Consider the following 72,089-nt stretch of genomic DNA (forward strand, 5'->3'; position numbering starts at 1 on the left):
CTGAAAGTTCAAAAACATTACTGGCGTATAAGACGACCCCAGACTAGACAGAAGATTTTTCAGTCTTCAAAAGTCGTCTTATACGCCGGAATATACGGTAAGCCCCTGTACTTTGTGTCACCCCCACCTCGTTGTAGATTGTAAGCTCTTACGAGCAGGGTCATCATTATTTTACTTTAATTATTGTATTATTTTTAACTATGTTACTTATGACTGTTGTATATGAACCTCTGAATTGTAAAGCGCTGTGGAATATGTTGGCGCTATATAAATAAAAATTATTATTATTATTATTATTATATGGAAACCTCTATATTACTGATTTGCATCTCTTGGCTCCCAATAGACCATATGGTCATTTTAATGCCGGAAGGGAACATTTGGTTAAAACAAAGAGAAGAGGATAAGCTTTTTCTTTGAATTCTCTCTGTTTTAGGCTAGTTGAAACAGTTCATACTTATACATGAGTCTTTTGAAGACTTTGCTGGTTGCGCACAAGATAAGGAGTCTCATTGTAATCAATGTAAACTCCCATCATCATGATAACAGGAGCTTTCCTGAGGGAAACATTTGCCGTCTTTATGATCTCCGGAGGCTAAATGACAACGCATATCTGTACAAAGACGTCGCTCAAACAAATGGTTTACATAATGTAATTACAGATAAAAGAGAGAGCTGCTTGTGTGTCTAGAGATATAACCTTGGGGTAGTTCATAAGAAATAATATTACTTGACATCCCAACAATATTATTGGAAAGCCAGGGTCAGACGAGCGTCGGAAAAATGGTCTGATTTTCATTCTGAAAACTCGAACTATATCCGTGTGTCCTTGTTTTACAACCGTGTGACATCTGTATTTCTGCATCAACATTTTAAAATGTACATGATGCAGTTTCTTAGATTAATAATGGCTATGTATCCATATAAATGGAATGTAATATGGATGTTTGGTATGGAATTAAAAAACAATTTTTGAACCCGCATAGACTTGAATGGGCGAGTCTCATGCAAGGCTTGTAAGAGAATAGTGCATGCTGCCATTTTCTGAAATGCTCACTCAGTCCGTGTTTCAAAAAAACTGACATCTGAACAGCGTCATGGAATTACGTTGGTCCGATTATTACTCGAATAGCACACGTCCATATAATAAGCTCATTTGAACAAGCTCAAAAGAAGCAAAAGTAAAGAGAGGAGAATAGAATATGTCACCATTGTTATTCTAAAATATGTGACTGATCTCATATATACTTCTCTCCCAGATTTTCAATGCATTTCCTAAAATAAAGTACTTGTCCCCAAGTCCTAGGAGAGAAGGCAAGTCTCCCACAAAGACTGTGGGGAGTTTCCACTATGGAAAGCTTGATTGTGTATGTATTTATTATCTGCCATTGATTTTAATAGGAAATACACTATTAGACATGCCTATTGGCTGAGGGTGATTACAGGCGATTACAGATTACTGCTTTTTGTGGTTTGGGCAATAATTCAGAGGTGTAGCTAGGAGTTCAGCTCAGGGAGGGGCGAAACATCTGAGTGGGCTCCTAATCAGGTAACCCTGATTACAACTATGGTGTTGCACCCTAATAGTGGGTATAGGGTAACCTCAGCTGATGACTGCGCTATTACTGAAAATAAATCTCTACACAAAGACCAACACTGATATTACCGCCATATGGTGACATATAGTGATAGTTATCAGTCCTGCAGAGATTACAGTACAGTTACAAATAGTGACTTACAGCTGACGTTCTTTCTGATGGAGTCGTTCACTTTTTCCGTCTCTTCCATGTGGTCCAGACCGACATGACAACTTCTCCAGCCAGGACTCGTCTGCAGAGATTACAACACAGACACATTTGACTTCTCACATTCCCAGCACCGTCCCCATGTATCCCCAACCTGCACAAACTCCTCATTCTGCTGATACCCCAATACTGAGCCACTGCTGCCATATGTGTCCCTATTACTGCACCTTCTCTGTGGAACAAAAACCATGCTCCCTTTACTGGCCTATATAACAGTGCCACAACATTGCCCCTTACAGAGTAATAATGCCTCCTTTATACCCTTTAAATGGTAAAATTGCCCCCAGAAAATGTTAATGCCCTATGCAAGTGCCCTAGAAAACAGTGTCCACATTTTGCCCCTAGAAAGTGATAATGCCCCCTGTGTGCACCTTTGATGGTCACAATGCTGAGTGCCCCTATAACAATAATGCTTCTTAAGTGTCCACTTAACTTTTAATAATGTTGCTCAGTCCCCCATGTGCAGCTCCTCTGTACACATTATGATGTCCCTACACCTCCCTTATACACAGTAAGATGGTCCCACAGCTTCTCTATATACAGTACGATGGTTCCACAGCTCCCCTATACACAGTTGAATGGTTCCACAGCTCCCTACACAATATAATGCCTCCACAGCTCCCCTATTTACAGTATGATGGGTCCACAGTTCCCCTGTACACAGTATAATACCCCACAGCTCCCCAATTTACAGTATGATGGGCCTACAGCTCCGCTACACACAGTATAGTGGGCCCACAGCTCCTCTATATACAGTATAGTGGACCCACAGCTTCCCTATACACAGTATAATGCCCCCACAGCATCCCTATACACAGTATAGTGGGCCCACAGCTCCCCTATTTACAGCATGATGGTCCCACAGCTCCCCTATACACAGTATGATGGTTCCACAGCTCCCTATACACAGTATGATGCCCCCACAGCTCCCCTATTCACAGTATTATACCTCACAGCTCTGCTATTTACAGTATGATGGGTCCACAGTTCCCATGTACACAGTATAAAACCCCACAGCTCCCCTATTTACAATATGATGAGTCTACAGCTCCTCTACCAAACAGTATGGTGCGCTCACAGCTTCCTATACACAGTATAGTGCCTCCACAGCACCCCTATACATAGTATAGTGGGCCCACAGCTCCCCTCTTTGTAGTATGATGGTCTCACAGCTCCCCTATACACGGTATAATCCCCTTACAGTAGCCCCCGTCTTTGAGGGCCACCATACTGTATGAACACAGTATGAGGGCCCTATAGTAGTCCCCAAACTGTATAATGTCCCTCACATTAGCTCTCACACTGTATAATGGCCCCTAACGTAGTCCCCACAGTTTATAACTGCTCCCCACAGTAGCTTCCACACTTGTCCCCACACTGTGAAATGAATGGCCCCCACAGTTTATGACATCTCCCATAGTAGCTCCCATGCTGTATAAAGGGCCCCAAAGTGTATGATGGCCCTCACAATAGTTCCCACACTGTATGATGGCCTCCACAATAGCTCCCACACTGTATAAAGGCCCCACACTGTATGATGGCCCCCATAGTAGCCTCAAATTGTATTATGGCCCGCATGGGACATAGAATCATCCAGTTGTGCTAAAAGCTGCAAGTTCTTATCCACAGTTCAGGACAATTACCTCTCTCAGCTGGTAGATGAACCAACCAGGGGAGGTAATCTGCTAGATCTGGTTCTGTCAAATAGACCAGATACAATTTCAGATCTACAGTTCCAGGAACATTTGGGAAACACCGACCATAATATGGTAAGTTTCAATGTAATATTCAATAAAACATTTCAAAAAGGAAATGCGAAAACCTGGAACTTTAGGAAAGCTGATTTCAACAAATTAAGGGAAGAGCTTAATCATGTAGACTGGGACCATGTCATGGTAACTGGGGATACTGAACGTAAATGGGGCACGTTCAAGGAAATACTACAAGAATCCTGTAGAAAATGTATACCCTCTGGTAATAAAATGTCCAGGAATAAAAAGAAACCATTATGGATAAATAAGACAGTACAAAGTTTAATAAGACAAAAACAAAGGGCATTCGAAATCTTGAAGGCCGAGAACACAGAAATAGCATTTCAGGAGTATAAAGACCTAAATAAGAAATGTAAAAAAGAAATCAAGCTTGCAAAGTTATCTACAGAGCAACATATCGCCAGCGACATTAAAATAAATCCCCCAAAAATTTATATATACATCAATGCCAAAAAGAAAAAATCAGATGGTATCGGCCCCTTAAAAAACGATAACAACAAGATAATTATAGAGGACAAAGAAAAGGCTGAGATATTAAACAGGCACTTTTCATCCATGTTCACCAACAAACTGTCAGTTCCAGGGATCTTTCAATATTGCAAAAATCAAAGTTCACCACCTAATATAACTAGTTTAACACAAAAAGAAGTACGCCTGTGACGCGCTCCCTGGGCCGTGGGGATACCCGGAGCTGGGCCCTGTAGATGCTGGGGGTAGTAGTCACCGTGGCGGCGACCCGGTCCGAGACCCAGGGCGGTCAAACCAGGGTAGTCTATGTGTATCTGGTTTAAATAGTCCGACTACGCCACCTGTGGATTGCGGTCATTGGTACCCGCCGCTGCGGAGCAGTCCGCTGAAGCTGGTGGTACGTGCAGCAAGGTAGTGTAACTCCCCACAGGAAGAGTGTAGCTTCAGGGCAGCGTGTATGGATGATGGTGGTGATAGTACCTGGATCAGTAATGATGACACGGAGTCTGTGCAGTGCAGTCCTAGGGTCTTTACTGGTGGTAATTATATAGGCCCCAACGGGAGTACTTGCTAGGGATGAGGGCCTGGTCAGTCTGGGAGCAATCCTAGAATTCCCCTGGCCAGGTGGAGTTGTAGGCCTGCCGTTCTGACTGTACTCTTTTGGCTATCCCGCTTATAGTCGTGTTGTAGCCCACGTCCCTGAGTGTGACGTGCTGTGCTCACCCGTATGGCTGGTGACTCGGATCCCGTGTATTCCTCGCTCCTCTGTGGCGGTACTGGTCCTTTTGTGTGGCTGAGCCTCTGGGCTTCTGGGGGCCAGGAGACCTGCAATCTCCTGCCTTGCGGTATCTGCTGCTGGGCTTGAAGGGTCCAACAGCCTCGGACTCCGGTGTCTGGTTCTCTGTATGTACTCTGGCCAGGATGAGCTCTGCACAGCTCCAGTCCCTGGCTTCTTGCTCCTGTGTCCTGCTTGACTCCTGACACTGTCTAGACTCCAACTAAAACTCTGGCTAACCCTGCCTCCAGATCCAGTTATATAGGGCAGGATCCTCCCCTTTTCTGGTCTGGAGCAGGAGGTGTTGCATGTAGTGTGTTCCCTGACCAGGAAACTCCTGTTTTGATCCCAGACATGGTATTACTACCACTGTGGAAACCAGATCCTCTGGGGTGCCACACCTGCGTCTGAGCAAATTAAACATTGACAAATCCCCTGGCCCAGATGGTATTCATCCACGAATACTGAGGGAATTGAGCTCAGTAATTGACAAACTGCTGTATTTGTACCGCTGTAAATATGTATTTTATTTATTATAGTGATCAATTGCCCTATTCCGGTCGTCGGATCTGTGTCCCCACTGAAACATGGATCAACAACATCAATGTAGGGAGATACTTCATACCTTCTACTGATGAACTGTAGGCCAAGACCATGGAATGTACTGGCCGGCTGAGATACTTTACAGGCTCCGGCTACATCATTTTGGTCGTGGTTCATATAACTCAGATTATAAAAACATCCAGCTGTATATAGGTATCTCTTTCTTTACAAAAATGTATACATTGGCTTAAGTGACTGTCCCCTTTTGGGTGGCCCAGCCGTATTTTGGGAAGATATCACTCTGAGTGTTTGAGCTCATTCCCAGCTATGGACATTGAGAGATAGATCGGTATACAAGGGAGTTTGGTAATTTCATGTAAGTGGGTTATCTCTACTTCTAGTCATATGAGTTTGAGTAAGCCTGTGTTTATTATTGTCATCATTAATAGTGTTGAGCGAGCATGTTCGACACTGCTCGGTACTCGCCCGAGCATCTCACTACTCGGGATGTTCGGCGAGCACCGAGCATTTCCGGGTTACTCGGGCGGGAGCTCGGGTCTCCGCACTGCATGTTTGGCGCTCTTTACAGAGCCAATGAACATGCAGGAATTGCCAGCCAGTCACTGTAATGCCGCAGCCATGTTGGTTGTGAGCATTACAGTGATTGGCTGGCCGCACAGCGTCACCTCAAGTATTTAAAACCGGGCGCCACCATCTTGGACACAGTCGCTCCAGATCAGACAGTGTAGGGAGAGTGTTGCTGAGCTAGGGAGAGATTTATACTGCGAAATAGGTAGAGTAAGGTCTCTAAAGCCTGCAAAATCAAACAAACAGTCAGTTTTTGCTGACAACACCAAACTATGTAGGAAATTAAAATCTGATCTTGACGTTACAATATTGCAGAATGATCTGGATAAGATGACTGAATTGGCAAACACTTGGCAGATGAGGTTTAATGTAGATAAATGTTGAGTAATGCACCTAGGACGGAGTAATCCTATTGCTGCATATACATTAAATGGGAGTATACTCTGGACTACAGAACAGGAGAAGGATTTGGGTATTCTGGTTACAAGTAAGCTGAGCAGCAGTACTCAATGTCAAGCAGCTGCCTCAAAAGCAAACAAGATTTTAGGCTGTATAAAAAGAGAAATAAAATCCCGCGATCCCAACATATTGTTACCCCTTTATAAATCACTGGTGAGGCCACTTCTGGAATATGGGATCCAGTTTTGGGCTCCACATTTTAAAAAGGATATTCAGAAGTTAGAGTCAGTTCAAGATTATTACACAGGATGGAAGGCCTCTCATATGATGAGATGTTGGAAAAGTTGAGTCTGTTTAGCTTAGAAAAACGACGCCTCAGAGGGGATCTCATTTATGTTACGGGTCCGGGTGGTGGAACCTCTGTGCCGAGGTGCAAGGAGGGACCCAGAGGGGCGTGACTAAGTATCCACCCGAACCGACCCTGATCGTACGGCAGCTAACGACACCGTGACCAGGGAGGATCCGGGCTGAGGGACCAGGTGCTTCTCTGGGGACGACCTTATAAGAGAGCAGGTGGCTCCCACGGGTCAGATGGCTGGGACTGACCGGTATGGCGGATGGACACGGCAAGCAGGCGGAAGTCTCTGGTAGCAGACAGGTGGTCACAGTTCGAGAAAGCAGGGCAAGTAGCAGTCTTTAGGTTTACCAGGAAGGTGGTCACAGCAAGTGACGGCAGGGTCTCCAGGCAGGCTGGCAGGAAACAGGCAGGTGCTCCCAGGTGAGCGGGCAGACAGACGAGGCGGGTAACTGGCAGGTAACTGGTGGGTGCTCCCAGGTGAGCCGGCAGACAGACGAGACAGGTAACTGGCAGGTAACAGGTGGGCGCTCCCAGGTGAGCGGGCAGACAGACGAGGCAGGTAATTTGGCAGGTAACAGGTGGGCGCTCCCAGGTGAGCGGGCAGACAGACGAGGCAGGTAACAGGCGGGTGCTCCCAGGTGAGCGGCCAGACAGACGAGGCAGGTAACTGGCAGGTAACTGGTGGGTGCTCCCAGGTGAGTGGTCTGACAGACAAGGCAGGCGGATGCTCCCAGGTGAGAGGACAGATAGCCAAGGCAGGTAACAGGTGAGCGCTCGAGGTGAGCAGGCTGGCAGGTAACGGGCAGATAATAGGCTGGCAGGCAGGATGAGAAGTCAGGCTAGCAGCGGGATCTGAGGGCTGAAGCACAGATCAGACACAGTGCAAACAACTTTGCTCGGGCACCTCCATTTTGGAGGAGGTGCCTTATATATGGGAGGTCCTCCGGCAATTGGCCGGGGACTCCTTAGGATGGCGCGCATGGTCCCTTTAAGAGAGGGGGAGCACGCGCGCCCTAAGCACACAGCCAGGGAAGGAGCGCGTGTCAGAAGCAGCGGGGAGAGAAGCGCTAGAGGACGCCGCGCCAGGAGCGGGGAGGTTATAGGGACGGCGCCTCTGCCTAGCAAGGGGCAGAGACACTGATGCTACAGTACCTTCCCCTTTAGGCCCCCTCTTTTTTAGGCCAGAAATAAATTTTTCAAGGAGAAGCGGGGCGTTGATGTTCTCCCTGGGTTCCCAAGTTCTCTCCTCAGGACCAAACCCCTTCCAATCTACCAGAAAAAAGGTCTTTCCTCTTACCCTCTTGGTGGCCAGAATACTCTCTACCTCAAAGACGTCTTCAGCGGAAACCGGAGCAGGGGGAGTACCTGGATTGTTGGAAAAAGAGTTAAAGACAACGGGTTTGAGGAGAGATACGTGAAAGGAGTTGGGAATCCGTAAGGTGGCCGGGAGTTTTAATTTGTAGGCCACCGGATTAATTTGCCTGAGAATTTCGAAAGGGCCGATGAAGCGAGGACCTAACTTGTAGGAGGGTATCTTGAGCCGTACATGATTGGAGGAGAGCCAAACCTTGTCTCCCGGACGGAATTGAGGCGGATCCAGACGTCTCTTATCAGCATATCTCTTCATCCGCTCGGAGGACAGAAGAAGTGCGGACCTAGTGCTCTCCCAAATAGTAGAAAACTCGCTGACAAGAGACTGCGCGGCAGGGTTGTCCACAGAGGCGGAGACGGGAAACGGAATCCGGGGGTGCTGGCCATAGACAATAAAGAACGGGGACTTGGAAGAGGATTCGCTCTCGTGGTTATTATGAGAGAATTTGGCCCAAGGAAGGAGGTCCACCCAATCAGAATGGTGGGCATTAACAAAGTGCCGGAGATAGCTGGTAAGGATCTGATTGATCCGCTCCACTTGACCATTGGACTGAGGGTGGTAAGCGGAGGAGAAATCCAGGGTGACGTCCAGCAGTTTACATGTGACTCTCCAGAAGCGTGAGATGAACTGAACCCCTCGATCCGACACGATGTAGAGGGGTAGGCCATGGAGACCGAAGATATGGTGGATAAAGTCCTTAGCCAGCTCAGGTGCAGACGGGAGACCAGGCAGGGGAATGAAGGGGGCCATTTTAGAAAAGCGGTCTGCGACCACCCAAATGACAGTACACCCGGCAGAAACAGGGAGATCAGTAATAAAGTCCATAGCGATGTGTTGCCACGGGGCAACAGGTTTGGGAAGCGGCAGGAGATGACCAGCTGGTAAGTGTCTGGGAACTTTGTTGCGGCCACAAGATGAGCAGGCAGAGACGAAGTCTACCACATCCTTACGCAGGGTAGACCACCAGTAATGCCGGGAAATGAGTAGAAAGGTCTTCTTTTGGCTGGCATGGCCAGCTAGTTTAGAAGAATGACCCCAGCGAAGAACCTTCTCACGGTCAGGAGCCGCCACGAATGTCTTGCCGGGTGGTAGATGAGTCAAATCCAAGGGGGCCACATTCATCACCTTGGAGGGGTCGATAATGTGCATAGGCTCCTCCTCTTGGTCGGAGGACAGGAAGGATCGGGACAAGGCATCAGCTTTGACATTCTTGTCCGCCAGGCGGAAATGAAGGATGAAATCGAAGCGGGCAAAAAACAAAGACCACCGGGCCTGACGTGGATTAAGTCTCTGGGCATTTTGGAGATATGCCAGGTTTTTGTGATCCGTGTAGATGATCACCGGGTATAGCGCCCCTTCAAGCAGATAGCGCCACTCTTCCAGCGCCAATTTGACGGCCAGCAGTTCTCAGTCTCCTATGGAGTAATTGCGCTCAGAGGAGGAGAAGATTTTGGAGAAAAAGACGCAGGTTACCATTCTCCCGGATGAAGACTTTTGGGTGAGTACCGCTCCGGCTCCAGAGGAGGAAGCATCAACCTCCAGGTAGAACTGTTTGTTGCAGTTCGGACAGTGCAGCACAGGGGCAGAGGAGAAGGCTTGCTTCAGGGAAAGGAAAGCCTCCTCAGCTTCGGGTGGCCATACCTTGGGATTCTCTCCCTTACGGGTGAGCGCAGATATGGGAGCAGTCCGAGACGAGAAGTGAGGAATGAAGAGACGATAGTAATTAGCGAAGCCCAGGAATCGCTGTATCGCCTTCAAGCCCTCCGGATGAGGCCACTTTAGGACAGCAGAGAGCTTCTCGGGATCCATTCGCAAGCCTGTCTGGGAGATAACATAGCCTAGAAATGGAAGAGAGGTCTGCTCAAAAAGGCACTTCTCGTATTTAGCATAGAGGTGGTTCTGCCTGAGCCTAAGTAGGACCTGACGAACATCCCTCCGGTGTGTGGGAAGATCCGGAGAGAAGACCAAGATGTCGTCCAGGTATACCACCACGCAGGAGTAAAGAAGGTCACGGAAGATGTCGTTGACCAGTTCTTGGAAGACGGCGGGAGCATTGCAGAGCCCGAAGGGCATCACACGGTACTCATAGTGTCCGTCCCGGGTATTAAATGCCATTTTCCACTCGTCTCCCTGATGGATGCGGACCAGGTTATACGCTCCACGTAGATCCAGCTTGGAAAAGATCCTGGCGCCTTTAAGGCGATCAAATAACTCAGAGATGAGCGGAAGGGGGTATTTATTTTTAACCGTGATCTGATTGAGTCCTCTATAGTCAATACAGGGGCGTAGCGAGCCATCTTTTTTTTTGACAAAGAAGAATCCGGCTCCAGCCGGGGAAGTAGACTTCAGGATGAATCCCCTGGCCAGATTCTCTTCTATGTACTCAGACATGGCCCGGGTTTCGGCCGCAGACAACGGATAAATACGCCCACGGGGTGGAGTGGCGCCAGGTACCAGGTCGATCGGGCAATCATATGGCCTATGAGGTGGCAATGTCTCTGCTTCCTTTTTACCGAAGACGTCAGCATAGGGCCAGTAAGGAGCCGGAAGACCGGGTAAATTAGCTGGGGTAGATGGAGGACGAACCGGATGAACCGGAACCAGGCAGGTCTTATGGCAGAGCGGCCCCCACTGGAGTACTTCACCGGAATGCCAGTTCAACACGGGTTCATGTGTCTGGAGCCAAGGTAGACCTAGCAATAGGGAGTGGGAGAGTCCGGGCAACACATGGAAGGAGATTACCTCAGAGTGCAGCATTCCCACCTGCAGGGTTATGGGTTCCGTGACGAGCAGGATGGTCACCGGAAGGAGTCTTCCATCCACGGAGGCGACTGACAAAGGTTCAGCCAGAGACTTGGTGGGAATACGGTATTTCTCAACCAGGGATTGGGAGATGAGGTTTCCAGCGGATCCAGAATCCAGGTGGGCGAGTTCAAAGTGACGGTTCTCTCCCCAGGAGATAGATACAGACAAAGTCAGGGTTGGAGAGGACTTACTTTTGTCTAGGGCGACCTCTCCGAGCGGTCCTAGATACTGGAGTTTCCCGGCCTCTCCGGGCAGGAATGGATCAGGTGCTCCTTACTGCCACAATAGAAACAGCTCCCCTCGGCTCGGCGTGAGTCTTGGCGAGATTTGACCATCTTGGTCTGGTCGATCTGCATGGGCTCGGGTGAGTGCGCCCGGGGAGTGACAGAAGAGGAGACAGGTCTCTGGAAAGTAGGAGCTAGGCGGGGAAACCTTCTCTCACGGGTGGTCTCTTTGGTGCATTCTTGAAACCGGATGTCAATCCGGGTAGCCAGCGACACCAGGTCATCCAGGGTGGTAGGAGTCCCGACCGGCGAGCTCATCTTTAATCCGGCCGGAAAGACCCTCCCAGAAGACTGACACCAGGGCCTCGTTATCCCAGGCAAGCTCAGAAGTGAGGGTGCGGAACCGTATGGCATATTGGCCCACCGTGAGACTCCCTTGGCGGAGACGTAGCAGAGAGGAGGCAGATGAGGTCTTTCGTCCCGGTTCATCAAAGACCCTCCGGAAAGCAGTGAGGAAAGACGACAGGTCGGACACCAGGGGGTCTCCTCTCTCCCACAGGGGGTTAAGCCATGCCAGTGCCTCCCCAGTGAGATGGGACATGATGAATGCCACTTTGGCCCGGTCGGAGATAAACTGGTGAGCCAAGAGTTCAAAGTGCAGGGTGCACTGGTTTATGAAGCCCCGAGCTTGAGCGGGGTCGCCTCCGAAACGAGGAGGTGCAGAAAGCCGGGGTCCGGGACAGGATGCCATGGTATTGGTGGGCAGCGGCGCTGCCGGGGTGCGAGTCGTGCGACTTGCGGTGGTTGCAGGTGGAGCAGTCAGTGTGTCCAGGCGGGAGTTGACATTCCGCAGGTGGTTCAGGATGGACTCCTGCTGGCATCTCTGACGGGAGACTTCCTGGTTGAGGTCAGAGAGCGAGGGAGCTTGGGTGCCACCGGGTTCCATGGCCCGAGCAAACTGTTACGGGTCCGGGTGGTGGAACCTCTGTGCCGAGGTGCAAGGAGGGACCCAGAGGGGCGTGACTAAGTATCCACCCGAACTGACCCTGATCGTACGGCAGCTAACGACACCGTGACCAGGGAGGATCCGGGCTGAGGGACCAGGTGCGACTCTGGGGACGACCTTGTAAGAGAGCAGGTGGCTCCCACGGGTCAGATGGCTGGGACTGACCGGTATGGCGGATGGACACGGCAAGCAGGCGGAAGTCTCTGGTAGCAGATAGGTGGTCACAGTTCGAGAAAGCAGGGCAAGTAGCAGTCTTTAGGTTTACCAGGAAAGTGGTCACAGCAAGTGATGGCAGGGTCTCCAGGCAGGCTGGCAGGAAACAGGCAGGTGCTCCCAGGTGAGCGGGCAGAAAGACGAGGCGGGTAACTGGCAGGTAACTGGTGGGTGCTCCCAGGTGAGCCGGCAGACAGACGAGGCAGGTAACTGGCAGGTAACAGGTGGGCGCTCCCAGGTGAGCGGGCAGACAGACGAGGCAGGTAATTTGGCAGGTAACAGGTGGGCGCTCCCAGGTGAGCGGGCAGACAGACGAGGCAGGTAACAGGCGGGTGCTCCCAGGTGAGCGGCCAGACAGACGAGGCAGGTAACTGGCAGGTAACTGGTGGGCGCTCCCAGGTGAGCGGTCTGACAGACAAGGCAGGCGGATGCTCCCAGGTGAGCGGACAGATAGCCAAGGCAGGTAACCGGCAGGTAACAGGTGAGCGCTCCAGGTGAGCAGGCTGGCAGGTAACGGGCAGATAATAGGCTGGCAGGCAGGACGAGAAGTCAGGCTAGCAGCTGGACCTGAGGGCTGAAGCACAGATCAGACACAGTGCAAACAACTTTGCTCGGGCACCTCCATTTTGGAGGAGGTGCCTTATATATGGGAGGTCCTCCGGCAATTGGCCGGGGACTCCTTAGGACGGCGCGCGCGGTCCCTTTAAGAGAGGGGGAGCGCGCGCGCGCCCTAAGCACACAGCTGGGGAAGGAGCGCGTGCCGGAAGCAGTGGGGAGAGAAGCGCTAGAGGACACCGCGCCAGGAGCAGGGAGGTTAGAGGGACGGCGTCTCTGCCTAGCAAGGGACAGAGAATCCGATGCTACAATTTACATGTATAAATATATGTGTGGTCAGTACAAAGGACTAGCACATGACTTATTCCCTCCAAAGACCATACTAAGGACCAGGGGGCACTCATTACGGGTGGAATGCCGACCACAAGAAGTAGTAATGGCCAACACTATAACCGCTTTCAAAAAAGGGCTGGACAATTTCCTCGATACACATAACATTGTGGGCTACAGTTAAATTAGACAAAATATTACACCTATAGTAGTACATTTAATACGATAATAGTAATTACATAACTAGTATCATAATTAGTTTTGATCCAGGCTTCTACGACTGATCGCCTTTTCTGGGCTCAAGAAGGAATTTTTCCCTGTGATGCAAATTGGCTGAATGTGTCCTGGGGTTTTTGCCTTCTTCTGGATCAACAGATTTAGGCATAGGTATTTTAGTAATACCATTACTAGAATCACAAGAGTAATACAAAATATAAAACTAACTAAAAAATTATAAATGGGTTCATTTTTAATTGTAATAGTGCAGCAATGATAAAAATGGTAATAATACATTTGTGAGCCAAGTCCCAGTAAGTTAGTATGTTAGTGTAGGGGGTACAATTGGGGGAGAAAGGTTGAACTGGATGGATCTAGGTCTTTATTCAACCTACCTTACTATGTTACTATTCATTAGCTCCCACACTGTATAATGGCACCCACATTAGCTACCATGCTGTATAAATGCTCCGGCATTAGTTGCATGCTGTATAAGTGCCCCTGGATTAGCTCCCATGCTGTATAAGGGCCCCCAGATTAGCTCCCATGCTGTCTAAGGGCACCCGGCATTAAGTTCCATGCTGTATAAGGTCCCCGGCATTAGGTCCCCCGCTGAATAAGGGCCCCCGCTTGAGCTCCCATGCTGTATTCGGGTCAGTGTCGGACTGGAGAGGCAAGGGTCCACCAGTAACATTGACTTGGGGGGCCCACTGCTCAGCTTCCTGCAAATATTATATTACCCTCTTTCACAAATTTACTTCTGCTTCTATATAAAAATTAACTACGTAGTTTGTTGAATGAAGGATGAGATCCTGCTTTTGCCTGTACGTAGTGAATTAATGTATTGACCAACTATTGCTCATGTTGGGGGAAAGTGGCTTTCTCTTGCATAGGGGCCCACAGGAGGATTATCCTGTTCTCCTGTGGGTAAGTCCGAGCTTGCCCAAAGAAGCCCCCACATTGTATGAAGGGACATCATACTTTATGATGCCTCAACAGTCCCACCACACATTTTAAATAAAAGAAAAAACATCCTATACTCACCTTATCCAGGATCCTGATGAATCCTCCAGTAACACTCTGTCATTGCACACACAAGACATCAGAGTGCCGACACAGTGCAATGACGTCCCAGCGCCAAGACTCTGAAGTCCAGTGTGTGCGCTGGTGCATACCTGATGTTCTGCAGACCGCAGAACAGAACATCAGTTATAGAACAGAGATCATGTCTCCCTGCTCTACTGCAGAAATTAACTATATCGGCATTCTGTGCATGCCAATATAGATAATAGTAGCAGCAGCTCCTGGTGGGCACCTCAGAGCGCGGGGCCCGGACGACCACACCCTCTACCCCCTGGTAGTGACACTACTGGGCAGTATGGACCAGGTGACAAGATCCCATTAACTATTTATTTATTTTACTCACCTATATAGTGCCATTAATTCCACAGCACTTTACCGACATTATCGGCACTGTCCCCATTGGGGCTCACAATCTACGTACCCTATCAGTATGTCTTTGGAGTGTGGGATGAAACTGGAGAAGCCAGAGGAAACCCACGCAAACACAGGGAGAGCATACAAACTTCTTGCAGATGTTGTCGTTGGTGGGATTTGAACCCCGGACCCCAGTGCTGCAAAGCTGCAGTGCTAATCACTGAGCCACCATGCTGCCCTATTAACATAAACATAAATGCTGCTTGCCAGTTGCTTTCATTTAGGCCAAGGCCCCACTATCAGTATTCGGTCAGTATTTTTTCTCAGGCGTGGGAGCCAAAACCAGGTGAGGAACAATAAGAGTAAGGCTATGTGCCCACGATGCAGAAATGCTCCGGATTTTTTCCTGAGCGTCTCTGCATCTCCCTGGCAGTAAAAACGCATGCATTTTTCCTGCCAGGGACAAGCGGATGTGAAGCGTTCTTCACACGCATTTCCGCATGCGGGTTGACAAGCGATTTTAGCATCACTTGGAAAGTGCTTGACAACTTGGTCACACTATATAAATCCATGCAACCGGCATGGATTTATATAGTGTGACCGTAAAGAATGGTAAAAAATAAAAAAATAAATATATACTTACCTTCTGATGGCCCCCGGAGTCTTTATTCGCTCCGTCCTGGCTTGGTCCACTGAAGGACCTGCCGTCACATGACTAAATGACGTCAGCGCAGATCCTTCAGTCCACCACGATCTGCAGGCAAGCGAAAACAAGCACACCGGGGGCCATCAGAAGGTAAGTATAATATTTAATTTTTATTTTATTCTTTTTTTTACAGGTACTATGGTACCCGGGTCCGGAGGAGAGTCTCCTCTTCTTCAAACCCGGGTACCATCCGCACATTGAAACACATGGAATGAGCATTTACAGATCCAGTGATGCGGATATTAAGCGTTCCAGTGCTCCTGGTTTTGGCTCCCACTCCTGAGAAAAAATACTGACCGAACATTGACCAAATACTGATAGTGGGGCATTGGCCTATGTCTGAAGATTGTTGTGATGGTATGTAATTGTGGCGCCCCTGAGGGTTCAGTCGCCACAGGGGTACTGCACATCAGACCGAGGTGTGGTATCTCCTCTCCGAGGTAAGGGTGGAGCATCTCTCAGGACTCAGCCATCCATCCAACACTACACCTCTCCCACCTGAGGGGGGCTGATATGCACCAGGGTGCTACCCCAGCCGGGATAGAGGAGATGGGGGGAACCAAAAGATAGGGGGGAACCATGTAGTGGGTGAGGGTGGAGGACGCACTTAGAGGTTACACCACAAAATTCATATTTAATAAACGGCCATCATGGGCTTATGGTCCTTTGATTGTGGTCTTCATCACTGAACGTGGCTTTCTGTGTGAACCTGCAGCTGAATGAAGATACACGGTCCTCGTGCTCTGGCCTTGAGGCGAGGAGCGGGCTAGAGTTAACGGCTGTCTCTACCCGGTCAAGGTCCCTACCTAAGAAGGCCTGGAGGGGAGCAGAGGAGACAAGCTCCACAGGCAAAAGGATCACAGGGGGTGCAGACGGAGCGGCATACGCCACCTGTCCTCACTATTCTGGCCTAGTCAGAGGGACTCCTGCTGCAAAAGGGGTACCGGCCCCCGATATCTGGCTTTGCTACTTCATGTCCTAGTCAGAAAAGCACGGAGGCTTGGAGGATCCCACCGGGTAACGGACGGAGCGGAGTCGCCACCCGTACCCTTGTTCTGTGTATAGCCAGAGGGAGACCAAGCCTTGTAACATGCACCACATACGGACAGGAGAGGACCTAGTGGGAAAGTCTAGGAACACTCTAGTGCAGGGGGTCCTGATTGATGCACCCGAACTACCCGGAGTGTGCTGAACCCCTTCCTGGTGGCCGCAGCGCGCCGTGAGGAGCAAGGAGAAGCCTTGCAGCTGACACTTAACAACATGAGTAAAGCTTGGAAGACTGCATCCATTGCCTCCGGTCCCTTATTTCAGCGCGACACCACACCGCACCACCCACTACGACTCCCCTGATCCGTCTTCTCTGCCCTGAGGCCCTGCTCCGCCTGTGGGGAGTAGTACCATCTTCTGCTGCCACTACATCCCGCCTCAGAGGACTGCCGCAGTGCTGGTGGCGAATCACCAGACTCCACAGGTGGCATAGTCATTTAATCCACTCGATTACCACCATCCCTCCTGGCCCCTTACTTTTACTGTGACGACCCTGGGCACGGGCTGGGCCTAGGCCACGACTGCATACACTGTACACCAGGAGGCCCGGTTCCGAGTACCCCCATCTCTCAGGGTAGGGCCAGCGAGCGGGAGCGAGGCGTCACAGAACCTGGCGTAGTCGGCAGGATTGCGTTCCCGCAGAAACGGAAGAAATTGTCCCCATTGCTACCGGGTACTGTGTGCCTTTACCAAAAGACTGTTGTTTCACATTCCATGTGGCGCCCGCCTAAGAAGAACGGACGCCATTATGTGCAGAAAGGACAGCAACCCAGCACCTCCCATCGTGGGCCTGGCTCCCCAATGGCGCCAAAAATGCAGACCGCCCCCTCCAGCAGAGACAGTCCGTGTAGGGATGTCTGTCAAAACGGATGGGATGTCCCTGGGAGTGCCCGTCAGCCAGCCGCCCTGGAGCCGCCCCGAAAAGAGGAGGAGACGAAGGCAACAACGAGGTGTGGCCGCAACAATCCGAAACTCGCCACACCCGGCAGCGAGAATGGACGCAGTGCAGGAGAGGAACTCCGATGCTGGCCCACAAGCTGCTACCTTCCGTGGCATGGGAGGAATCCACTTGACCCCGGAGGAAGCCGAGTTCCTCCGCGAGGAAGCGCAGGACCTCACCAGGAGGATCGCGGAGGTGCAACGGTTGGTCTCTGGAGAGTGGCGAGAGGAGGTGCTTTGCAAGATTCGGGCCCACCGCCAGAGCTCTGCAAGCCTGTCCAGCGGAACCGTAGCCCAGACAGAGGAAACCCAGGAGGCCTCGTGCAGCCCAGGAGCGGGAAAGCAAGAAATCCCCGTCCCAGGCGCAAGGCGTACTGTACCTCTCCTGAGTATCATGCCGGCACTCCTGTCCCCGGGCGCCATTCAGTGGGAGCAGCTTCTAGCTCCGGAGCTGGAGGCCCAAGTTACCGCCACCACCGGAGGCCTGCTGTGTCTCCCGACTCCCGGCCAACCTCCTGCCCTTACTGAGGAGACTCCCAGCTCCAACCCGGACTGGTCCGCGTTACCTGAGGACCTGCAGCAACCCCTACTGTAACCACTGCCAGCGCCTCCGGTCGCCTGCTCGGCAGCGGAGGAGATGGCCTGGGACAACCAGGGGGGGGACCTGATAGGCTAATGTGGCACCCCAGGGGTCTGGTTACCACAGTAATAGAGATATTATGTCTGAGAGCAAGTGGGAGGTTTCTCTGGTCAGGAGCCCTAAACATGCAACACGGCCCACCCAGACCTGGGAGGGGAGGAATCTGCCCTTATAAACTGGGTCTGGGGCGGGATTAGGGAGTGAAGCTGCAGACAGAGACAGAGCCTGCAGAACAAGCAGAGCAGTCAGAGCCTGGAGAGGGAAAGTGAGAACAGGAGCTCTGTAGGAGCAGAGGCAGAAGGCCAGGGGCTGTGAGCAGAGATATAGCTCGCCCTGGCTGAAGTTACTAAAACCGGACACAGGAGTCCGAGGCTGTGGGGACTGATATATACCCAGCAGCAGAAACCAGCCGGCAGGGGATTCCAGGTCCTCTGGCCATAGAAGCTCGGAGGCTCAGTCACAAAGAAGGGACCAGCGCCGCCATCCAGGAGCGGAGGCTAACAGAAGGCCCCAAGTCACCAGCCATACGGGTGAGCACCACACGGTATACTCCGGGACGTGGGCTGACAGCAAGGTAGCCAGGAAGAGTGCAGATAAACGGGGAGGCCTACAACTCCACCTGGCCAGGGGAACTCCTGCTTGCTCGCAGACTGACCAGGCCCCTTATACTAGCCAGTACTCCCGGGAGGGTCTGCCTTGTACCATCAGTAAAGACCCTGAACTGCACCTCACGTCTCTGTGATTCCTTGCCGCACCAGCACCATTAGCACTGGGACCCTCACACCATCACTCCCATCATCTCTCACATTAGCTGCCCTGAGGCAATACTTCTCCCGTGGGGAGTTATCCCATACTCGGCTGCGCAAACAACATCAGCCTCAGCGGTCAGCAGCGCAGCGGCGGTCCCCACTGACCGCAATCCACGGGTGGCGTAGTCGGACATTTGCTATACATTAAGACTGCCACTGGTTTGACCACCCTGGGCACGGACCGGGTCACCGCCACATGGAGACTACAACCCCCAGCATTCTACAGAAGGCCCGGCTCCGGGTATCCCCCTGCACAGCACGGGCCCAGGGGGCGCGTCAACTTTGGCGTAGTCGGCAGGATTTCGTGCCCGCAACCAACGGGTACTGCGTGCCTGAAAAAGAGACTTTTATACTTACCTGTGGTGAAGTTTCCCGCCGTCCGGAGTCGTTTCCCGCCATCCGGAGCCGATTCCCGCCATCAGACGCCATCTTGGACCGTTTCCCGTCGTCTTCTGCCTTCTTCCCGCCATCCGCAGCTGCTTCCCGCCTTCGGACGCCATCTTCGGGACGCCGCACGGGAAGAAGAGGGGCGTGGACGCCGAAAGCGCGCGAGATCCGAAGCTCCGCCCCACGCTCCGCCCCACGCTCTGACGTTGCGCAAGATCCTGGAAGGGAGGAAGAGCGACGCTGACGTCATCGGAGCGCGACGCCAGGTCCTCAACCCCGACGATCGACTGCGGAGCCGCGGCCTACGGAAGAAGAGCATCGCAAGGTAGGCCACGGTCCACTAGGGGGGAGGAGGATGCCGGATACCGAGGGGAGCTCCACTGCCACAGCCACCGCCAGCGCAACCGCTGCAGCAGTCATGCCATTCACCATGCCCTATATCCCGGGGGCAACCTGGCTACTCCAGTACTCAGGGGAGTCACATACTCTAAATGACTTTAGAGAAAGACTGGATAGCCTCTTCCAGGTGTACCCCCTCACAGAAGAGCAAAAAGTGAGCATCCTGGTGGCCCAATTAATCGGGGCAGCCCAAAGGGAGGTAAAGTCCTGGCCACCTGGGAGGAAGAGGACTGTCAGAGAAATACTAGCCCGGCTGAAAGACACATTTGATACCCGCACCTCAGCCGAAATAAAGCTCAGATTTTACGGGTGTAAACAGCGGGCACATGAGAGTATAAGAGACTATGCTCTAAACCTACAAGAGGCCCTGAGAGCCATTAAGCAGGCAGACCCTGACAGCGTGGGAAATGAAGATAAGCTGTTGACTGAACAATTTATTGAGGGTCTACTGTGCAATGCCCACCGAACCCAGTTGCGGGCAATGGCCTTACAGGACCCTGACCTGGACTTTGCACAGTTCAAGGACAGAGCCATCCGGGTGCTCCGAGAACCGGCACCAGGTGGCGCTGTGACCCACAGGCGCCCTGCTATCACTTACCACCAGGAGACGGCGCCCTTGTCTGCAGGGCCTGTGGGAGCTGATGCGCAGGCTTTAAACAGTGACCCGGCTACAGACCTGCACCATCAGGTCCAAGAGCTGACTAAGAGCGTTGCCGCGCTAACCAGAACTGTGCAGTCTTTACAGGTCTCTTCTCCAGGAAAGATCCAGCTGGCATCCGGACCGGAGGACGTCCCGTGGCACCGACTGAGGAGGACCCCACCGGCCAGAGGAAGACCCAGCGACAGATACAACGAGGACGGACGACCCATCTGCCGCCGCTGCAATCAACCCGGACATGTGGCAAGGTACTGTCATTTAAACGGGCACAACCTGGGGTAGAGGGCCAACCCCCAGGCATAAGACCATCAGGCCCATCAAACTGGCGTGATAAATACGTAGGGGGACGTCCAATCTTGCCTGTGGTACTGGATGGCATTCCTATGAGTGCCCTACTAGACACTGGGTCACAGGTGACCACCATCCCGTACGTGCTCTTTAAACAGTACTGGAATGACTCGGACATAACCCGCTACCCAGATGACGACCTGAGTATCATCGCCAGCAATGGTCAGCCCGTGCCGCAGGTGGGATTCAAAGAGGTGACCATTAAGATCGGTAAAGTCGAACTGGCGGCACAAGGACTGATTATAGTGGACATAGACCGTCATGAGAGTCACCCTAGAATAACCTTGGGAACTAATGTGATTGAAAATTGTCTTGCAGAGGTGATTCTCATTTTACAGCAGGTTGCCAAGAACGCCAGTTCCGGCCAGCAGCGTGTGCTCCAAAAAGAGATCCGGGCACTGATGAAGCGGCAACAGGTGGAACTATCTGGTGGTGAGATAGGTAGCGTGAGAATATGTGACCCGTTCCCTATTGCCATGCCCCCAAAAAGTGAGATGATGATTTGGTGCCGGGCAGCTATTTGTCTAAGAGGTAGAGACTACCAAGCAATGGTAGAACCCGTCTACTCAGACAGTAGGCCCACCATTTTGACAGCACGGGGGGTGGTCGATGTACGCCATGGGAGGGTGCCCGTTCGCATCATAAATATCGGGGAGAGAGAAGTACACCTGCCCCGGTATGCCACGCTAGCCAAATTGTTCACCATCAACCAGAACTCTGTACAGGCCGTGGAACCCTTGCCTCCATCTCAACCAGAGGAAGGTAACGGCTCTAAGAAACCAATGGAGGACTGGTGTCATCAACTACATTTGGGTACTGACTCCACTCCCTCACACCAGAAACAGGGAGTCTATCGGGTGGTTTGAGAGTACGAGAGAGTGTTTAGTAAACACCCGCTAGACTTCGGGCGAGTAAAGGGGGTAGAACATCACATCCCCACGGGAGACCATCCTCCCATAAAGGAGAGATACCGACCCGTACCCCCGGCACACTACCAACACGCCAAGGGGATGCTTAGAGACATGAAGGAGGCTGGGGTAATCAGGGACAGCTGTAGCCCCTGGGCAGCTCCACTAGTCTTAGTGAAAAAGAAAGACAACACCATGAGAATGTGTGTAGACTACAGGAAGGTCAACCGTATCACACACAAAGATGCGTACCCGTTACCAAGGATAGAAGAGTCCTTAGCTGCATTAAAATCTGCTAACTTCTTCTCTACTTTGGATCTCACTAGCGGGTACTGGCAGGTTCCTGTAGCAGAGGCTGACCGGGAGAAGACCGCATTCACCACCCCGATGGGTCTCAGCGAATTTAACTGTATGCCGTTCGGGCTCTGCAACGCACCAGGAACCTTCCAACGGTTGATGGAATGCTGTCTGGGACACCGGAACTTCGAGACGGTCCTGTTATACCTGGACGATGTCATCGTCTATTCCAAGACCTACGAGGACCACCTGAAACACCTGGCAGAAGTGTTCAAAGCTCTGGCAAACTACGGCCTAAAGGTGAAACCCTCCAAGTGTCACCTCCTGAAACCAAAGGTGCAATACCTGGGACATGTGGTGAGTGCTGACGGAGTGGCTCCTGACCCTGATAAGATCACCGTGATTAAGGACTGGCCAAGACCCTCCAGCATAAAGGAAGTGCGGCAGTTCCTCGGGTTGGTAGGCTACTACCGAAGATTCATTCCCGGTTTCACCAAAATGGCAGCCCCTATGCAGGACCTCCTGATAGGTCAATCTCGGAAAGCCAAAAACCAGAAGCCGCCCTTTAGGTGGGAAAAGCTGGAAGAGGAGTCCTTCTGCCAGCTGAAGATGGCCCTCACGGGGGATGAAATCCTGGCATATCCAGACTACAGCCAGCCCTTTATCCTCCACACGGACGCAAGCAACATCGGGCTAGGAGCCGTACTGTCCCACATCCAGCAAGGGAAAGAACGGGTAATCGCTTACGCCAGCCGAAAGCTACGGCCCACGGAGAGGAACCCTGAGAATTATAGCTCATTCAAGCTGGAGTTCCTGGCAGTAGTGTGGGCAGTGACCGAACGTTTCAAGCATTACCTTGCCTCCTCCAAATTCACCGTGTACACGGATAACAACCCGTTGACACACCTGGACACTGCAAGGCTCGCTGCCCTGGAACAGAGATGGATGGCCCGCCTGTCCAACTTTGAATTCACCATCAAATACCGGGCAGGACGCTCAAATGCCAACGCGGATGCCCTGCCTAGAATGCCGAACTTACCGGACGTAGGGGAAGATCCAGAAGATCTGGAAGAAGTTGAGCTCCCTGCGTTCCACCGTCATGGTATTACCCTGTATTCCCACCATGTGAAGGACAGGCGCTCCATGACGTTCAATCCCTTGCCCCACTACAACTGGGCGGAGACGCAAGACAGTGATCCCGCAGTCCATTTGGTGAAGGAAATGCTGACCCAGGCCGATGCCCGTCTTGACCCAGATGCTCCGGAGGAGACCAAGCAACTGTGGAAGGAGAAAAGTAAGCTGTTCCCCTACAGGGAGAAGCTGTGCCGGAGAATGGTTAACTCTCGAACACATGAGTTGACCTGGCAGGTAGTGGTCCCAAGACGAGACGCGGCTATGGTTCTGGAGGCATACCACAACGGAGCAGGGCATTTCGGATGGAAGAAGCTGGAGTTCTTGTTGCGTGAACGGTTCTACTGGGTAGGCATGAGAGGAGCCATCGAGAGGTGGTGCAGAGACTGTGGCCCGTGCCACCTGAGAAGAAAAGACCGAGCCAGCCAGAAGACTCCCCTGCAGCCCATCATCACCAGACAGCCACTGGAACTGGTAGCCCTGGACCATGTGAAACTGGCTCCAAGCAGATCTGGGTATGTCTACGCCCTCACAATCGTAGATCATTACTCCCGGTTTCTGGTGGTGGTCCCGGTCAAGGACTTAACGGCTCAAACAGCAGCTAGAGCCTTCCAGCAGCACTTCTGCCGTCCACATGGGTACCCGGACCAAGTGTTGACAGACCAAGGACCAGCCTTCGAAGCGGAGGTCTTCCAGGAGTTCTGCAACCTGTATGGTTGCAAGAAGATAAGAACAACGCCCTATCACCCTCAAACCAATGGACTCTGCGAGAAGATGAACCAGGTGGTGATAGATCTGCTAAAAACATTGCCCCTGGAAGAACGCAGTCTGTGGCCTGAGAAACTGCCCGATCTGGTGGACCTGTATAACCACATCCCTGTAGGTTCCACCAACTGTACCCCGGCTTACCTAATGAGAGCAAGACCTGGTAAGCTGCCTATTGACCTGGATATGGGAGTCCTGACGCCTGAGGACACCTCGCCAGAGGCAGACTGGGATACAGAACGGCAGCAGCAGTATCGGAAAGTACAGGAGAGCGTCGAGCGAAGTCTGTCTCAAGCTAGAGAAAGGCAAGAGAAGGCTTATAACCAGTATGCTCCCGCTGTTCCCCTGGTGCCTGGAGAGCAGGTCTTGAAGAGGAAGAGGCGGCTCCACAAGTTGGACGACCAGTGGGAGAAGGACCCGTACACCGTACTGCCATCAAGCCATGAGAACCCAAAAATCTGCGTAATCAGTAAGGATGGAGGAGAAACCACAGCCATTGTCTCCAGAGACCACCTGAAGAAGTGTCCCGAGCAGCTGCAAAGCCCTGAAGAAGATCAAGGAAACCCTCAACCCGCAGAGGAAAGGGAAGAAATGATCAGTACCGTACTCGGAGACTTCCCCCGGTCTTGGACACAAGTAAACGGCGCTGTCGTGGTACCCGTCCTCACCTTTCTCCAGCCAGCCCCGCAAGTGCCTACAGAGGAACCGGTAGAGCTGGAAGAGCAGCCGGCCCAAGAGGCAGAAGAGTCCACACCAGCAGTACAGGAGGATCAACCCTCTGCTAGTAGTGAGCCTGCCGTGCCCCTAGTGAGCCAAAGAGTGCGCAGACAGCTGCCCAGCTTACCCATAACACCTCCTACACCCTGTAGTGCAGGACCAGTTAGTGAGCTCCGTAGGTCCACTAGAGTCACTAGAGGTCAGATGCCCGCTCGCTGGAAAATCTAAACTAATGCACTGTGAATTTATCTGTTAACTGTTTATGGTTTATGTTTGTTGCCTGTTATTAATTATGTTTCTCAGTTACCCTGCAGATTTTTATGGACTAACAAGTTATGGACGCTGGATAACCGGAACAGTTTTGTAGATAGTTGCACCTTGGTGCCTCTTGCGAAGACGGCCGCGGAAGAGAAAACCTGTCTGGCGTGGCCTCCTTGCGGCCCAAAGTAGTTAGTCTACCCTTGCAGCCACGCCCAAGGACAACGCAAGGGGTTTGCTTTGGACAGGTCCCCTACTTCGCTTAAAGTTTCACCTTGGGTGACATGGACACCCTCTTGTTTCAAAAACTTCACCTTGGGTGATATGGACACCCGGTTGCGGATACGCCGTGACCTTTAAAAAACTAAAGCTTCTTGTAAATATTTTATCGTGTTATTGTTTATACCCTGTTATTATGTTTTAAAAATGTGTTTAGTCCCGGAGTACTAAAATTTACTAGGGGGGAATGTGGCACCCCAGGGGTCTGGTTACCACAGTAATAGAGATATTATGTCTGAGAGCAAGTGGGAGGTTTCTCTGGTCAGGAGCCCTAAACATGCAACACGGCCCACCCAGACCTGGGAGGGGAGGAATCTTCCCTTATAAACTGGGTCTGGGGCGGGATTAGGGAGTGAAGCTGCAGACAGAGACAGAGCCTGCAGAACAAGCAGAGCAGTCAGAGCCTGGAGAGGGAAAGTGAGAACAGGAGCTCTGTAGGAGCAGAGGCAGAAGGCCAGGGGCTGTGAGCAGAGATATAGCTCGCCCTGGCTGAAGTTACTAAAACCGGACACAGGAGTCCGAGGCTGTGGGGACTGATATATACCCAGCAGCAGAAACCAGCCGGCAGGGGATTCCAGGTCCTCTGGCCATAGAAGCCCGGAGACTCAGTCACAAAGAAGGGACCAGCGCTGCCATCCAGGAGCGGAGGCTAACAGAAGGCCCCAAGTCACCAGCCATACGGGTGAGCACCACACGGTATACTCAGGGATGTGGGCTACTTGTAACCGCTGACAGCAAGGTAGCCAGGAAGAGTGCAGATAAACGGGGAGGCCTACAACTCCACCTGGCCAGGGGAACTCCTGCTTGCTCGCAGACTGACCAGGCCCCTTATACTAGCCAGTACTCCCGGGAGGGTCTGCCTTGTACCATCAGTAAAGACCCTGAACTGCACCTCACGTCTCTGTGATTCCTTGCCGCACCAGCACCATTAGCACTGGGACCCTCACACCATCACTCCCATCATCTCTTACATTAGCTGCCCTGAGGCAATACTTCTCCCGTGGGGAGTTATCCCATACTCGGCTGCGCAAACAACATCAGCCTCAGCGGTCGGCAGCGCAGCGGCGGTCCCCACTGACCGCAATCCACGGGTGGCGTAGTCGGACATTTGCTATACATTAAGACTGCCACTGGTTTGACCACCCTGGGCACGGACCGGGTCACCGCCACACGGAGACTACAACCCCCAGCATTCTACACAAGGCCCGGCTCCGGGTATCCCCCTGCACAGCACAGGCCCAGGGGGCGCGTCACTTCCACCAGGAGACCCGGGCTGAAGCGCGGAGGAGGGAGGAGATGTGTGGAAAGCAGCTCCTCCAATTCGACAAGGAGCGACGGGAAAGGCGGATTCGCTGCGAGCGCCTGGAGGTGTGCGCAAAGGCCGCAAAGTCTAAGGCCCGCCAGGAGGAGGCCGCCCGTCCAAGCCCCCGGGAGGAAGGGCTGATAGTCCGCTTCCACCAGGAGGCAGGATGGGGCTTCATACGGAGCCCTCAGTTTGCCCATGACGTATTTGTGAGCCGTCGTGATGTGGAGCCACAATTGAAGAAGGGACATCCTGGCCGGAACCTCTACCCGGGTGATCTGGTGACATACACCCGCCACCACGGGGTGCGTGGCTGGTACGCCCTGGACGTTCACCGAGTGTTCAAGGGTGAGACCCCTGCGCGCCTGCCGCAGGGGTCCGTAGGGAAGAACGAGCCTTTTCTCCGGTGGAGATACCTGGACTGAGCAGCCCCGGAGGTTGCACCTCTAAGTTTGACATGTTGTCAGTTTCGTTTAATATGTTAATTATGTTTTTCCTCCCGGTTTATAGAGACATTTGTCCCTGCGGACATTGGCAGTAGACAGACTCACTTTGTAAATAGTTCTGCATCTCTTTAGGTGCTCCCTATTGGTTTTATGCAAAACCGCTCTACTACTACCTCAGACCTCAGAAGCAAAACCTGTCTGGAGTGGCTCTCCTGGAGGTCCAACTCAGGATCTCCATGCCCTGCAGCCACCCCAGGGCCTACGTTGAGGGTTTGGGACAGGTCCCTCTTGCTGCTGAACTGACTCTTTTTCTATTTTTCTACTGAATTGTCTACGTGCATAATGTCTCTTTAATGTCTTCCATGCATGCATAATGTCACCTTTAAGTTTTATACATTTGTACTATTTAATCTGCAACGTTTAAGAAAGTACCTCCCATAAAGGGAAGATAGTTATATTGTTATAAAAGCATATAAAAAGTCTGTACCAATGATTTGCTCTCTTTCCAGCCCGCGGACATGCTGTGTTTCACCAGGGGGGAATGTGGCGCCCCTGAGGGTTCAGTCGCCACAGGGGTACTGCACCTCAGACCGAGGTGTGGTATCTCCTCTCTGAGGTAAGGGTGGAGCACCTCTCAGGACTCAGCCATCCATCCAACACTACACCTCTCCCACCTGAGGGGGGGCTAATATGCACCAGGGTGCTGCCCCAGCCGGGATAGAGGAGATGGGGGGAACCAAAAGATAGGGGGGAACCATGTAGTGGGTGAGGGTGGAGAACGCACTTAGAGGTTACACCACGAAATTCATATTTAATAAACGGCCATCTTGGGCTTATGGTCTTTGATTGTGATCTGGATCACTAAACGTGGCTTTCTGTGTGAACCTGCAGCTGAATACACGGTCCTCGTGCTTTGGCGTTGAGGCGAGGAGCGGGCTAGAGTTAACGGCTGTCTCTACCCGGTCAAGGTCCCTACCTAAGAAGGCCTGGAGGGGAGCAGAGGAGACAAGCTCCACAGGCAAAAGGATCCCAGGATGATGCAGACGGAGCGGTATACGCCACCTGTCCTCACTATTCTGGCCTAGTCAGAGGGACTCCTGCTGCAAAAGGGGTACCGGCCCCCGATATCTGGCTTTGCTACTTCATGTCCTAGTCAGAAAAGCCCGGAGGCTTGGAGGATCCCACCGGGTAACGGATGGAGCGGAGTCGCCACCCGTACCCTTGTTCTGTGTATAGCCAGAAGGAGACCCAGCCTTGTAACACGCACCACATACGGACAGGAGAGGACCTAGTGGGAAAGTCTAGGAACACTCTGGTGCAGGGGGTCCTGATTGATGCACCCGAACTACCCGGAGTGTGCTGAACCCCTTCCTGGTGGCCGCAGCGCGCCGTGAGGAGCAAGCAGAAGCCTTGCAGCTGACACCTAACAACGTGAGTAAAGCTTGGAAGGCTGCATCCATTGCCTCCGGTCCCTTATTTCAGCGCGACACCACACCGCACCACCCACTACGACTCCCCTGATCCGTCTTCTCTGCCCTGAGGCCCTGCTCCACCTGTGAGGAGTAGTACCATCTTCTGCTGCCACTACATCCCGCCTCAGAGGCTGCCGCAGCGCTGTGGCGAACCACCAGACTCCACAGGTGGCGTAGTCATTTAATCCACTCAATTACCACCGTCCCTCCTGGCCCCTTATTTTTACTGTGACGACCCTGGGCACGGCCGGGCCTAGGCCACGACTGCATCCACCGTACACCAGGAGGCCCGGTTCCGAGTACCCCCATCTCTCAGGGTAGGGCCAGCGAGCGGGAGCGAGGCGTCACATAATGATGGCAATTGGCACAGAGGAGCCACCTTATAGGTGCAGACGTACCACGCACACCTGTATCTAGTGCCTGAGGCAGCCCCAGAAGACAATGATATAATAAATATAGAACAAAGGAGATCCTGGTAAAGATTTAATTGCCAGAATTAAAAAAACTAACTGCAAGGTATAAATAGATCTTTACTAAATCTCTTTCATCTTCATATACTGTAGATATGTAAGATCGAAGTCAGAATTAGTGCAGATAAGTGACATCAAACTGTGATAGATTCCAGGAACAAAGGGAGGGAAAGCTAAGGAGCTGATTGATCTGGGATTCTTTATTGCTTTATGTTTCTGCTATCTAGAAAGCATAGATAGTAGATAATGTAACAATGCTTCTAGGGGAGAATAACCTTGTAATATATCCTAGAACATACAATTACTTTCTTTCTGTGTGCCTCTGCATATCTGTGGGTGTCAGTAATGCTTAGTGCTGGGGTATCTCTACAGCTACAAATACTCATTATTATTAATTTGCCAATTCCCAGCTGACACATTCCACAAACATTTGAATGGAAAGATCACATAATATTGCAGTTTTCAAACCGATTGTTATTGGCTTCACATTCTTTGCACTTAAATAGCAGTTATAATAATAAAACTGCTCAGCTGTTATCAGGGGCATGAATAGAAATCATGGGGCCTGGAATTTTAGGCTACGTTCCCACAATAAGTTTTCGGTGAGTTTTTTATTCTGCACATTTTCGAAAAAATGCAAGTAATCTATTTTACTTCATGGGGTCAGGAATGGTGTAGAAAATCTGCACTATCAAAAACTCACCAAAAGCTCATTGTGGGAAAATAGCCTTAAAGACAGACAGAGGTCCATGTATTCCAGCACTTACAAAGTGTCTGTGCTTACTAATGCCCCTAAGGCTACGTGCACACTTTGAGTATTTGGTGAGTTTTTATAGCAGTATTTGTAAGCCAAAATCAGGAGTGGGTGATAAATACAGAAGTGGTGACGTGTTTCTATTATACTTTTCCTCTGATTGTTCTACTCCTGATTTTGGCTTACAAATACGGAGGTAAAATACTGACCAAATACTCAATGTGTGCACGTGGCCTTATTGTGGTCATCATAAAGTATGATGTCAACAAAAATGCCCCCCAAACACCGTATGATTCCCTCACTGTAAATTCCGCCACAGTATCCTCCACATGCACAGTATGAAGACCCCACCGTGCCCTCACACATTATGATGGCCCCCACAGCACCACACACACATTATGATGCTCTCCACAGTCCCACAACACAGTTTAATGGCCCCTAAACAGCCCTCCACATAGTATAATGGCCCACCACAGCCATGCCACACAATATAATGGGCCCCACACATCCCTACACACAGTATATTGGCTCCCACACAACCCTCCACACAGTATAATGGCCCCTACACATCCCTACACACAGTATAATGTCCCATCACAACCACCGTACACAATATAATGGCCCCCAAACAGTATAATGGCTCCCACACAGCCCTCCACACAGTATACTGGCCGTCACACAGCCCTCCACACAGTATACTGACCGTCACACAGCCCTCCACAGAGTATACTGGCTCCCACACAGCCCTCCACACAGTATATACTGGCTCCCACACAGCCCTCCACACAGTATACTGGCTCCAACACAGCCCTCCACACAGTATACTAGCTCCCACACAGCCCTCCACACAGTATAATGGCCCCCAATCATCCCTACACACAGTATACTGGCTCCCACACAGCCCTCCACACAGTATACTGGCTCCCACACAGCCCTCCACACAGTATACTAGCTCCCACACAGCCCTCCACACAGTATAATGGCCCCCAATCATCCCTACACACAGTATACTGGCTCCCACACAGCCCTCCACACAGTATACTGGCCGTCACACAGGCCTCCACACAGTATACTGACTATCACACAGCCCTGCACACAGTATACTGGCTCCCACACAGCCCTCCACACAGTATACTGTCCATCACACAGCCCTCCTCACAGTATACTGGCTCCCACACAGCCCTCCACACCGTATACTGGCTCCCACACAGCCCTCCACACAGTATACTGGCTGTCACACAGTCCTCCACCCAGAATACTGGCTCCCACACAGCCCTCCACACAGTATACTGGCTCCCACACAGCCCTCCACACAGTATACTGGCCGTCACACAGCCCTCTACCCAGTATACTGGCACCCACACAGCCCTTCACACAGTATACTGGCTCCCACACAGCCATCCACACAGTATACTGGCTCCTACACAGCCCTTCACACAGTATACTGGCTCCCACACAGCCCTCCACACAGTATACTGGTCGTCACACAGCCCTACACACAGTATACTGGCTCCTACACAGCCCTTCACACAGTATACTGGCTCCCATACAGCCCTCCACACAGTATACTGACTCCCACACAGCCCTCCACACAGTATACTGGCTCCCACATAGCCCTCCATACAGTATACTGACCGTCACACAGCCCTCTTCACAGTATACTGGCTCCCACACAGCTGTCCACACAGTATACTGGCCGTCACACAGCCCTCCACCCAGTATACTGGCTCCCACACAGCCCTCTTCACAGTATACTGGCTCCCACACAGCCCTCCACACAGTATACTGGCCGTCACACAGCCCTCCACCCAGTATACTGGTCGTCACACAGCCCTCCACCCAGTATACTGGCTCCCACACAGCCCTCCACACAGTATATTGGCTTCCACACAGCCCTCCACACAGTATACTGGCTCCTACACAGCCCTTCACACAGTATACTGGCTCCCACACAGCCCTCCACACAGTATACTGGCTCCCACACAGCCCTCCACACAGTATACTGGCTCCTACACAGCCCTTCACACAGTATACTGGCTCCCACACAGCCCTCCACACAGTATACTGGCTCCCACACAGCCCTCCACACAGTATACTGACCATCACACAGCCCTCCACCCAGTATACTGGCTCCCACACAGCTCTCCACACAGTATACTGGCTCCCACACAGCCCTCCACACAGTATACTGGTCGTCACACAGCCCTCTTCACAGCATACTGGCTCCTACACAGCCCTTCACACAGTATACTGGCTGCCGCACAGCCCTCCACACAGTATACTGACCATCACACAGCTCTCTTCACAGTATACTGGCTCCCACACAGCCTTCTTCACAGTATACTGGCCATCACAGCCCTCCACCCAGTATACTGGCTCCCACACAGCCCTCCACACAGTATACTGGCTCCCACACAGCCCTCCACACAGTATACTGGCTCCTACACAGCCCTTCACACAGTATACTGGCTCCCACACAGCCCTCCACCCAGTATACTGGCTCCCACACAGCCCTCCACACAGTATACTGGCTCCCACACAGCCCTCCACACAGTATACTGGCTCCTACACAGCCCTTCACACAGTATACTGGCTCCCACACAGCCCTCCACACAGTATACTGGCTCCCACACAGCCCTCCACACAGTATACTGGCTCCCACACAGCCCTCCACACAGTATACTGGCTCCCACACAGCCCTCCACATAGTATACTGGCCATCACACAGCCCTCCACCCAGTATACTGGCTCCCACACAGCTCTCCACACAGTATGCTGGCTCCCACACAGCCCTCCACACAGTATACTGGTCGTCACACAGCCCTCTTCACAGTATACTGGCTCCCACACAGCCCTCCACACAGTATACTGGCTCCCACACAGCCCTCCACACAGTATACTGGCTCCCACACAGCCCTCCACACAGTATACTGGCTCCTACACAGCCCTTCACACAGTATACTGGCTCCCGCACAGCCCTCCACACAGTATACTGGCTCCCACACAGCCCTCCACACAGTATACTGGCTCCCACACAGCCCTCCACACAGTATACTGGCTCCCACACAGCCCTCCACATAGTATACTGGCCATCACACAGCCCTCCACCCAGTATACTGGCTCCCACACAGCTCTCCACACAGTATGCTGGCTCCCACACAGCCCTCCACACAGTATACTGGTCGTCACACAGCCCTCTTCACAGTATACTGGCTCCCACACAGCCCTCCACACAGTATACTGGCTCCCACACAGCCCTCCACACAGTATACTGGCTCCCACACAGCCCTCCACACAGTATACTGGCCATCACACAGCCCTCCACCCAGTATACTGGCTCCCACACAGCTCTCCACACAGTATTCTGGCTCCCACACAGCCCTCCACACAGTATACTGGTCGTCACACAGCCCTCTTCACAGTATACTGGCTCCTACACAGCCCTTCACACAGTATACTGGCTCCCGCACAGCCCTCCACACAGTATACTGACCGTCACACAGCCCTCTTCACAGTATACTGGCTCCCACACAGCCCTCCACACAGTATACTGGCTCCCACACAGCCCTCCACACAGTATACTGGCCATCACAGCCCTCCACCCAGTATACTGGCTCCCACACAGCCCTCCACACAGTATACTGGCTCCCACACCGCCCTCCACACAGTATACTGGCTCCTACACAGCCCTTCACACAGTATACTGACTCCCACACAGCCCTCCACACAGTATACTGGCTCCCACATAGCCCTCCATACAGTATACTGACCGTCACACAGCCCTCTTCACAGTATACTGGCTCCCACACAGCTGTCCACACAGTATACTGGCCGTCACACAGCCCTCCACCCAGTATACTGGCTCCCACACAGCCCTCTTCACAGTATACTGGCTCCCACACAGCCCTCCACACAGTATACTGGCCATCACACAGCCCTCCACCCAGTATACTGGTCGTCACACAGCCCTCCACCCAGTATACTGGCTCCCACACAGCCCTCCACACAGTATACTGGCTTCCACACAGCCCTCCACACAGTATACTGGCTCCTACACAGCCCTTCACACAGTATACTGGCTCCCACACAGCCCTCCACACAGTATACTGGCTCCCACACAGCCCTCCACACAGTATACTGGCTCCTACACAGCCCTTCACACAGTATACTGGCTCCCACACAGCCTTCCACACAGTATACTGGCTCCCACACAGCCCTCCACACAGTATACTGGCCATCACACAGCCCTCCACCCAGTATACTGGCTCCCACACAGCTCTCCACACAGTATACTGGCTCCCACACAGCCCTCCACACAGTATACTGGTCGTCACACAGCCCTCTTCACAGTATACTGGCTCCTACACAGCCCTTCACACAGTATACTGGCTCCCGCACAGCCCTCCACACAGTATACTGACCGTCACACAGCCCTCTTCACAGTATACTGGCTCCCACACAGCCCTCTTCACAGTATACTGGCCATCACAGCCCTCCACCCAGTATACTGGCTCCCACACAGCCCTCCACACAGTATACTGGCTCCCACACAGCCCTCCACACAGTATACTGGCTCCTACACAGCCCTTCACACAGTATACTGGCTCCCACACAGCCCTCCACCCAGTATACTGGCTCCCACACAGCCCTCCACACAGTATACTGGCTCCCACACAGCCCTCCACACAGTATACTGGCTCCTACACAGCCCTTCACACAGTATACTGGCTCCCACACAGCCCTCCACACAGTATACTGGCTCCCACACAGCCCTCCACACAGTACACTGGCTCCCACACAGCCCTCCACACAGTATACTGGCTCCCACACAGCCCTCCACATAGTATACTGGCCATCACACAGCCCTCCACCCAGTATACTGGCTCCCACACAGCTCTCCACACAGTATACTGGCTCCCACACAGCCCTCCACACAGTATACTGGTCGTCACACAGCCCTCTTCACAGTATACTGGCTCCTACACAGCCCTTCACACAGTATACTGGCTCCCGCACAGCCCTCCACACAGTATACTGACCGTCACACAGCCCTCTTCACAGTATACTGGCTCCCACACAGCCCTCCACACAGTATACTGGCTCCCACACAGCCCTCCACACAGTATACTGGCTCCCACACAGCCCTCCACACAGTATACTGGCCATCACACAGCCCTCCACCCAGTATACTGGCTCCCACACAGCTCTCCACACAGTATACTGGCTCCCACACAGCCCTCCACACAGTATACTGGTCGTCACACAGCCCTCTTCACAGTATACTGGCTCCTACACAGCCCTTCACACAGTATACTGGCTCCCGCACAGCCCTCCACACAGTATACTGACCGTCACACAGCCCTCTTCACAGTATACTGGCTCCCACACAGCCCTCCACACAGTATACTGGCTCCCACACAGCCCTCCACACAGTATGCTGGCCATCACAGCCCTCCACCCAGTATACTGGCTCCCACACAGCCCTCCACACAGTATACTGGTCGTCACACAGCCCTACACACAGTATACTGGCTCCTACACAGCCCTTCACACAGTATACTGGCTCCCATACAGCCCTCCACACAGTATAGTGACTCCCACACAGCCCTCCACACAGTATACTGGCTCCCACATAGCCCTCCATACAGTATACTGACCGTCACACAGCCCTCTTCACAGTATACTGGCTCCCACACAGCTGTCCACACAGTATACTGGCCGTCACACAGCCCTCCACCCAGTATACTGGCTCCCACACAGCCCTCTTCACAGTATACTGGCTCCCACACAGCCCTCCACACAGTATACTGGCCGTCACACAGCCCTCCACCCAGTATACTGGTCGTCACACAGCCCTCCACCCAGTATACTGGCTCCCACACAGCCCTCCACACAGTATATTGGCTTCCACACAGCCCTCCACACAGTATACTGGCTCCTACACACCCCTTCACACAGTATACTGGCTCCCACACAGCCCTCCACACAGTATACTGGCTCCCATACAGCCCTCCACACAGTATACTGGCTCCTACACAGCCCTTCACACAGTATACTGGCTCCCACACAGCCCTCCACACAGTATACTGGCTCCCACACAGCCCTCCACACAGTATACTGGCCATCACACAGCCCTCCACCCAGTATACTGGCTCCCACACAGCTCTCCACACAGTATACTGGCTCCCACACAGCCCTCCACACAGTATACTGGTCGTCACACAGCCCTCTTCACAGTATACTGGCTCCTACGCAGCCCTTCACACAGTATACTGGCTGCCGCACAGCCCTCCACACAGTATACTGACCATCACACAGCCCTCTTCACAGTATACTGGCTCCCACACAGCCTTCTTCACAGTATACTGGCCATCACAGCCCTCCACCCAGTATACTGGCTCCCACACAGCCCTCCACACAGTATACTGGCTCCCACACAGCCCTCCACACAGTATACTGGCTCCTACACAGCCCTTCACACAGTATACTGGCTCCCACACAGCCCTCCACCCAGTATACTGGCTCCCACACAGCCCTCCACACAGTATACTGGCTCCCACACAGCCCTCCACACAGTATACTGGCTCCTACACAGCCCTTCACACAGTATACTGGCTCCCACACAGCCCTCCACACAGTATACTGGCTCCCACACAGCCCTCCACACAGTATACTGGCTCCCACACAGCCCTCCACACAGTATACTGGCTCCCACACAGCCCTCCACATAGTATACTGGCCATCACACAGCCCTCCACCCAGTATACTGGCTCCCACACAGCTCTCCACACAGTATGCTGGCTCCCACACAGCCCTCCACACAGTATACTGGTCGTCACACAGCCCTCTTCACAGTATACTGGCTCCTACACAGCCCTTCACACAGTATACTGGCTCCCGCACAGCCCTCCACACAGTATACTGACCGTCACACAGCCCTCTTCACAGTATACTGGCTCCCACACAGCCCTCCACACAGTATACTGGCTCCCACACAGCCCTCCACACAGTATACTGGCTCCCACACAGCCCTCCACACAGTATACTGGCCATCACACAGCCCTCCACCCAGTATACTGGCTCCCACACAGCTCTCCACACAGTATACTGGCTCCCACACAGCCCTCCACACAGTATACTGGTCGTCACACAGCCCTCTTCACAGTATACTGGCTCCTACACAGCCCTTCACACAGTATACTGGCTCCCGCACAGCCCTCCACACAGTATACTGACCATCACACAGCCCTCTTCACAGTATACTGGCTCCCACACAGCCCTCCACACAGTATACTGGCTCCCACACAGCCCTCCACACAGTATACTGGCCATCACAGCCCTCCACCCAGTATACTGGCTCCCACACAGCCCTCCACACAGTATACTGGCTCCCACACCGCCCTCCACACAGTATACTGGCTCCTACACAGCCCTTCACACAGTATACTGACTCCCACACAGCCCTCCACACAGTATACTGGCTCCCACATAGCCCTCCATACAGTATACTGACCGTCACACAGCCCTCTTCACAGTATACTGGCTCCCACACAGCTGTCCACACAGTATACTGGCCGTCACACAGCCCTCCACCCAGTATGCTGGCTCCCACACAGCCCTCTTCACAGTATACTGGCTCTCACACAGCCCTCCACACAGTATACTGGCCGTCACACAGCCCTCCACCCAGTATACTGGTCGTCACACAGCCCTCCACCCAGTATACTGGCTCCCACACAGCCCTCCACACAGTATACTGGCTTCCACACAGCCCTCCACACAGTATACTGGCTCCTACACAGCCCTTCACACAGTATACTGGCTCCCACACAGCCCTCCACACAGTATACTGGCTCCCACACAGCCCTCCACACAGTATACTGGCTCCTACACAGCCCTTCACACAGTATACTGGCTCCCACACAGCCCTCCACACAGTATACTGGCTCCCACACAGCCCTCCACACAGTATACTGGCCATCACACAGCCCTCCACCCAGTATACTGGCTCCCACACAGCTCTCCACACAGTATACTGGCTCCCACACAGCCCTCCACACAGTATGCTGGTCGTCACACAGCCCTCTTCACAGTATACTGGCTCCTACACAGCCCTTCACACAGTATACTGGCTCCCGCACAGCCCTCCACACTGTATACTGACCGTCACACAGCCCTCTTCACAGTATACTGGCTCCCACACAGCCCTCTTCACAGTATACTGGCCATCACAGCCCTCCACCCAGTATACTGGCTCCCACACAGCCCTTCACACAGTATACTGGCTCCCACACAGCCCTCCACCCAGTATACTGGCTCCCACACAGCCCTCCACACAGTATACTGGCTCCCACACAGCCCTCCACACAGTATACTGGCTCCTACACAGCCCTTCACACAGTATACTGGCTCCCACACAGCCCTCCACACAGTATACTGGCTGCCACACAGCCCTCCACACAGTATACTGGCTCCCACACAGCCCTCCACACAGTATACTGGCTCCCACACAGCCCTCCACATAGTATACTGGCCATCACACAGCCCTCCACCCAGTATACTGGCTCCCACACAGCTCTCCACACAGTATACTGGCTCCCACACAGCCCTCCACACAGTATACTGGTCGTCACACAGCCCTCTTCACAGTATACTGGCTTCTACACAGCCCTTCACACAGTATACTGGCTCCCGCACAGCCCTCCACACAGTATACTGACCGTCACACAGCCCTCTTCACAGTATACTGGCTCCCACACAGCCCTCCACACAGTATACTGGCTCCCACACAGCCCTCCACACAGTATGCTGGCTCCCACACAGCCCTCCACACAGTATACTGGCCATCACACAGCCCTCCACCCAGTATACTGGCTCCCACACAGCTCTCCACACAGTATACTGGCTCCCACACAGCCCTCCACACAGTATACTGGTCGTCACACAGCCCTCTTCACAGTATACTGGCTCCTACACAGCCCTTCACACAGTATACTGGCTCCCGCACAGCCCTCCACACAGTATACTGACCGTCACACAGCCCTCTTCACAGTATACTGGCTCCCACACAGCCCTCCACACAGTATACTGGCTCCCACACAGCCCTCCACACAGTATACTGGCCATCACAGCCCTCCACCCAGTATACTGGCTCCCACACAGCCCTCCACACAGTATACTGGCTCCCACACCGCCCTCCACACAGTATACTGGCTCCTACACAGCCCTTCACACAGTATACTGGCTCCCACACAGCCCTCCACACAGTATACTGGTCATCACACAGCCCTCTTCACAGTATAATGGTCCCCACACATCTCTCTACACATAGTATAATGGCCCCCACGCATAACTCCACACAGAATAATGACTCTTCATACAGCCCTCCACACACTATGATCACCCCCACAGAATCCTCATCATACACACAGTATGATGGCCCCAAAGCCCCACAAACAGTCTGATCACCTCCACAGCCCCTCCACATATAATTATTGTCCCCCAGAGCTCCCTACACTTTTTGTTGGCCCTACATCTCCCTACACACAGTATGATGACCCCACAGTATATCCCGTGCAATTTATTCTCTGATAAAAGAAAAACACAACCACTCATGTCTCCCCATTCCCCCACTGCTCCAGGCTCTGCAGTGTGTGTTCTGAAGCTCCTTTTTGTGTCAACTCTCTTTCATTGTAGATTGTTAGTTCTTGCAGGCAGATTCCCATCTATTTCTCATATCTATTTCTCATATCTATCTATCTAGCTCAGAAAAATTTTACACCAATTTCAGCTCTCTAGGATCTACCATTCCCAACATATTCGACAAAAAATGGATTACAAAAGCAAATATTAATTTACAACCAAATAACTAGACTAATCTACCCCTAATTTGCAACATTGGTAAATCCGGATGTTGCTGAGTCTTGGACAGGTTTTCAGCTCTCTAGGATCCATCGTTCTTGACATATTAAAAAAATGACATAACTACAAAAGCAATCAATAGATTTTATCGTTTTATCTTTCTCCCTCAAGCATTCTTGACATATTCACAAAAATACAGAATACAAAAGCAAATATTAATTCAAATCTTTCTAGGACACCACTAGAGAATAATTACATTTCTGTACAATACAACTCAGATATGTTGCCTTCATACTAGTTGCAAACAAAGTTTTTGACCAAACACAAACAACAAATAATTAAACCAAATAGCCCCTTGGCAAGCCGGATAATTCTGCTAGTGTTAAAAATAAATTCTTCTGTCTTAGACCCTAGCAACCACTAGGTGGCACTGTAGATATTAAAATGTCAACTACTGTAATAATTGGGTGATATCGTTTTTAAAGGGAACTTGTCATGTGAAAAAAACCACTATTAACCTGCAGATATGGGGTTAATCTACAGGTTGATAGTGTTCTGAAGCTGCTCGGCCACCGCACTACAAGCCCGGCTACCAGGAGGAAATTAACTTTATTCCTCCCGGCTACATCCCCCAAACTGTCCTGTATTCGTCAGGACTGTCTCGATTTGAGGGTTCAGTTATGCGTCCCATCACGGTACAGCTGTTCTGCCGGTAAGTGATGGGGCCCTGAGGAAGCAGGGGGCCCACTCGCCATCCGGGACACCAGCATGCTATGGGCCCAGTGAGTCAGGAGAGCCCAGTGCCAGCGCCCGCGAGTGGGCCCCCCCTGCATCCTCAGGGCCCCAGCACTTGCCATAGTAACTTACCTCTCCCTGTTCCTCCGCAGCTCTGGCGTCTTCCGCATCTCCTGACTATGTGACGAGGGCGCGCTGACGTCACAGTGCAGAGTGTGGGAAGACGCTGAGGAGTCCTGACCTGCCGCCAGTAAGGAGAGGTGAGTATTTGATTTTTATATATATATATATATATATATATATATATGGGGCCCATACTGCATGCGGCTATAAATGGGTCCCATACTGAATGGAGCAATATATGGGGCCCATAGTGAATGGAGCAATATATGGGGCCCATACTGAATGAAGCATTGTATTGGGCCCATACTGATTGGAGCTATATATTGGGCCCATTATTCTGTATGGATCATTATATGCTGCCAATTTTTCTGTATGGGTCATTATATTGGGTCCATTATTCTGTATGCAGCATTATATGGGCTCATTATTCTGTATGGAGCATTATATGGGGCCCATTATTCTGTATACAGCATTACATGGGGTCTAATATTCTATATGATGCATTATATGGGGCCCATTATTCTGTATGGAGCAATATATGGGGTCCATTATTCTGTATGGAGCATTATATGGGGCCCATTATTCTGTATGGAGCATTATATGGAGCTCATTATTCTGTATGGAGCATTATATGGGGTCTATTATTCTGTATGGAGCATTATATGGGGTCCATTATTCTGTATGGAGCAATACTGTATATGGGACCCATTATTCTGTATGCAGCATTATATGGGGTCCATTATTCTGTATGCAGCATTACATGGGGTCCATTATTCTATATGGAGCATTATTTGGAGTCCATTATTCTATATGGAGGACTATGTAGTGCCCATAATACTGTATGGAGCAATACATGGGGCCCTTAATACTGTATAGAGGACTGTTTGGTGCCCATAATACTGTATGGAGGACTATACTGTCCGGTCTGCACTGTGCGCTGTGAGGATTCGCCGGTTTCTGAGCTATTATAGAATTTACAATAGATATCACTCATGTAATGTAAGAAGTGAAATCCTTGGCCTTGTACTATATATATATATTTCTCTGTGGTATCTGTGCATCATGAATCGTGGTATGTGTTAAAGGGGCCCACTGAGACTCTTTCACCCGGGGCCCGAGAAAACCTGGAGCCGGCCTTGGGAGAAAGAAATGGTAAATGGGTGTGGATTGGGGTGTGGCCAGGGGTTTTGCCAAAATCTGCCGTGGCACGCTACGCATGCCGCATGATGTGTCCCTCTTTCTCTTCTTACAAAGTTGGGAGGTATGCGGCTACTAACCTGCACGTTCAGTATTTGGTCAGTATTTTACATCAGTATTTGTAGCCAAAATCAGGAGTGGAACAATCAGAGGAAAAGTATAATAGAAACAGGTCACCACTTCTGTATTTATCACCCACTCCTGGTTTTGGCTTACAAATACTGATGTAAAATACTGACCGAATACTGAACGTGTGAACGTGGCCTTACTGATCCAGAATAGTGGATGGGATTTATAGAGATCTCCTGCCCACTGTGCTTATTTTTTAATTCGGGGTAAGCTGAGCTGCGGTGGGTGTTTCACATCCGGAACATGCAAATTTCTGTGGCGGGTACGCTGAGTTTTATGTGTGGATTTTTCCCATAAACTTGTATTAGATGCAGAAAATCCTCAGGTAAATAACACATATGCATTTTGTACTGTGTTTTCGTGGCGGAAATAATGCATGTAATCCGCACATGAATGTATCAATAAAGTTTTGTCAAAGCCAAATACCAGGAAGTATCAAAAACAATGTAACTTTATTTAAAACATGACAGCAACAAGCGACAAAAAACGCAGTAACAAAAAAGGGGGAAAAAGGCAGGTAAAAAAAACACACACACAAAAATGCAATGAAAAAATGCAAGTAACCAACCATATTTTACTTAATAGGTGCTGAAATGGTGCAGAAAATTTGCAACATCAATATTCCCACAATGAGCTTTTGGTGCATTTTTGATGCTGAATATTTTTGCTGCATCAGAAACACAGCGTCTCATAGTTCCAGCAAATATGATAGGATCTATAGAAATCTCATGTCCATTGTGCTTCTTTTTGGCGCAGCATACACTGACCTGCGGTACGTGTTTCAAACCCACAGCATGACAACTTCTCTTGTGCAGATGCTGAGTTTTCTGTGCAGATTTTCCACTTGCATTAGGGGCAGAAATTCTGCAGGTAAGAAACGCATATGCACTTTAAGTGCGTTTCTAAGCTGGAAACGCATCAAAAACGCATGTAATCTGCACTTAAGTGTATCAATAAAGTTTTCTCAAAGCCAAATACCAGGAATGATCAAAAACAAGGCAGCTTTATTTAAAGCATGACACACTCTACATTGCCCCCTGGTAAAACAGGTGCAAAGCGAAAGGTGATAGGTGCCTTGTCATAATGTAATGTAACCATGCATTAATGTTATGGTAAAGTAACTTAGGGAAAGAGAGAGTAACACTTGAGAATAGGAATAGGAAAAATAAGAATTTAGAATAGGGAGGTACTGAAGTCACAGGGATCTTAGTTTATGGGAGGAGTAAAACTTGTATATAGGGGGAGCACTTCCTGATCTAGTTCAGATAGGGTATTAGTATCGCAGAGTTTGCAACGTTCAAGATTGAGCTGAAGGAACCTTTGAAAAAGAAGGAGAAAGAGTTCAGGGCCCTGGGGGCTGAAGGTCAGTGGAGATGCAGCAGGAAAGGGAGGGGAAAGAGAGTAGCATGAGGAATGACAAAGCGGACAACTGTGAGGAAACTTCCTGAAACATCCGGGGTCTACGGCCTGGAGAAGGATTGGAGGAGCCAGCCTTCATTACTCCCAAGGAAGGGAAAATGGACGGGGATACACCTGTGGAGAGTAGGGCCGTGTTCACAGAAACTGCGGTACCGAGTGGGCTATACCTGTTGGATGAGGAGTTAGAGAAGGAAGGGACAGAAAAACGAACTGAGACTGTATTGGTTGTGTCCCAAACTGCTGTATCTGTGACCAAAACTGAACAATTGCAAGAGTTCAGTAAAATTGATTTTTATGGAAAAGAAACAGAGTCTGGAAGTGATTGTTTGCCTGCAATATCTGGAATCCTGAAGCTGATGGGGACCTCCAGGAAAACCATGAGTGTTGTGTAATACACGAAGACCAATAGGCAGACTGGACACTATTTATTATTTGTGGGGAATCAGGGTGTGGGAACACAACAGCAACTTCTCGCCACCACTACCACTCTGCACCCCTCACATGTGCTGGCTGAAAAAATCTCACCTGGTAAGCTACATGTGTAATTCTTACACACTTTTTGTGACAGACAAGGTTTAATTACATAGAGTTTTTAGATGCTTTTTGAAAAAAATAAAATAAAATTTCTTGAGCATGTGAATGGAGAATAAAATAGATTCACATGCATCCCCATCTAAATGATAGATCCCCATCTAAATCTAAATCCTGACAAAATTCTCCATATATAGCAAGAAAAAAAAGAGGTGTCAAACATTTATGTTAATAATGATGCTGAAGCTTGTAAATCTGGTCATATGACTCATATTTCATCAAGGGTTCATTCACAGGACCAAGATCCTAGTAGTTGTAATAATAATATTAACAAATACCTCCAATTAGAAATGTAGTATACTTATTCTGATTCACTATGTCTCTTTCCTCATGTGCAGGCATTGCCGGACCTTAGGTATCCATGGTTACGACCACTGATATAGTGACAGTTAGCTAGTTGTTAGCGGTCGTAACCATGGATACCTAAGGTCCTGCAATGACTGCCCATGAGGAAGAAGACATAGCGAATCAAAAATACTCTACTACATTTCTAATTGGAGGTATTTGCTGTTATTATTATTATTATTATTATACTTACTACATATTGGGATCTTGGATATGGGAATACCTCTTTAAGTTATACCTGTTTTTTTTCACTTCAGATTTCAAAATTGTAGCATTCTCCAAGATGTCAATTTCACCAATGTATTTAATACATTTTTATTGCATATTTTTACTATCGACATGGAAGGCTTAAGTCCGCAATAAAACTATAAGATTATGCAACATTTTTGTCCCTCAGCAGAATCCACAAATTTATTAGAAAAGTAGACGCTCACCTCCGTTGATTTGTTTGGTACCAGCAGTTTTTCTATTCTGGTCTGGGCACCTCCTATGGTGACATTCTGTCCTAAGCAACAGCTCCAATCAATCAGAGGCTTTAGGGGGTCACCACAGGAGACCTTCTGCATTTATCCTTCTTCAATCAGCAATATAGTTTGTTTGTTTATTTTGTTATTTACAAGGAAATAGAACGAAAAAGTCTTTTATTGACCTCAAAGAAAAAAGGGACAAAATAAATAAAAATATTCTAAAATATAGGGCCAAACTATCAAATGTGTGGTGCTTGATAACAGCACAACACAATATCCTTATACAGTATCCCTGTAGTCTCAGGTGTGTGGGCAGTAGTCCGTGATGTTCCAAAACCCAAACCTCCAATTCATAAACCAAAGTTGTTCTACAGACGATCAGGTGTAACATGTTGACATGTCTTTCTAGCAATGAGCTCATATTTATGATAGTGTAAATTTCTCCTGCAATGACTTAGTCCGACCATTAGGGGTCAGCAAGAAACAAGTAAAGAAAAAGCCCAGAGATCTGTAAAAAAAGCCCGGGAAAGAGAGATCCAGGAAGTCCTGTGAGAAGGCGACATGCGTCTGAATGCTGAGTGATGTTAGAGAGCTTGTACAGACTGCAGCCAGATGGTGTGTCCAAGAAGAAGCTGTGCCTTGTGAGTAACTGAGATATGTGACCAGTCACCAACTGTGTAGTCAGTTAGGGAAAGCTAGTTAGTGATTCCAGTAGTGCTGAGAACTGCCTGGTGTATATCACTGCTGATGGACTGATCAGGCTTGATCCAGAGATTGTGAAGGATCTGGTACTCTAAGACTCTGTGCACGTGGATACTACAAAGGAGCCCTGTTGTGAACTACACTTTGGGACTGAGATTGATTCTAATTCCTGCTTACACCTGGATGTGCTGGAGAGCTTGGTGAGAAGGAGAAGCTGATCAAACCCTGTGGCCGGAGATCAGGGTCTATTTAAAGGTTTAGTTTGTTAACTGTTTGTATATGTATTAAGTCTGAGAGATTTCTCTTTGCTCTTTTGAGAAGAGAAACTGTACACTGTATAGGTAACGCATTGGTTAAATATATATGAGTGTTCTCTAAGGGGAAAATGAGGGTACCCAGATCCCATTGTATTAGTGTGGGAGAGGGGTGTAAGGTTATATTCTTGGGAGGACCACGTGCCACGTCCGCGGTAACATCCTGGGTAGGCCCTGTACTGAATAAGGGTGGGAGCGGCATAGCCCAGGAGTAGTTTGGCTCATTCCCGTGAGATTGGCACTTGGGCTCTCTCGGGCTGCATAACTTGTATTTTGTGTTAGTGGCTGTTGTGGCCCATATTTTGTAGAATTGTTTAACCCTGTCAATTTTTGTGACCAGTATAAAGAAAGTTATTTGCCACTATACAAGGTCGGAGTCATTCATAGCAGCGCCGTATTCCTCATACACATTCGACCGGCGTTCCAGTCGTTACATCTTAGCGTAGTCGGCAGGATACGGTGCTCGCCATGAATGGTGACAGTAGTGACCAGTTAGTTGGTTGCTCTGCAACAGGCGCACTACTGAACCACCTGGCCAAGTTTGATGGGTATAACTTGCTGTTCAGTGATTGGGTAGGCAGGTTGAAGAATGCCATTATCTTGCACGGTGTCAGCTCTCAGTTGCAACCAGAAGTCGCGCTGAATGCTCTGGAGGGGGATGCCCGTAAAGTTGTCTTGTTAAAATCCGAGGATAGGCGAAAGACGGTCGTCGACATCATCCGGATACTAGAGAAAGCATTTGATCACGTGGCGGCCGCAGGGCAACTACGAGTACAGTTTTTCGCCCGGACCCAGAGAGACGGAGAAAGCCTGATCCAGTATGCTATAGCGCTGATGGAATTGCATCAGGAGATCAAAAAGAAGTCGCCTGTAACCGTGGGTACTGAAGCCTATGTCAACAGCATTCTTCGGGATCAGTTCATCGAGGGGATACGGAGTGAGGCGCTAAGGAGCGAATTGCTGAAGGCGCGGAATACCCCTGGTGTCACCTATGCCTGTTCGGGGGTCAACTGGGACTCATCCAATCCCATGATTTCCATAATCCTTCTGCCAATCCACTCAGGCGTGGGGGGATTCTTCAGCTGTCGTCTGCATCGACAGGGTCCAGGCGGTCCGGCGGTCTGCCCTCAGTGTGAACTGGCTTTTGGGGAAGACTCCTTCACCACACACATACACATCAGCCAGCTTCGTGCCCACTGCCAGAGTCACCTCATGATTCTGCAGATTCAGACATCTCACTGGTACACTTCCATCTTGCACAATGGCCAATGTTCGGACTATCATCGGGCTATCCGTATCTTCTGACCGTCCGACCGGTTCCAGAATCACCTCCACACCATTCAGTTTCCTGTGAGTCCCTACCGGCATCAACACAAGCTTCTCTTGACCGGGAGCGATTACAACGGCAGACCCACGTGGGACATACACCACTCCCACTGCTCTTCCTTCAGCCGAACTCCTTTGAATGCCGCACAAATGGACCATCTGTTGCAGGGCCCTCTGAGTGGCTTTGTGGCGTGTCGCTCGTTTCCAGTATCTCGGACCATAGCGCTCAAACAAAAGGGAGTCCAGTTCTCTCAGGATATTCATTCCCCAAACCACCGGGAGATTCGGCCTCGCCTGAGTCTTCACGAGCACCACTCCTTTGGTTCCCAACTCCTGGCCGCACAGCTGTACTCTCATCCAACCGATGCCTGCCACTGGAATTTCTTCATTATTAGCGGCTTTCAACCTTAGCAGGTGTCCCGACTCCATTTTGACAGTCTCTTTGAAGTGCGTCTTGAAAAATTCCATCGGCATGGTCGTCACCTCCGATCCGGTATCCACCAAGCACGCCACCTTCTTTCCTGCAAACTGCACATCCAACGTGGGACTCTCTGCAATCAGATCCTGAGAACAGACATTGGGCACTGATTTTCGTTCCTGCCTCGCCGTATGCCCAACTACAGCGAGGGCCTCTCTTTTACCGATGGCGGGACTTCATTAGGCAGACTCCTTGGGCAGTACCGCTGCATATGCCCCAGTTCTCGGCATCGCCAACATTGAACTGGTCTTCTTGCCCTACCTCCGGATGCCTCAGGTCTAGGAGCAGTCGGCGTCCTTCCTGAGGTATAGGGGGTTGACCATAAACGGGAATAGAGGGGTTCGTCAAGGCTGAGCATATCGGAGGCGTCCCCCGAACTTGCATCTGTTGTACCTGTTCAGTCAGGTTTTCTACGGTTTTCTGCAAAGAAGCCAGCTGTGCCTGAACAGGGTCTGGTCTCGGCTCTCTTGTGTTACCCACTTGCAGGCTACTCCACTGCAAAGCAGGCTTCACTTCCAAAGTCCGTGCTACCGCCTCTTCCTGTATTTCGGCATAGGTGACACCAGGGGTATTCCGCGCCTTCAGCAACAATTCACTCCTTAGCGCCTCACTCCGTATCCCCTCGATGAACTGATCCCGAAGAATGCTGTTAACATAGGCTTCAGTACCCACGGTTACAGGCAACTTCTTTTTGATCTCCTGAGGCAATTCCTCCAGGGCTATAGCATACTGGATCAGGCTTTCTCCGTCTCTCTGGGTCCGGGCGAAAAACTGTACTCGTAGTTGCCCTGCTGCCACCACATGATCAAATGCTTTCTCTAGTATCCGGATGATGTCGTCGACCGTCTTTCGCCTATCCTCGGATGTTAACAAGACAACTTTACGGGCATCCCCCTCCAGAGCATTCAGCGCGACTTCTGGTTGCAGCTGAGAGCTGACACCATGCAAGGCAATGGCATTCTTCAACCTGCCTACCCAATCACTGAACAGCAAGTTATACCCATGAAACTTGGCCAGGTGGTTCAGTAGTGCGCCCGTTGCAGAGCAACCAACTAACTGGTCTCTACTGTCACCATTCATGGCGAGCACCATATCCTGCCGACTACGCCAAAATGTAATGACCGCTGACTCACGAACAGGCTCGCAGACTGGAGGCTGCGCTGTGGGAATATCAGGCTGCCTTCTCCAGGGGAGATGAAGACTTTGGTTGCACCAAGGCTGTGGAGCACGAGATACCCACGGGAAACACCCCCCCAATTCGGGAGAGATATCGCCAGATCCCACCGAGTCTTTATCAGGAGGTCAAAGGAATGCTCGCGCAGATGCTGGGTAATGGGGTGATCCGGCCGAGTCAATGTCCTTGGGCCACACAGGTCGTGCTGATCCGGAAAAAGGATGGGACCATACGGTTTTGTGTTGATTACCGTAAGCTGAATGCACACACAGTACGTGACTCTTACCCATTGCCCCGGATCGAGGAATCCCTGTCTGCCCTGGGAAAGGCGAAGTACTTCTCCACTCTTGACCTGGCCAGCGGCTAATAGCAGGTGCCCGTGGCAGCTCTAGATCGGCAGAAGACAGCATTCATCTTGCCAATGGGACTGTACGAATTTAATCGAATGCCCTTCGGACTGACTAATGCTCCAGGAACATTTCAGCGGTTAATGGAATACTGCTTGGGCGATTACAATTTCGAGTCCGTGTTGATCTATTTGGATGATGTCATTATATTTGGAGATTCGTTCGACGACCACCTGAAGAAGCTCCGGCAAGTGTTGCACCGACTGAGAGACAATGGACTTAAGATCAAGCCAAAGAAATGTCACTTGTTCCAGACACAGATCGAGTATCTGGGGCATGTAGTGTCTGCTGAGGGTGTGCAACCAGCACCGAGTAAAATTGAGGCCATTCAGGGGTGGCCCCGTCCCAAGACCGTGAGAGAAGTACGAGCGTTCCTTGGTTTAGCTGGATACTACCGTCGGTTTGTGAAGGACTTTGCTAAGGTCGCTGAACCTCTGAATGAGTTGTTGAGAGGGACGGCACAGGGGCCAAAGAATCAGCCAATTCGGTGGACTGACCGACAGCAACAGGCATTTGATTGGGTCAGGGCCGCCCTTGTACAGGCACCTTTATTGGCGTATGCTCGCTTTGACCAACCGTTCACCCTGTACACGGATGGAAGTCTCCATGGTCTGGGAGCTGTGTTAGCCCAAGAACAAGATGGGCATGAGAGGGTCATTGCGTATGCTAGCCGGTCTCTACGGGACACCGAACGAAATCCGGACAATTACAGCTCGCTTAAGCTGGAGATGTTGGCCCTGGTGTGGGCCATGACTGAGAAGTTTTCAGAGTATCTGGCTGGTTCTGAGATTCTCGTGATGACGGACAATAATGCACTTGCACACTTGGAAAACGCTAAGCTTGGAGCCCTGGAGCAGAGATGGGTCGTTCGGATGTTCAAGTTTAACTACCGGATTCGGTTCCGTTCGGGTAAAGAGAACTCCAATGCTGACGCATTATCACGAGTGACCAGAGGCGCACCCGAGCATGGGGTGGATGAAGACCTCGAGGATACTGAGATCCCCGATTTGAGGCGATTGCCTGTGTTCGTGGACGTGGCACGTTCAAGTGGGGTAGCGACACGGGTCGTCACGTTGCTGGGCAAGACTCGTCAAGAGTGGACTGAGTTACAGGACGCAGACTCCGAACTGTCACGAGTAAAGAAATGGCTGAGTCAAAAGTCCTGGCCCGATGGGAGAGCAAAAGCCCGGCTGGGTGCCGAAGGACAAAAGCCGCTAAGGCAGTGGGATCGATTGGTCATAGCGGAGGGGATACTGTATCGCTGGATCTACATAGCAGCGGAGCTGGGGTACCGTTGGCAGGTAATAATTCCAGCTTCAGTGGCTCCGGACATTGCCCAGGAAGCTCATACGCAGGGTGCACATTTCGGGCCTGAGAAGATTTATCGTTGGCTGCACCGGTATGTGTACACGCCTGGCTTAGAAGAAGTTGTGAGAGAGGTGTGTGGTAGGTGCCGGGCATGTGAGCTGAATAAGTCCCCAGAGCAGAGGGCTCCTGTCCAGACAATCGTGATGTCTGCCCCACTGGAAGTGCTAATGGTGGATTATTTGTCAATTGGGTACGCCAGAAGTGGTCATCAGTCATGTCTGGTCATGACTGATCACTTTACTAAGTTTGCCGTCGCTGTCCCCACCAAGGATCAGACTGCTAAGTCTGCAGCGGAGGCAATTTGTAAGCATTTCATCCAGGTTTATGGGTGTCCTCAAAGAATACATTCAGATCAAGGTGCTTGCTTCCAAGGTCAGCTCATAACGGAGTTGCTACAAGTCTATGGGATTCAGCAATCCCGGACAACGCCCTACCATCCGCAGGGAAATGGGGCCTGTGAACGGTTCAACCGAACCTTGCTCCAGATGCTGAGAACTCTTGAACAGAGGCAGAAGGAGCGATGGACTGAATTCCTCCCAGAACTTATGTGGGCCTATAACAATCGGGTCCATAGCACCACAGGATTCACTCCGTACGCGATGATGTTCGGTCGGCCTGGGCGAGAGATTGAAGAACTTAGTCTCACTGTACCCAATGAACCAAAATATCGTACAGCCAGTGAGTGGGTCCAGGATCATCGCCGAAGGTTGCGTGAAATCCACCGGATAGTAAAAGACCGTGTGCAGGATCATCCCCACCGAGATCGGGGGCCGGTGCACCTAGATGAGTTCCGGGTGGGTGATAAGGTGCTAGTGCGAGTCACGCGTCCGGGAGGGAAGTTGAGCGACAGGTGGGAGGAAACGCCCTACACAGTAGTGGAAAGGGTATTCCCAGGGGGAAGTGTGAACACAGTGGTTCCCGAAGGGTGCATTGGACCCCGTCGCACAATGCACCGGAACTGGCTAAAGAGGTGTATGTCCGACACACCTGCCTGTCACCCTGAGTCATCTGCGCCACCTATGGCAGTTGCACCGAGCAATGTTGAATGTGACTGTTGGGATGACTTCGGGGTGAGACCATCGGACGTGCAGAGTCCGATAGCGCAAGTTCCAGGTGTTCCAGACACCGTCCCTGATGTTACTGTTCCACTAGATGCGGTGGACCCTCCACCAAGCTCGGCAGGTACTGGTTTGCGGAGATCGGAGAGGAGCACAGCTGGTGTTCCCCCGATACGATATAATCCTGAGGAGTATGTGTTACATATGAGTGGTATGAAACCATTTGTCGGGACGCCAAATTGTGAGTGGGGTGGAGTGTAACATGTTGACATGTCTTTCTAGCAATGAGCTCATATTTATGACAGTGTAAATTTCTCCTGCAATGACTTAGTCCGGCCATTAGGGATCTGCAAGAAACAAGTAAAGAAAAAGCCCAGGGATCTGTAAAAAAGCCCGGGAAAGAGAGATCCAGGAAGTCCAGGGAGAAGGCGACATGCGTCTGAATTCTGAGTGACGTTGGAGAGCTTGTACAGACTGCAGCCAGACGGTGTGTCCAAGAAGAAGCTGTGCCTTGTGAGTAACTGAGATATGTGACCGGTCACCAACTGTGTAGTCAGTTAGGGAAAGCTAGTTAGTGATTCCAGTGTGCTGAGAACTGCCTGGTGTATATCACTGCTGATGGACTGATCAGGCTTGATCCAAAGATTGTGAAGGATCTGGTACTCTAAGACTCTGTGCACGTGGATACTACAAAGGAGCCCTGTTGTGAACTACACTTTGAGACTGAGATTGATTCTAATTCCTGATTACACCTGGATGTGCTGGAGAGCTTGGTGAGAAGGAGAAGCTGATCAAACCCTGTGGCTGGAGATCAGGGTCTAATTAAAGGTTTAGTTTGTTAACTGTTTGTATATGTATTAAGTCTGAGAGATTTCTCTTTGCTCTTGTGAGAAGAGAAACTGTACACTGTATAGGTAACGCGTATTAGTGTGGGAGGGGGGTGTAAGGTTATATTCCTGGGAGGACCACGTGCCACGTCCGCGGTAACATCCTGGGTAGGCCCTGTACTGAATAAGGGTGGGAGCGGCATAGCCCAGGGGTAGTTTGGCTCATTCCCTCGAGATTGGCACTTGGGCTCTCTCGGGCTGCATAACTTGTATTTTGTGTTAGTGGCTGTTGTGGCCCATATTTTGTAGAATTGTTTAACCCTGTCAATTTTTGTGACCAGTATAAAGAAAGTTATTTGCCACTATACAAGGTCGGAGTCATTCATAGCAGCGCCGTATTCCTGATACACATTCGACCGGCGTTCCAGTCATTACACAGACGATCAGGTAATCCCCCAAATCTGGTCCAAGAAGTTACTGTCAACTACTTAAATGAATGGCAAAACAAAGAAAATACATGACGAACCTTAGTACATTAGACTAATATCAACAGAGCAAGTGCTCCTGTGTATGGGAGAGTCGGGCAAGATAGCTTCTGGATATAACTTGTCCATTCATGTCTATGGGTCCGTCAAAACATCGATTTTCACGGACACAGTGAATGGAGAAGATGGAGAACTTTATTATTTTTCATTCTCCAGATCCGAAAAAAATCGGAGTCTGGTCCGAGTGTGATTAGCATAATTAGACTGATTTTGTAGGATGAGAGAAAATTTATCGTATGACCCTTGCCTTATTTTCACTCCAGTGTTTGGATCACAGGAGGATACAGAAGGAGAGAAAAAGAAAAATACAACCCTCAAAAAAACATTCATTTGCATATGACTTCAATTTGCCAATCTCTCGTCGTTATAATACGTATTTATTATTTTCATTAAATGTTATTATACTTGCCTAAGTTTGCTTCAAAATGTGCAAAAATTAGTAGAGCGTGGAGCGCAGATATTAGGAAAGCATATGTAATGCAACCTTAGGGAACAATTGCATTGTTAATAGCCGGGAAACTCATTAGAGCTGATTGTCATTCTGGGGGAGTGTAGTGAGAGCATGAGGTATTGGCACCTGGGAATCGTGGATCGTACATTGCCTCTCACTTGATGCTTTCTAACTACACCACAACAACCACAAGTAGGAAGTGTTATCTCAGAGCACAATGTTTGTCTTAGTGGAAAAACACTGACATGAAGTTCTGAATAGAAAAGAAGTATTGCCACTGCCGCGGAAAATGAAAATAGGGTCAGTGGCAACTATTTTCTACATTTTTCTTCATACTTTGAAAATATACAGTATATAGTATATGGAAAGGGAGATACCGTATATGGCAGTGACATGTAAGCACTATATGGCAGTATTATTTGGATGCTGTATGAAGGTGTTATTTAGCCATCATATTGTAGGTCAAAGATTGATTGTTCTCAGCGGGAGAAAAAAAGTAATAAACTTGTAGTTATGATACATTTTAATGGCTCAGTTAAAAAAATGTTCCCATTTTTAGGAAGTGGGCACAGTGGGCAGGCGGGCACAGCTGATAGGCAGGCGGGCACGGGAACCTGAGGGCTGGAGAGAGTGTTAGCACACAAACGACAACCTTGCACAAGCACCTCCATATTGGAGGAGGTGCCTTATATAAGGGCAGTCCTCCGGCCATTGACATGTGCTCCCTCCCTCTTAAAGGGGCCGCGCGCCCTAAGTACAGTGCCCGGGGAACTGCGCGTGGTGCACGCACCCCAGGCAGATGCAGCTGGGGAGCTGGAGGATGCCGGAACGGGACCGCGGCAGTGAGGGGATCGGCGCCTCTGCCCAGCAGGAGGCAGTGCCTACCCGGACTGACCCTGGCCACACGGCGGCTTAGTCGACTCCGTGAACCAAGGTGGGACCGGGAAGGTGAACCAGGTGCCACTCTGTGACCAACCTTGTGTGAGAGCACGCGACTCCCGTGAGACTGATGGCCGAAGCCGACAGGCACAGCAGATGAGCATGGCTGGTAGACAGGCAGGTGGGCACGGCTGACAGGCAGGCGGGTGGGCACGGCTGACAGGCGGGCGGGCACGGCTGACAGACAGGCGGACAGGCACGGCTGACAGGAGGGCGGGCACGGCTGATAGGCTGGCACAGCTGATAGGCAGGTGGGCACAGGAACCTGAGGGTTGGAGAGAGTGTTAGAACACAAACAACAGCGTTGGACAGGCACCTCCAAGAGGGAGGGAGTGCAAGCGCCCTAAGTACAGTGCCCGTGGAACTGTGTGTGGTGCGCGCAGATGCAGCAGGGGAGCCGGAGGATGCCGGACCGGGACTGCGGCAGTGAGGGAATCGGCTTCTCTGCCTGGCAGGAGGCAGAGACGCCAATTCTACATCCTCTACTACCCTGTGGGAGTCCAGAAGACCTCCAGAAGAGGAGAAAGACTGGTAAGTATTCTACAATGTGTGTCTGTCTATCTATCATGTCTATCTATTTGTCTATCTATCCATCTGTCTGTCTATCTATCTCTATTTTCTATCTGTCTGTCTGTCTGTCTCTATCTATCAATCTATCTATTGTCTGTCTGTCTATCCATCTCTATATATTTTCTGTCTATCTATCTATTATCTCTCATATTTATCTATCTATTTTCTGTCTGTCTATCTCTATCTATTTTCTGTCTGTCTATCTCTATTTTCTGTCTATCTATGTCTGGCTATCTATCTGTCTATTATCTATCTATTGTCTGCCTGTCTATCTATTTTCTATCTGTCTATCTCTATTTATATCTATCTATCTAAAATCTGTCTATCTATGTGCTCTGTGTATACATGTGTTCTCTGTGTGTATGTGTATATATACAGTACAGACCAAAAGTTTGGACACACCTTCTCATTTAAAGATTTTTCTGTATTTTCATGACTATGAAAATTGTACATTCACACTGAAGGCATCAAAACTATGAATTAACACATGTGGAATTATATACTTAACAAAAAAGTGTGAAACAACTGAAAATATGTCTTATATTCTAGGTTCTTCAAAGTAGCCACCTTTTGCCTTGATGACTGCTTTGCACACTCTTGGCATTCTCATGATGAGCTTCAAGTGGTAGTCACCGGAAATGGTTTTCACTTCAAAAGTGTGCCCTGTCAGGTTTAATAAGTGGGATTTCTTGCCTTATAAATGGGGTTGGGACCATCAGTTGTGTTGTGCATCAGTCTGGTGCATACGCAGCTGATAGTCCTACTGAATAGACTGTAGAATTTGTATTATGGCAAGAAAAAAGCAGCTAAGTAAAGAAAAACGAGTGGCCATCATTACTTTAAAAAATGAATTTCAGTCAGTCCGAAAAATTGGGCCAACTTTGAAAGTGTCCCCAAGTGCAGTTGCAAAAACCATCAAGCGCTACAAAGAAACTGGCTCACATGAGGACCGCCCCAGGAAAGGAAGACCAAGAGTCACTTCTGCTTCTGAGGATAAGTTTATCCGAGTCACCAGCCTCAGAAATTGCAGGTTAACCGCAGCTCAGATTAGAGACCAGGTCAATGCCACACAGAGTTCTAGCAGCAGACACATCTCTTCAACAACTGTTAAGAGGAGACTTTGTGCAGCAGGCCTTCATGGTAAAATAGGAAACCACTGCTAAGGACAGGCAACAAGCAGAAGAGACTTGCTTGGGCTAAAGAACACAAGGAATGGACATTAGACCAGTGGAAATCTGTGCTTTGGTCTGATGAGTCCAAATTTGAGATCTTTGGTTCCAACCACTGTGTCTTTGTGCGACGCACAAAAGGTGAACGGATGGACTCTACATGCCTGGTTCCCACCGTGAAGCATGGAGGAGGAGGAGGTGTGATGGTGTGGGGGTGCTTTGCTGGTGACACTGTTGGGGATTTATTCAAAATTGAAGGCATACTGAACCAGCATGGCTACCACAGCATCTTGCAGCGGCATGCTATTCCATCCTGTTTGCGTTTAGTTGGACCATCATTTAATTTTCAACAGGACAATGACCCCAAACACACCTCCAGGCTGTGTAAGGGCTATTTGACCAAGAAGGAGAGTGTTGGTGACTCGCCCCCTGGGCCGTGGGGTACCCGGAACCGGGCCTTCTAGTGTACAGTGCTGATGGGGTAGTAGTGGTAACTAGTGTTGAGTAGTGTTGAGCGATACCTTCCGATATCAGGAAATATCGTATCGGATTGGATCGGACCAATACTCAAAAAGTATCGGATATCGCCGATTCCGATACCGGAAACCAATGCAAGTCAATGGGACAGAAATATCGGAATGAAAATAAACCCTTTCTTTCCTTGTAGGTTAATTCTACATGAAGTAAAACAACTAAGAATAATGTAGAATGTATTATGCGAAAAGCCGGCAATTCATCAGCGCATACACCGGTACCCGACAATTTACAACAGAAAGAATAGAGCTTCACACATAGATTAGATAGATAGAAACATGTCAGTCACATATATATGAAGTACAGTGACAGTGTTGCTTAATATACTTGTCATTTAGTGCAAAGGATTTATTAAAAAAAATATTAGTGTTTTCATGCACCGTCTCTTTAAAAAAGCCGGCCGGCAATTCAGCAGCGGTACCCGACAATTTATAACAGACAGAATAGAGCTTCACACTTAGATTAGATAGATAGAAACATGTCAGTCACATATATATGAAGTACAGTGACAGTGTTGCTTACTGTACTTGTCATTTAGTGTAAAGGATTTATTTAAAAAAATAATAGTGTTTTAATGCACCGTCTCTTTAAAAAAGCCGGCCGGCAATTCAGCATCGGTACCCGACAATTTAGAATAGAAGGAATAGAGAATCATACATAGATTAGATAGATAGAAACATGTCAGTCACATATATAATAAGTACAGTGACAGTGTTGCTTACTGTACTTGTCATTTAGTGTTAAAATAAAGGATTTATTAAAAAAAAAATTGGCGTGGGGTTCCCCTTAATTTTAGTCTCTAGCGGAGGTTAAGCAGACAGCTGGGGCAGATGTTTGAAGCCTGGGAAGGGGGTAATACCCACGGAGCTTCCCAGGCTGCTAATATCAGCCCCCAGCGGAATACTTAGCCTTTACTAGCTATTAAAATGGGGGACCCCCCCCAAAAAAAAATGACGTGGGGTCCCCCCTAATTTAATAGCTAGCAAAGGCTAGGCAGACAGCTGGGGGCTGATATTAATAGCCCAGGAAGGGAGCCATGAATATTGGCCCCCTCCCAGGCTAGAAACACCAGCCGTCAGCCGCCCCAGAAATGGCGCATCCATAGGATGCGCCAATTCTGGCACTTAGCCTCGCTCTTCCCACTGCCCTGTAGCGGTGGCAGTGGGGTAATATGGTTGGGGTTGATGTCAGCTTATAATACCAGCTGACATCAAGCCCAGGTTAGTAATGGAGAGGCGTCTATAAGACACCCCCATTACTAACCCCATAGTCAAAGTTAAAAAAAAAAACACAAGCACCCAGAATAAAGTCCTTTAATTGAAATAAACACACAATTCTTTATTGTTCTAAATTAAACCATACTTACCGTCACGCCCATTCCAGCTGAAGCCAACGATCTCCTGCAATAAAAGAAAAATAATAAAGCAACCTCATCCTTACCTTTCCATGGTTCCCACGACAGCTTCAGCTCTGCTACATCGAGATGACAGGCTGGACCGCAGCAGAAAGCTGCCATCCAGCCTGTCATCCCGCGGACACTGAGAAGAGCAGGCATGCTTGCGCTCCTCAGTGTCTCTCTGTGACGGCATCCAGATGAGCCGACAATGAACTCAGCTCACCTCATGCACGTCACTGACAGCGTGGGAGAATTCTCCTGCACTCAGCGCTTCAGCGTGAGAATTTTCCCACGCTGTCAGTTACGTGCATGAGGTGAGGTCATGTCCAATGAACTCAGCTCACCTCATGCACGTCACTGACAGCGTGGGAGAATTCTCACGCTGAAGCGCTGAGTGCAGGAGAATTTTCCCACGCTGTCAGTGACGTGCATGAGGTGAGCTGAGTTCATTGGACATGAACTCGGCTCATCTGGATGACGTCACAGAGAGACACTGAGGAGCGCAAGCATGCCTGCGCTTCTCAGTGTCTGGGGGATGACAGGCTGGATGGCAGCGTTCTGCTGCGGTCCAGCCTGTCATCTCGATGTAGCAGAGCTGAAGCTGTCGTGGGATCCATGGGAAGGTAAGGATGAGGTTGGTTTATTATTTTTCTTTTATTGCTGGAGATCGTTGGCTTCAGCTGGAATGGGCGTGATGGTAAGTATAGTTTAATTTAGAACAATAAAGAATTGTGTCTTTATTTCAATTAAAGGACTTTATTCTGGGTGTTGTGTTTTTTTTAAATACTTTACTAGAAATTCATGGTGGTCATGTCTAATATTGGCGTGACCCCATGAATTTCGGGCTTAGGGCCAGCTGATAATGCCAAGCTGGCCTTAACCCCTTTATTACCCAGTGAGCCACCGCACCAGGGCCCTGGATGAGTTGGGTACAGCGCCAGAAGATGGCGCTTCTATGAACGCGCCATTTTCCGGGGCGGCTGCGGACTGTAATTTGCAGCGGGTGGGGCCCAGAAAGCTTGGGCCTCCCTGCGCTGCAGATTCCAGCCCCCAGCTGCCTAGTTGTACCTGGCTGGACACAAAAATAGGGCGAAGCTCCACGTATTTTTTTTTTTAATTATTTCATGAAATTCATGAAATAATTAAGAAAAAAAGGGCTTCCCTATATTGTTGTGTCCGGCCAGGTACAAATAGGCAGCTGGTGGTTGGGGGCAGTCCGTTCCTGCCTGCTGTACCTGGCTGGACACAAATATAGTGCGAAGCCCCACGTCAATTTTTTTAAAATTATTTCATGAATATTGGCCCCCTCCCAGGCTAGAAACACCAGCCGTCAGCCGCCCCAGAAATGGCGCATCCATAGGATGCGCCAATTCTGGCACTTAGCCTCGCTCTTCCACGCTGCCCTTGTGCGGTGGCAGGGGGTAATGGGGCTGGGGTTCATGTCAGCGCCAGCTGCCATGAAGCCCAGGTTAGTAATGATGGGCGTCTATAAGACACCCCCATTACTAACCTACAAAGTGTTAAAAATAAAAAACACACTACACCCAGAAAAAAATTATTTATTTGAAATAAAATACACCATTTTATTTAATTCTTAGTTTACTAAAAAAAAATAGTTACCTGTCCACGTTCCTGCGCTGATCTCCCATGCACAGCTGTCACATCTGGAGATGGTGACAGCTGTGCATGGCTGCTGTAAGCTCACGCTGCCGGGAACACGTCCGCTCCCGGCAGCGGGAGCCACTGACTGAGGTCATCGGAGTGCATTCAGGCAGCGCAGCTCCGGAGACCTCCTTTACGGCACTGCTGTACCGTGGGAATTTCTCACGATACAGCAGGGCCGTAAAGGAGCTGACCGGAGCAGCGCTGCCTGAACTCCGGCGAACCCGCTTATGCAATGACGGGGCTGCTTTACGGCCCCATCATTCTAGCGGCGGCAGCGGTTCAGAGCGGTCACATTCTATGTGGCTGCTCTGAACTGGAGATCATTGTGGGACACTCGTGGACTACTACGGAGGGGTAAGGATATGGTTGTGGTTTATTATTTTATATTTTATTACAGGAGATCGATGGCTTCGGGGAATTAGGTGTCTAGTAGAGATGAGCGTTGATCTACTTGAACTGTTCGCCAATCTCAAATTCGAGCTGTTTTGGGCGGTGTTCGAGCCGTTCGGCGAACACGAACAATTTGAGAAAAATTCGGCTGTTCGAGGTTATGTTCGATAACTGTTCGTGCACCAAAATCATAACTGGATTTTTTCTCAGTAATGATGAAAATTAATGTTAATACGCAGTTTGAGTGTACAGCGGGGTGGGGGGAGGGGCAGGGGATGGATCTCTGCAGGAACAATGAAGATCTCCATTTTTTTTTCTCTTTCCCGCATTTACAGTGGGGAGGTGCAATCTGTCAGCCTATCAGCAGCGCACACACGGAGCGAAGTGCTTTTTTTCACACAAGCAAGGGCATGTGTCATTGGCAGTGTATGTCACATGTCCTTGCCCTATAAGACCAAGCCATTTTCCCCGTTGCCACCATTTTCTCACTGCTGCAGCTGCGTGTTAGACGGCACCGCTGTTGCTGTCTGCGCTATACCTTGTTAATTTCAAGCCAATTTTCGCACAAATCTACAGATAGCTTGGGAGTAGGGAATAGTTGTGATTGCAGTCCTTTTAAGGACTAGGTTACAGCATTTCCTATGACTTTTATCAGGCAGGTCTGTGCTCTTAAATAGATAGGTTGTGGGAGTAAAGACTAATTGTAATTGGAGTCCTTTTCAGGACTAGGTTACATCAGTTCCTATCAGTTTTTGCCAGGCAGGTCTGTGCCAGTGCTGTGCAAGTTTTTTTCACAGCATTTGGCTGAATCTAGCAAAGCTAATCCTTTTTGGCCTATTGCAGAGTGTGTTAGTCAGTGGAGTAGCCTATCTGTGTTGCAAGATATACCACCTGTGTATAGAATACCAATTTTTTTACTGCACCTAGTGAAGTAAAATCTTTTGGGCATAGCATCATTCTATTAGTCCATCTATACTGACCTCCATCAGGTTGCAAATTGAATATAATTTTTTTCTGCATCTAGCTCTGAAAAAATATTGGGCTTCTAGCTGTGTGTGGGACTTGTTGTATTAGTCCATCTATACTGACCTCCATCAGGTTGCAAACTGAATATATTTTTCTCTGCATCTACCTCTGAAAAAATATTGGGCTTCTAGCTGTGTGTGGGACTTGTTCTATTAATCCATCTATACAGACCTCCATCAGGTTGCAAACTGAATATATTTTTTTCTGCATCTACCTCTGAAAAAATATTGGGCTTCTAGCTGTGTGTGGGACTTGTTGTATTAGTCCATCTATACTGACCTCCATCAGGTTGCAAATTAAAAATAATTTTTATCTACATCTAGCTCTGAAAAAATATTTGGCCTTCTAGCAGTGTGTGGGACTTTCTCTATTAGTCCATCTATACTGACCTCCATCAGGTTGCAAATTAAAAATAATTTTTATCTGCATCTACCTCTGAAAAAATATTTGGGCTTCTAGCTGTGTGTGGGACTTGTTCTATTAATCCATCTATACAGACCTCCATCAGGTTGCAAACTGAATATATTTTTTTCTGCATCTACCTCTGAAAAAATATTGGGCTTCTAGCTGTGTGTGGGACTTGTTGTATTAGTCCATCTATACTGACCTCCATCAGGTTGCAAACTGAATATATTTTTTTCTGCATCTACCTCTGAAAAAATATTGGGCTTCTAGCTGTGTGTGGGACTTGTTCTATTAATCCATCTATACAGACCTCCATCAGGTTGCAAACTGAATATATTTTTTTCTGCATCTACCTCTGAAAAAATATGTGGCCTTCTAGCAGTGTGTGGGACTTTCTCTATTAGTCCATCTATACTGACCTTCATCAGGTTGCAAACTGAATATAATTTTTTTCTGCATCTAGCTCTGAAAAAATATTTGGCCTTCTAGCAGTGTGTGGGACTTTCTCTATTAGTCCATCTATACTGACCTCCATCAGGTTGCAAATTCAAAATAATTTTTTGTCTGCATCTAGCTCTGAAAAAATATTGGGCTTCTAGCTGTGTGTGGGACTTGTTGTATTAGTCCATCTATACTGACCTCCATCAGGTTGCAAATTAAAAATAATTTTTATCTGCATCTACAGTACCTCTGAAAAAATATTTGGGCTTCTAGCTGTGTGTGGGACTTGTTCTATTAGTCCATCTATACTGACCTCCATCAGGTTGCAAATTGAATATAATTTTTATCTGCATCTAGCTCTGAAAAAATATTTGGCCTTCTAGCGGTGTGTGGGACTTTCTCTATTAGTCCATCTATACTGACCTCCATCAGGTTGCAAATTAAAAATAATTTTTATCTGCATCTACCTCTGAAAAAATATTTGGGCTTCTAGCTGTGTGTGGGACTTGTTCTATTAATCCATCTATACAGACCTCCATCAGGTTGCAAACTGAATATATTTTTTTCTGCATCTACCTCTGAAAAAATATGTGGCCTTCTAGCAGTGTGTGGGACTTTCTCTATTAGTCCATCTATACTGACCTCCATCAGGTTGCAAATTCAAAATAATTTTTTGTCTGCATCTAGCTCTGAAAAAATATTGGGCTTCTAGCAGTGTGTGGGACTTGTTGTATTAGTCCATCTATACTGACCTCCATCAGGTTGCAAACTGAATATATTTTTTTCTGCATCTACCTCTGAAAAAATATTGGGCTTCTAGCTGTGTGTGGGACTTGTTGTATTAGTCCATCTATACTGACCTCCATCAGGTTGCAAGCTGAATATATTTTTTTCTGCATCTACCTCTGAAAAAATATTGGGCCTTCTAGCAGTGTGTGGGACTTTCTCTATTAGTCCATCTATACTGACCTCCATCAGGTTGCAAATTAAAAATAATTTTTATCTGCATCTACCTCTGAAAAAATATTTGGGCTTCTAGCAGTGTGTGGGACTCATTGTATTAGGCCATCTATACCAAGCTCCACCAGCTTTGAAATTAATAATAATTTTTAGCTGCATCTAGCCCTGAAAATAATTTTTCCCAATAGTGGTAGCAATAGAAATATGGGGCGCGCGCCTGGCTAACAAAAATATACGCTTCATAACACAAAACACCAGCCTAGCGCACTGCATTAATAAGATGGCATCATCGTCTCTCCCAGTGCTAGGCCTACTACGCAGGCTAGTATTCCTGTGCCTAAAACACAATGTATGGGTCCGCGCTAGCCACTATGCTGAGGGGTATAAAGCTTCTGCTAACGCTTTAGAACAATTCAATTGGCAGATTTTCACAGAGCTCTTCCACAACGCCCACCCATCGGGCAACAGTTGCCCACCCTCCCTATGGGATCTAGTGGCGAATAGTTGATGCCATTAATCAGAGCGTCAGTTGCCCCGTCAACGTGGCAAGCATACGGTAAGGCATGGGAAGAGTGGACACGACTAGTAGCAGGCAGACGGGTTGACCAATGTGAACAAGCCAGATCACAAGTCACCACAGAATTTCTCCACCAGCTAATGATGAGGGGCATATCAGGGGCGTCAGCGCAGCGGTGTCTGACCGGAGTAGCATTTCACTTCCAACTACTGAATTGGGGAGATGTGACAAAGATTCATCATCAGACAATCCATAAAAGGGTGGAAAAGGGGTCAGCCAAGTCAGGAATGTAGACGTCCCGTCCCGTGTCACTAAAACTGATTTCTCACATCTTATCCCTAACACCATTAACATGACACTCACAATTTGAAGCAACACTAATGTCTACTGCATTTGTGATCGCCTTCTTCGGGGCGCTATGTATAAGCGAATTAGTCCCTCAATCCAAAATTACCACCAGTGGACGCTTATTACACCAGGAAGTAGTCATAGCCAATAATGCAATACGTGTACGCATACACCAATCGAAAACGGTTCCAGCGGGCAGGGGTACTTGGGTACTTCTACAACCCACAAACGGTACACTGAGTCGGGTAACAATAGTAAAAACATATCTAACCATCAGATCACAAAGTAATTTCTTCGTATCACACATTGATGGAACGCCATTATCAAGATACCTGTTCCAAGCTATATTTAATAAATGCATAACATCGGCAGGGAACCACCCCAAAGATTACGGGACACACTCATTCCGCATAGGTGCAGCCACGGAAGCAGCAAGAGCAGGACTGTCAGAAACGGAAGTTCAGAGGATAGGGAGATGGCGATCCACGTGTTTGGCGAGATACATAAGACCGGACTTGTTATCCTAACGTGGTTTGTTTCTTTTACAGGTGACGCTAAGCCAACAGTGTGAGTGATAGGCCACTCGTATATATATTGGGCACAAAAAAGGGCGAAAGTCCGCCCAGGCGGGAGGAAATTAGAGTTTCATAACACATATTTCAACTGGAGAGGTATTAGAGGCCTGCTATGGCCACAGGTACTAATGGAGGTAATCAAGGTAGGGAGAGAGGCAAGAGGTCCGGTCATCTTAGTTATACAGGCCGGGGGAAACAACCTAGGTCATCACAAGAGCGCATAACTAATGGCAATAATGAAACTAGACACTGAGCGCTTCAGAGAATTTTTCACAAAATTAGCTATAGTATGGTCAGAGATTGTGCCGATAGCGGTATGGCAAGGTGTGCGAGACATCACGGCCATCGAATGGACAAGGCGGGTAATAAATATTCGGATGGCAAAATTTAGAAGAGACAGAGGCGGTGTAGTGATACGACACCGACAACTGGAAGGAGATAAAGCAGGCCTCATTCGGCCCGACGGTGTTCACTTAATAGATATTGGACTGGACATATTCCTGTCAGGACTCCAGGACGGAGTGGAACAAGCGTTAAGAGTGATGGGTGGGGGTCAGAGTCCTGCATACGAGTACGCTGGATCCTCCGTGGCCTGGAAATAGAAAGGACATGTTGGAGAGTTACACTTGTTGGCCAACTTGCCGGAGTGGGGACCCAGGGCATGCTGCAACAAAAATATAAAATGCCTTTCTAATGGAATGAGTATAAAGAGTTAATAAAGCTGTGACCGATCCTCACCCATCCAGTTGTAAGAGTTACATTATTGGGTTGTCCATGAAAGGGGGGCGGTAGGGGGGCTGAGCATCTGGGTTTGGTTGGGGGTCCCCACAGTCTGCCTAGGCTAGATTAATTTAAAAATTCTTATTAGATACACAGGCGGTGCAGCTTGCTTCGCAGCTGGGCTACTACGCCCAAAGTATTGCCTAGGCTAGATGCAGTTAAAAATTCTACGCTGACTAGCAGACACTGAAGATTTGGAGCAGACCTCTGAGTAAACAGCTCTTCAGACTCAACCATCTGTGTTACCCCAAGCCATAGTGTATGTAGTTTCTTACAGTTAAAAGGGGGGGGTGCGATCCAACCCACCTGGAATTGACGATGCCAACGTCACGTAAGACACAGCAAGGGGACTCCCAAAATTGTGGCACAGACACCACTTAACCCTAGAACGCATACCTGTGGCCTTGCAGGCCCGCCCAGTTAATTGTTTTCTATTTTCTGCAAGATTGCTTTAGTTAGAATTTTGAAACTCTAGGTATTCTTCATGTATATAGTTGTTTGTCATTTGAGTTTGAGTTATTCCATGTTATTTGCACACGGGCCTAAAGGGCCCCAGGTATGTGAAAGTGTAGATTTTTATGGTCATGCGTTCTAGGGTTAAGTGGCATCAATTGCCCCACTGTTGCTTAAAACGGTTGGTGAGGTGATTTTACCAAATCCCCAAGCTTTTAGTCTCCCAAGGATGACACAGGGGTAGAAATGTCCTTGCGAATCCATGATTTGATCATCTTTATGAACGTGAGTCTGTCTACATTCTCAGTGGACAGCCGCGTGCGCTTATCTGTCAGCACACCACCAGCAGCGCTGAACACACGTTCAGAGAGAACGCTGGCTGCATGGCATGACAAGATCTCCAAGGCGTGAGTGGCGAGCTCCGGCGATTTTTCAAGATTGGAATACCAAAATGAGCAAGGGTCCAGTGACACAGTCATGGCTTCGATGTTCACTTGGAGATTCTCCTGTACCATCCTCTCTAGGCATTGACTATGTGTCAGACTTCTTGTCTCCTGTGGCCTTGCAAAGGATGGTCTAAAAAAGTGGTGAAACGATTCCACAAAATTGCTGTTACCAGCAGATACTGTGTTACTGTTACTGTTTGAGTGATGAAGACTCGACAGTCCCACCGTTGGCAAGTTAGAACTGTGAGATTCACTACGTGCACCACTGGTGTTTTGTGGAAAAGCACATGTAAGATTCTGCAACAGATACTCCTGCATTCGTCAATACCTTTTTATGGCAGGAATTATTTCGGCAAATATACTTTTGTACCGGGGATCTAAGAGTGTGGCAACCCAGTAGTCGGGATTACTTCGAATTCTGACAATCCGGGGGTCATGTTGCAGGTAGTGCAGCAAGAAGGCACTCATGTGTCTTGCGCATCCAGAAGGACCAAGTCCTTGTTGTGTTGGTAGCGAGGTAAGAATCATGCTTCCTTCCTCTGCCCTCTCCCTCCAACCTCGCACAACAGAAATGTGATCAAGGTCTCCCTCATCTGATGAGTCTTCCATGCCCATTGCCAGTTCGTCCTCCACTTCTTCCTCGGCTCCTGCACCTTCCTCAACAGTTTGGCTGCTACCATGCGCCCTGGTTAATCCCTCTCCCCCACCCTCCCATGCCTGCCGCCTTGGTGCTGCCAACCGTCTGGACCTTGGAGATGTTATCCCTTCCGCATACGACTCCTCCTCTACTTCCTCCACCTCCTCTTGTCCCACCACCTGACTCCGAATTCTGTTTAACATGTGCTCCAGCATGTAAATCACCGTAATAGTCATGCTGATAATGGCATCGTCAGCACTAAACATCTTCGTCGCCATTTCAAGACTGTGCAGAAGGGTGCTTAGGTCCCTGATCTGAGACCACTCCTCCAGCGTGATTTGCCCCACCTCTGGATCTCGTTGGCCCAGGCTATACGTCAGAACGTATTGCACCAGTGCTTGTCGGTGCTGCCACAGTCGCTGCAACATGTGCAGAGTTGAATTCCACCGTGTCGGCACATCGCATTTCAGCCGGTGAACTGGCAGGCCCAACGACTTCTGTAGAGATGTAAGTCGTTGAACTGCGGGATGCGAACGGCGGAAGTGAGCACACAGCGACCGTGCACTCTGCAGAAGGCCATCTAGTCTGGGATAGTGGGCTAAAAATTGCTGGACAACCAGGTTCAACACGTGAGCCATACAAGGCACGTGTGTGACATTGCCCCGGCGAAGTGCCGCACCCAGGTTTGCAGCATTGTCGCACATGGCCTTCCCTGGTTGTAGGTCCAGTGGAGACAACCTTTCATGAAACTGGGTCTCCAGAGCTGACCAAAACTCCTCAGCTGTGTGACTCACATTTCCCAGACATTTCAAAGTAAACACTGATGCGTTGAGCCCTGCTGCCAGCATAGTAAGGAGGTGTGCAGGATTCCTTCTGCGCAGTTAGAAAGCAGGTGGCATTACCAGACAGGCTTTGGGTGCAGGTGGAGGACCGAGAGGAGGTTGAGGAGGCAGAAGCAGTGGAGGAAGTTCGAGATAAAGAGGATTAACACACAACTCGTGGGGACGGTAAGACTTGGACAGCAGCCCCTTGTCCTGCTGTCACCATAGTTACCCAGTGCCCAGTCAGCGACATGTAACGCCCCTGTCCATGCCTTCTCGTCCAAGTGTCTGTGGTGAAGTGCACCCTGTCACACACAGAGTTTCTCAAAGAAGCGGTGATGTTGTGTGCGACATGCTAGTGGAGCGCAGGCACACCTTTCTTTGAGAAGTAGTGCCGACTGGGCATCTGGTACTGGGGCACTGTGACGGACATAAGGTCTTGAAAATCCTCTGTGTCCTCCAGGTGGAAAGGCAGCATTTCTGTAGCCAACAGCTTGCAGATGGTGAAATTCAACCTCTTAGCTTTCTCATGGCTAGGAGGAAATGGTCTTTTACTTTTCCACATCTGAGGGACCGAGGGCTGGCTGTTGTGCTCAGACGGTGTTGAGTAGGGTGTCCCCGGCAACTGCCGGTCTGTGAGGAAGATGCAGGTGGACATGTTAGGTTGCCTTGATCCAAAGGTGGTGCTCTCGATGTCGGAGAGCGCTCAACACTAGCAGGTGTTTCCACTTCCCAATGAACTGACGACCTGCCAATCACACTGGCTGTTGCGGGTAAAGAGGTGGCAGGTCTGCGTCCAAAAACATGTGTGACTGCTGTCCCCCCAGTCACAGAGGATGAAGAGGCTGCGGATGCACAAGATGGGGCAGACGGTGGTTGGCCCAGCCGGCTAGGGTGCATTGTAGCACAGTGAGCTTCCCACTGCAACTTATGCTTCATATCCATGTGACGGTACATGCATGAAGTACTCAAACTATGTATTTTTTGGCCTCTACTTAGCTTTTGCTGACAAATATTACAGATAACACGAGTTGGGTCATCCTTATCGATCTGAATAAATGCCCAGGCTATGCAAGGCTTAGAGCCCATGTGACCTGAAGAGCCACTACGACTTGTGGTCAGAGGCAGAGTTGTGGTTGAGGATGCAGTTGTTGACGTGCTTCCAGTACTCCGTCTCTGTTCAGGAAGGCGCAACCTAACCTCGTCGTCAATAGCATCTGTGATGCCCTGCTGCGCTTGGTATCACAGATCCTACAAGAGTGCATTGATGGAATCCTCCACAAGAGGCCCCCATAAACATTCACACATCTCCACCTTCCACCTCAGACCAGCAGAGGGAGCCCGTTAGGGATATAAATAGGGAAGGTGGAGCTAGGCAGTTCAGTTCCTCTGAAGAGTTCCTGCAGTAGAGAAGCCTAAGAGAGGTCAGTCTGCAGTGGAGCTCAGTCTAGTCTAGAGAACGCAGTTAATAGTTCAGCAGTGGAGCACGAGGCTCCTGCTTGCTAGATTCAGGGAGCCCAGATAGAGCTTAAGGTGTGCCGGTGCCGTAAGATCAGTGAAGCGCGGCAAGCTGCCGTTAGTGTGTATAGCCTAGTGAGGGCCCGAGTAGGCCGAAGGCGAGTGGCGAGTTAGTACATAAGGGGCAGAGGAGCTTAACCAGCTCACCCCGAAGCATTTACCGGACACAGGATCCGAGCTTACCGGTATCTCTATGACCCAGTAAGGCATAACCGGAATCCCTGGAGAACTACAAGTCCCAGGATCGCTAAGGTGCTGATATGTAACAGAGCCAGGAGACGCTTAGGCCCCGCATACTGGGAGCGTGAACTCCAAGAGAAGGCCCTACCACAAGGTCAGCCAGCGCAGGACAGAGACAAAGTTAGGCCTAGCTCCAGGCAGGTCAGAAACTTACTACGCAGAGGCAAGAAACAGGAGGCCCTACACCCGCTCATTGGGGAGGATCCTGATATGCACCCTTCACCCTACAGTGCTCCGGGATGTGCCTGAATTTCCACCAGTAAAAGGTACTGAAGTGACTACCGTGTCCGTTCCCGTTCTTGCTCTGACCCAACTGGGTCTCGCCTGTCCTGCATTCCCCCTGCATACGCTGCCCTGAGACCTAGCTCCACTTGTGGGGAGCTATACCATCGAGCTGCCTTATCACCGGCCTCAGTGGACTGCTGCAGCGCTGGTGCTTGTCACCAGATACCACAGGTGGCGTCATGAACTCTTATAAAATTAACAATTATCCACCCTTTTAAAGAGAGACCCCAGGGTACGGGCCAGGGAGCCGACCACCGCGACATCCCCAAGGCCAGGCAAATGCCCGGGTACCGAGTCATCCCCATCCCCAGGGCTAGTCACATCCTCCTCCACCTCCTCTGCTGACCTCATCGACTGTCTGACTGTGGGTTGACAGTAAGTGGGATCTCCAACCTCGTCATCATCACCCTATGTGTTATCACACCCGTCGCCCTCAGAGCCAACCTCTTCCTGCCCTGACCGAAAAGTCAAGTTGTCGCTCCAATCAGGTATTTGAGTCTCATCATCGTCTTCATCATTGTCTCCACCAACAGGAGTTACAGTTTGGGAACAAGGGTCTACATTATGCTCAGAACCTTCTTCATCTGGTCCTGGATCCAACTTATAAATATTCTGGGCATCGGATCAGATCATTTCCTCATCTGGATTAACAGAAGCTCTGGAGCAGACCTCCATTTCCCAGGCTATAGTATGAGTAAACAGCTGGGCAGACTCAGCCATCTGTGTTACCCCATACTCAGACGGGCAGCTGGAGACTTGGGAGCTGTGAGGAAGCAAGTGCGATTGGGGTGACACCTCTGAGGACTGGAGTATTTGTGATGTTGAAATTGAGGTGATGGAGAGCCCACTTGAAGGAGCACTTGATATCCGTTGAAGCACCTGCTGTTTTTGTGCCTCATCTAGAATTTGTAGCGATGGGCGTGTCCGTAAGAATGGGATCGTATCACATTGTCCACGAAAAGAAGTCGACATCTTAGTTTGGCTGGAAGATGGTCTTTCTTCTGCAGATGTTACTCCCCCCCCCCATCGTGGGGGGCCTCGACCCACCGGCGGACAGGCACCAGTATTGGGATAGGGGGGCTGGCCGTCAGGGTCCACCGCGGCTCTGGCACAAACCCGGCGACACAGAGGTGGCACAGGCAGGAACGGACTGGCCGTGTCGGCTTCTCACTTTTTGGATTTTAGAAGGGCATGACATGCCTATATCTGTGTCTCCCCCTCCTTTTACTCCTCCACCTCTTTTCTTTTCGCATGACTATATGTACTTGTCACTTTTCCATGTGTTAGTTGTGTCTTCTGAGCAGTTTGTCAGCTTTTGGACACCTTTGAAGGTGTTTTCTATGTGTTTCTATGTGTTTTTGTTAGCCTGCCATTGGTTTTAACGGTGCTCGAAGGTGTTCGACGAACAGTTCGACGAATAGTTCGGCGAACACACGGGTGTTCGACGAACCGAACCGAACTCGAACACTACGGGGGTGGCTCAACACTAGTGTCTAGGTGAGTATAGGTGTAGTTTTTTATTTTTTACTTTATTTTAGGTGGCGATCGGCGGGGACAGGTAATGTATGAACTAATTTATTGTAGGTAACCACTGGCCACCAATGACATGTATTTAAAATTTATTGGGGACACAGTAGGGCAATTTAAATAGCAGGATCAGGCTGATGGGAACTACTGCTCCCATCAAGCTGATCCTGCTGGCACGAGTGGACGGGGGACAGACATAGGCCGATGGGAGTAGTAGTGTTACATCGGCCTATGTCTGCCTGCACGCACACACCCCCAGACATCGCACAGACACCGCACACACCCGCAGACATCGCGCAGACATCGCACAGACACCGCACACACTCGCAGACATCGCACAGACACCGCACACACCCGCAGACACCGCACAGACACCGCACACACCCGCAGACACCGCACAGACACCCCACACACCGCGCACACCCGCACAGACACCCACACACACCAATCATGACCGGTCTGGGAGGTGAGGCTGACCTGTGCGACCGTGGGAAATTTCATTTCAGTTCATGCAGTCAAGCATGAACTCACATGAACCCTCCGAGGGCACCGCAGCGACTTCAAATGAACAGCTGATCGGCATCACCTGATACCTCAGCTGTTCATTTGAAATAACCGGCGGGAAAGCGCAGCACAGAACGGGAAAGCCGGCGGTGAAGTCTTTTCACTGCCGGCTTCCCCGCCCGGGTTCTTCGCTCCCCGCTCCTTGGTGCTGCGCTCCCCGCCCGGTCCTAACTTACGATCGGGATGGGAGGTGGCGAGGGGAGCGGAGGATCGGGGTGGGAGGCTGCGGGGAAGCAGTATGGGGCTGTGTGATTGTTTAAAAGCCGGCGGCTTTTTACCGCGCGCCGGCTTTTAAACAATCAGGAGAATTCTCCCACGCTGGAATGGCATTATGATGACAGGCTGGATCGCAGCTGAGCGCTGCCATCCAGCTTGTCATCCTTCAGAGACACTGCAGAGCGCAGGCATTATGGGAACTTCCGATTCCGGTATTCGATATTGTAAAAGTATCGGAATTAAGTATCGGAATTCCGATACCGCGAATATCGGCCGATACCCGATATTTCAGTATCGGAATGCTCAACACTAGTGGCAACCCGATCCCGTGGCTCAGGGTGGTCAGACCAAATGGCGGCAGTCTATTTATCAGTGTTTTGAATGTCCGACTACGCCACCCGTGGATTGCGGTCAGGGATGACCGCCGCTGCAAGGCAGACTGCTGAGGCTGGTGTTGGTGTGCAGCACAGGGATAGGATAACTCCCCATGGGAAGAGTGTAGCCTCAGGGCAATGTAGGTGGGCACAGAGTCCAATGGTGCAGTTCAGGCC

General features: G+C 49.9%; 1 protein-coding gene across 1 annotated transcript; it reads left to right on the forward strand.

Annotated features, from left to right (window-relative positions):
* The first annotated feature begins 17,613 nt into the window (after positions 1 to 17,613).
* On the forward strand, positions 17,614 to 53,005 carry LOC141174485 (uncharacterized). The gene is made up of 7 exons (XM_073659415.1): positions 17,614 to 17,929; positions 21,700 to 23,018; positions 46,104 to 46,593; positions 48,934 to 49,720; positions 50,576 to 50,913; positions 51,262 to 51,534; positions 52,929 to 53,005. Exons 1-7 carry the CDS (start codon positions 17,614 to 17,616, stop codon positions 53,003 to 53,005), a joined length of 3,600 nt encoding a protein of 1,199 aa, XP_073515516.1.
* Positions 53,006 to 72,089: the final 19,084 nt, after the last annotated feature.

Source organism: Phyllobates terribilis, unplaced genomic scaffold, assembly GCF_046119375.1.
Source record: "Phyllobates terribilis strain yellow unplaced genomic scaffold, ASM4611937v1 Scaffold_13__5_contigs__length_258822181, whole genome shotgun sequence".
Taxonomy (NCBI): domain Eukaryota; kingdom Metazoa; phylum Chordata; class Amphibia; order Anura; family Dendrobatidae; genus Phyllobates; species Phyllobates terribilis.

Coding starts and splice junctions, on each gene's coding strand:
- LOC141174485 (XM_073659415.1), top strand. CDS start 17,614: ATGGACGCAGTGCAGGAGAGGAACTCCGATGCTGGCCCACAAGCTGCT. Junction 17,930..21,699: donor CCCCGTCCCAGGCGCAAGGC/GTACTGTACCTC, acceptor AACACCCGCTAG/ACTTCGGGCGAGTAAAGGGG. Junction 50,914..51,261: donor ACCAAAATATCGTACAGCCA/GTGAGTGGGTCC, acceptor CACCTATGGCAG/TTGCACCGAGCAATGTTGAA.